General features: G+C 26.6%; 5 protein-coding genes across 5 annotated transcripts; 2 read left to right on the plus strand and 3 right to left on the minus strand.

The window, feature by feature from the left end:
* Positions 1–6,431: 6,431 nt before the first annotated feature.
* Positions 6,432–7,250, minus strand: LOC135923941 (DNA-directed RNA polymerases I, II, and III subunit RPABC2-like). The gene is made up of 4 exons (XM_065458963.1): positions 7,191–7,250; positions 7,090–7,144; positions 6,906–7,048; positions 6,432–6,648 (listed from the first exon to the last, which is right to left on the minus strand). Exons 1-4 carry the CDS (start codon positions 7,208–7,210, stop codon positions 6,483–6,485), a joined length of 384 nt encoding a protein of 127 aa, XP_065315035.1. The 5' UTR covers positions 7,211–7,250; the 3' UTR covers positions 6,432–6,482.
* Positions 7,251–8,014: 764 nt separating this feature from the next.
* LOC135925417 (RCC1-like G exchanging factor-like protein) lies at positions 8,015–22,955 on the plus strand. The gene is made up of 7 exons (XM_065460723.1): positions 8,015–8,080; positions 8,128–8,359; positions 8,404–8,521; positions 12,894–13,071; positions 20,086–20,228; positions 21,012–21,483; positions 22,615–22,955. The coding sequence occupies exons 1-7, from the start codon at positions 8,016–8,018 to the stop codon at positions 22,889–22,891; spliced, it is 1,485 nt and encodes a 494-aa protein (XP_065316795.1). The 5' UTR covers position 8,015; the 3' UTR covers positions 22,892–22,955.
* Positions 18,106–19,314, minus strand: LOC135925378 (uncharacterized). The gene is made up of 10 exons (XM_065460659.1): positions 19,187–19,314; positions 18,967–19,144; positions 18,853–18,912; positions 18,701–18,760; positions 18,602–18,646; positions 18,501–18,560; positions 18,420–18,449; positions 18,342–18,380; positions 18,238–18,297; positions 18,106–18,194 (listed from the first exon to the last, which is right to left on the minus strand). The coding sequence occupies exons 1-10, from the start codon at positions 19,247–19,249 to the stop codon at positions 18,106–18,108; spliced, it is 684 nt and encodes a 227-aa protein (XP_065316731.1). The 5' UTR covers positions 19,250–19,314.
* Positions 22,956–45,024: 22,069 nt separating the features above from the next.
* LOC135924809 (macrophage migration inhibitory factor homolog) lies at positions 45,025–45,595 on the minus strand. Its single transcript, XM_065459923.1, has 3 exons — positions 45,466–45,595; positions 45,252–45,421; positions 45,025–45,206 (listed from the first exon to the last, which is right to left on the minus strand). The coding sequence occupies exons 1-3, from the start codon at positions 45,571–45,573 to the stop codon at positions 45,140–45,142; spliced, it is 345 nt and encodes a 114-aa protein (XP_065315995.1). The 5' UTR covers positions 45,574–45,595; the 3' UTR covers positions 45,025–45,139.
* Positions 45,596–51,763: 6,168 nt separating this feature from the next.
* Positions 51,764–53,517, plus strand: LOC135923999 (uncharacterized). The gene is made up of 5 exons (XM_065459043.1): positions 51,764–51,971; positions 52,130–52,329; positions 52,477–52,758; positions 52,827–53,092; positions 53,223–53,517. The coding sequence occupies exons 1-5, from the start codon at positions 51,764–51,766 to the stop codon at positions 53,515–53,517; spliced, it is 1,251 nt and encodes a 416-aa protein (XP_065315115.1).
* Positions 53,518–72,089: the final 18,572 nt, after the last annotated feature.

Consider the following 72,089-nt stretch of genomic DNA (forward strand, 5'->3'; position numbering starts at 1 on the left):
TATGAATAAAATCGTTTAGCATTATGAATAAAAATACTTAGCATTATGAATAAAATGCTTAGCATTATGATTGAAATATGAATAAAAATGCTAGCATTATAATAAATAATATCAGATTCTTTCTACCAAGTATAAGAAGATATATTATAAAAACTATAAAAGAAATAGAACGTTTTATAATTTGGCAAAAAAATCGAAATATAAACATGTCGAAAAGTTAAAATATAATAAAATACAAGTAAATAAGATTGAATTTATTTGATAATTTACTGAAATTTGTCAAATTAAATCATTAAGCCTTCTTAATTCATGTCAAATTAGCGCACAGGATGTTAAAGGTTTAGAAAAAGATACTGATAAATAAAATTTAATGTATTCAGCATTATCATTACTCTTAAAAATATTAGATTCTGATTAATGTACTAGAATAATACACCCATTCGAATAAGTGGCATTCTAAAACTATTTCATACAATTTAAATAAAAACTAGTTTTATTAGGGGTAATTCATTTTTCGAAAGTAATACTGTATTATGATATAACTGTCCAACAAAAAACATTTTAGGTCAGTTATATCTTAGGCCGCATTCATAGTGGCGACACGATTTAACAGCTGGTCGATTTTTAAAATCGGTTTTTGAGAATCAATTTTTCTTTATTAAAACCAATATTTCTTACGTTATTATCATGTATAGAATTAAAGACAAAATTAATATTATCACAAAAAAATTGATCTCATAAACAGATTTTAAAAATCGATCAGCTGTTAAATCGTGTCGGATCGGATCCACTATGAACGCGCCCTTAATCAAAGGTCTGCTCGGGATTTTGTTTCCGCTTACCCGTTTCCAATTTTCTTTTTTTACTAAGGTTGCGGGTTCGGTTTTTTAAATCCAAAAATATATCCGACTTACCTATAATTTATGATGATTTTTTTTTTTATTATAGCGATAAACACAAAATGTAGAAAAGGGGGAAATCGTATTTATTTATGAATGAATGATCATAGTAGAAGGTCATAATTTAATCATTAAAATTACAAGCAAAATAATATAGAATAATTTTAAAACAAAATTAAGTTTAATAATCAAAATTTTTATTTCATATATTTTCAGACGTTACGGCTAAAATACCTAATCTCCTTAATACACTATTTTCTACCAAAATTAAATCGACTTTTTGACCTTAGGGTGCAAAACGAGGCAAGAAACACATTTTGCAAGGAAATAAAAATTACACTTTATTAAAAAAATTTTAATAGTAATTTAATAACGATATGATAACCCAGAGAGCTCTCCCCATTAAATGATAGTTAATTTAAGAGTGTAGATATCGAAAGAAAAAATTAATAAAATAGTATCTTCATTGTTCGCTTCAAAATAATATGGTGTTATGATTATGCTTCGGCGGAAGAATACATTAGGTTGGAGTGGGACTGTAACTTCCCTCATTATCTTCGACGGGAGTAGAAGCTTCAGCGGGATAGACGGTAGGCAAATATTGATTTTCGTAATCTACTTTACCTTCCTCCGCGGCGTAAAGGGAAGTCGCCTGTTCGGGTAACTCTTTACTCTTTGTATCGCCACCCGATTCCGAGTCGAAATGAATGCTGTACAGGCTATGAGTCAGTCCAACCTTGTAATCCTTCCATATTTCTTCGCTACTCAACAGGGCCCTTTTATCGGTCGGGGCGTCGCTAGGAGCGCTCTTTTTTTCCTTATCCTTGTTACCCCATTTCCGGCATACACTAAAGCAATCCTTTAAGGCGAGTAACGCGATTATCATGATTAAGATTAATATGTTAATGATCACTATCACGAACGTGGAAACCATTCCCCATAATTATCCTCGAGGGATGCAATGAAAGTTGAAATAACGAAACGAGTTTAACGAGGATGAAGTTGAAATCATTAGTAGCTATTTTTTTTAAAAAAATAATTAAATTGATTGTTGAATAAGACATAGGAATGTATACCAAATTTACAAATAAAATAAAAAAATTTTTTGAACATAACAATATTTTTCACAATTTTGATTATTTACACTTACTATTATAATTAACATAAAATTTTTTGCAAAAATATTTATTTTATAATCGGTCTAGTTAGTTCATGGGGAATTTGGCGGGCAAACTCTCTCGAAGATTTCTTAATCTAAAACAGAAAATTTTTGGAGTTTGAAATTAGTGTTGTTAAACGGCTCGTTTTGAGCCGATTTTCTATAAAAGGACTAAACTCAATATTTCATGAAGAAAAATATTACGCAAGCCTGAAGATTTTTCTCGTAGAAGGAACAAAGGTTCTAGACATACATTATCGAGATATCGAGATCTAGGTTATATTTTTTTTCTAGCGAAAATATTGAGTTCGCCGTTTTTAAAAATCGGCTCAAAACGAGCCATTTAACAACGCTAGTTTGAATTGGCTCCTTCAAAATAAAAAATATTTTTAAATATTATTAAATCTCTGAAGATTTCTTTTTAAAAAGATTTTTACGCATAAAAAAATATCTTTGAAATCACAATTTAAAAAGAAAGAAAAAAAAGTGTGATTGTCATCGTTTAAAAATAATCTTTAGATTTGTTATGTTTTTTTGAAAATTCGAATATTGTTAATAAAATTATTTGCGTGATTAAGGATATTTAATACAAATCATTTATATTTTACTATAAGAAATTTAAGAGTTGTTGAAGTATCAGGATACAAAAGTGTAGTATCTGTAAACTAGATTCACTTTTATAAAAAAAAATGTATGTATTCGCGATAATATTTTTATAGGCATCTGAACCTGTTTTTAGATATTTTTATGATATACTGTAATTTAACACTTTTTTTTTATCTTAAGAATATTTGAATAAATTCATGTTATTCTCATATCTAAAAAAAAGATTAATATAAATTAAAATATATATATTAATATACCCAAAAACATTAAGACTTATTATATAAAATATTCATTAAATTTGTCCCCATTATTATTAATTCAAGATTGTGAAGGAATATATAAATCCTTGCTTAACCATGACGCCCATTAATTATTAGAAACAATACCGTTGATGCACAAAATTATTTTAGATATTCTGCTAACCTTTAATGAATACATTTAATGTAGTTTTAAATGAGAATTTGTTCGAAAAAAAAATGATAAATATAGGGGTATTGGTGTTCGAATTGAATGAGAACAAAATTATAAAATAATTGTTTACGTATTTTGTGCTCTTATAATAAGAATTTCTTTTCGAGAACAACGGCGAATCCTTTATATAATACGGCCATTCAAAAATTGTATCTATATCTATATACATTTTTAAAATTGTATCTGTTTCTAGATAAAAATTTTTAAGTTATACCTGTATCTTTAGTCGATGTAACTGGATCTATTTTTGGGGGATGTATCTGTATCCAACCATTTTAAAAAGTATCTTTAAACAACTGATAAAATCTCTATTCACATAAAACCTAATTAATAGTCTAAACAGTTTTCTGCATTAATATCAGATCCCATTTTTAAAAAATATCGTACAATCTAGTTTTATTAGCGAATGACAAAATCATAACAGAAATATGATAGAAAAAAGTTTCAAAAAAAGATGAGATCTTGACGCTAAACCTATATGATTAAAAGTATACTAGTATATTAATTATAAATGTCATGCTTATTAATTTAAATGCGCAAATTATTTATCGCAATAACCAAATATCTATTTCTATTTTAAGATTCAAATAGCTAAGTGAAATGGGGATTTTAAAACTATATAAAAATAGGAATAAATATCATTTAATATTTTAAATGATATCATTTAGATATTTTTTTAAAAAATGGGAGAAACTTATAAAATAGTGTCAAGGTTAATTTTGCTAAATAGAAATAAGAATTAAGATGAGCTAGAATTCAGCCAAAAATAAAATAAGTCCTAAAAAAAATCAAGGAATTAGCAGCATCAGCATTTACAAAAAAATATTTAAGAATTGTAGCAAGTAGAGGCAGAAAAATTTGTTATTGCAGCTTTGAATCTATTTTATTTAAGATTCAAATAGCTAAGTAAAATGGGGATTTTAAAACTATATAAAAATAGGAATAAATAAGGTCCGTGAAGTTGTAAGAACGATGTAAGGATCAATTACCAAAACCTATGCCATTATTTAGAGTCTTAATTGATCCTAATTAATCTTCAAACCAGACATCAGCGGAATGAAAGGTTATTGAGTTATAAGCAAAATAATGAAAGTGCGAAGATTTGTAGCTGTAGTAATGAGTTAGGGATCAATTACCGAAACTTATACCATTGTATAGCCCGTTAATTGATCCTAATTGATCTTCTATCCGGAAAGCAGCGGAATGAACCGTTACTGAGTTATGAGCAAAATAAGAAAGTGTTGGCACTTTGCCAAAACCGAAAATATAAAAAATCACCATCTGAAACTTGGCAATTATTTAGGTTTTAATTTGTGCGTTAATAATTTTCAAACCGTATATCGATATCACTAACCGCAACCGAGTTATGACCTGTTTTTAAAGCGTGAAGTTGTAAGAATTTTTTTAAAAGTGAGGATCAATTACCAAAAACTATACCAAATTGTGGTGCGTCAGGTCCGTGAAGTTGTAAGAACGATGTAAGGATCAATTACCATCATTTAGATATTTTTTAAAAAATGGGAGAAACTTATAAAATAGTGTCAAGGTTAATTTTGCTAAATAGAAATAAGAATTAAGATGAGCTAGAATTCAGCCAAAAATAAAATAAGTCCTAAAAAAAATCAAGGAATTAGCAGCATCAGCATTTACAAAAAAATATTTAAGAATTGTAGCAAGTAGAGGCAGAAAAATTTGTTATTGCAGCTTTGAATCTATTTTATTAAAAAAAAATTTATTAAGTGGGCTTTTGAGGTGAAGCACAAGCATAGCAAACCTAATACAAGTTTTATAAAAGTATATTCTAATTAATTCCAAGAATAGATAAATGATACAAAATATATTAGGTTATTTCCTTTATCAGGAGGCATGTTATCATTTAATATAGATAAAGGGGGTCAATCTATGAGATAAATAATAAATGTACCCTTTGATAAATACAGTAACCAAGTATTATTTATAAAATCTGAAGCATTTTGGGTGTGGAAACATTTTTAGCAAATTTGTAACTACTGCACATTATAAAATATAGCTTTGTGAAAAGTTCAGTCGATTACTTTCTTGGTCTTGATTTCTCATGCAGCGGCACTTGCGATGTTTGTTTTTATAATTTCAGTATCTCTGTGGAATTTTGGATGAGGGGAGGGGTTTTTTTCCTCTTTTTTTAAAGGGCTCCAGATCAAAGACCTTCATGGGCCGGGCTGTCCCGCAGGCCGGGTAACTAATATTATATTTTCTAGCGGGCCTGGATTTTTTTAAAATATTTTTAATGGGCTTGGGCCTAAAATTAATAAATTTAAATTATTTAATAGTTGATAATTTAAAGAAATATTGCCGTTTTTTTCTTCTAATAATAAATTTCAATATTGTAAACAAAATGATTGCATAAATATATTTAAATACTGTTTATTTTCATCAGACCTGGCCTGAAAAATTAAATTTTTTTTTTTAAAATACCCGGGCTGAATTTTTGAAAAAAAGATCCGGGCCAGGCAGAAATTTTTTTAATCTGGGCTGGGCAAATGGTACCTCTGCAGGTCTCTGATTTTCATTTTAAAAAAAAATTAAATTTTTGGATGTGGGGTTGGGAATATTTTTGAAACTTATCATGGGGTTGGGAATTTTTTTTAACCTTCGATATGGGCCGGGATGGGCTTGGGCCCAAAAAACTTTTTTTACAGCGAGCCTAGACCAGGCTTGGTCAAAAAATTAAGGCCCATGAAGGTCTCAGCTCCAGAATACTTTTAGATAGTTGAATAAAGTTATATCCATTACTTAAATTTTTTTAAAGTTATCTATTATTTTAAATTAAGTTTTTGGACAAATATTTTAAAAAAATATAATAAAATTAATTTTTTACAAATTTCCTAAATGCAGCAAAAATGGGTAATGGGTTTAAAGGCACTTAAATAATTTCTGAAATTATTTTTAGATATTGAATATAATAGTTAATAAAATATTTTGTTTCACTTAGTGTATTATTTTGTAAGCACTTTCACAAATATATAAAACCAATGACTAGGGTTGTTAAATGACACATAAATATGAAAATTCTGCTCATAAAAGCAACAAAGGTCTAGTCATAATCTCGAAGCTAGCCATTTTTAAAAATAAGCTCAAAATGAGTCTTTTAACATTACCAGTGACAGTAAAGGGCAGCTATGGTTTGAGAAAACAACGATAAAAATCTTTTGATCAAGAAACTCATGGAACTAATACAATATATTGCTATAAATAAAAAAATAAATATACTTACTTTTTTTAAAACATTATATTTAAATAAATTTATAATTTACAAAGATATATATATGTATAAGGTATTGTTTACAATGTAAAATATATTAAATCAATTAAATATCAGTAATAATTAATTCATCAACACCCCAATCTTCATAAGATCCATCAGGCAGATATCTTCTGATGAGGATTGGTATTTTACGGGCTTTTAATTCTTTCATAGCTATTTGCAAGGGGTCTGTTTCACCTTCCAATTCAACCATTAATGGAGCACACATGCTAAAATTATGTGATATATATATATTAAATAATTTTATCATTTTATAGCAAAAAAAACACACTTAAAATAGCCATTCAATTAAAAAATCCTTATATCAAATAAATTATAAATTTTTTAAGTTTAAGGAATTTGAAAATATTTGATTGCTTTAAATAAAATACTTGAACATGAGATATTAAAATAAAGTCTGAAATATTACATTTTTAAAGAAGGATCATTTAATTAGAAAAGGAATTTAGGTTACAACCATAATTACCTTATTTGCAAGGCTCTAGTTCCTAGAATACGTGCTCTTTCATATTTTGTCATAAAAGGTGTGGTAATTCTTTGTGAGGGATCCTTTCTTTCAATAGTAATATCTTCATTTAAGGGTGCAACATCAATTTGTTCATAGTCTTCCTTTAAATAATTGTAATATTTTGTTACAAACTAATAAATACATTAGGTTTTTCATCTTCATCATTTTCTTCTTCGAACTCATCGAAATCTTGAATCCTTAAAATAAAAATTACTATGTTCCAAAATGTTTATTTTTTTATACATTTCTTCATCATCTGCCATTATTTCAATTTGTGACCGAACTATTTTGAGTTTTATAAAAATAAAAGAGACTATAATATATAGAGATTACCTATATTATATAAATAAAATTATAAGTTTATTAGATCATAGTTATTATAATAAATATCATTTATATTACCTATGTTTAACACGAAAGTAATAATTAAGTTTAATTATCTTTATAATGGTTTATAAGTTATCAAATATAGCTAATTCATGCACGCTTTAGCTATTATTTCATGTAAGAAGGTTTTAGTTGACTTTTCCTTATTTATATATATTGAAGCAGAAGGGTCGCTTTTTGTATGAAAAATGGCTGGTTCTATTTATATTATGAGGGATAGAGCAGAATGTAGGGTCTATTTTTATAATACTAAAATAATTTAAGAAATAAATAGTTACTAAGTCTTCAAAGCGTGTTGAGCCAAGCTGCCTCTTAATGTATGATAGGATTTTATTATACGTAAAATTATTAAATTGTAACAATTAGGTAAATTAATTAATATTTGATAGTTTGCGGTATACCAATAATGATAATATTTGGTATCGTTTTTAAAGAATTATTTTTTGGTCTTTAATCGATTCGATTATTTACATTGTCTAAATATTTGTGATGTATTAAAGCATTGATGTAATACGTACTATAATCTGTTACCATGACAAATAAATAAAATAAATATAATGATATATTTCTACGTAGAGGATTTAATTATTAGTGTTATCTAATGATATCAACCAAACATTTTAGCAGATGCTTTATACTTTTTAATTTATAGAATAATGACATTCATTCATATAAATACATATGCTTAAAAAATTGAATGCTAGGTTTTATAGCTTAATATACTTACGTGATTTATCGAAAAACAAGTAATATATTTGATGATTGTTTCAATATATGTTATCATTGGTGATAGAGAATCTATTATAAATTATAATAAGAATTTACTTGAAAATAACACCACTGAAAACGAAAGTTTAAATGTATCAGATCAACATGTATCAAAGCTAAGGACAAGAGCTTATATATGGGGTGGAGGGTATTATGGAGCCTTAGGTAACGAAAGATTATTGAGGCCCAAAGTTGGTAAAAATATTAGATATAGTGTCAAGGCTCCTATGCATCTTTATTTTGCTGATAAATATAAAGTAAACATAGACTTGGTATTTATAGTTAAAAAAAATTTGTTTAGATAAAAAATATAGCTTGTGGATATGGATACACAATGTTTGTATCAAATAAAAAGCTATATGGATGTGGTATAAATGTAAATTCTCAAATAGGCTTTCATGAAGCTAGAAAAAACTCAGGTTTATTTTAATGTTTATATTATTTATTATGAAAGTTATAAATTGTTGCAAATAACTTGGAATACTAAGATGCAAAAGAAAGCACTTATATAACATTTTAGATAACAATGATAACAGATACTGTTATTACCAACCAATAAGATTTTAGACAAAATAATATTTTGCTTATGGTTGGGGGTAGAAAGGTTTGGACCTCTCTTTTCTAAATTTTGAGGTATAATATTATTTTTGCTAAGATCTTATTCAGGCTATTTTTAAAATGTATTTAACAACACTAAACACAGAATACTGATATCATCCATATATGATAATGATACCAAAAAAATAATAGTGTAATATATTGAAAAGGCATAGATTTAACATCAAATTGTTTTTAAAAATTATTTATCATCTCTAATTATTATTATATTTTAAATTTACAGTAAAAAAAGAGAAAAAGAAACTCTTTTTTATCAGCTTATATTCCATGGGCAGTTATTCAAATCTATTCTGTTAACTAAAAGGACAAATAACATGTCTCCAAAACTTTATAATTTATTAAAAATAAAACTGTTTATATAAAGAAAATACATAACACTCATGAACATAAATCACCAAAATATAACATGCGAATACAGAATATATAGTATATATTTAATCATCTTTTAACTCATATAATTCCCGGTTATAACATCTTCTCACATTTAACACTCTTCCTATGATGATGTCTACAATAAACTATTCTGTTCTCTGTTCTAACATTGTATTTTGCATAACCAATAGCTTCCTCTACCCCCCTTTCAATTGTCCATCTAAACTTTCCCTTGAACATTAACACATACCATTCTGAATTTATTCGTCTTAATAACGTACCACACCTTTTCATTTCCTTTTCCATTTAATGAATCCAACATTTGTAACTTATTTTTCTCACAAAATCCCTCCAGAGATACATCCTTATCATTCTTATTATCATTATGAAATAATTGATATCCATTTTCACTCTCACCATAATACTTTTCTTTTCTTAGCCACTATTTCATTACTGCAGCCATTCTCTCAGCTTGACTGGAACTTGGGTGGTCTGAAGTCGTAAAAACTTGTTCGATACCAGGTATCTCAAAATGCCTTAAGCGCTACACTTGTAAATGCCGTTCCCCAACAGTTACTATCATCTTTACCATTCCATTTCCAAAAAATTCCTTCAATCTTCCTAAACGATAACTGAAGTTAATCCCAAAACTTTAAGCAGTCAATCTATTTGGAAGAAAACATCTGTTATAAGAAAATATTACTTCTTCCATTCGACCAGATGTATCCTTTCACGTGCCTGGGTTGTCTCCTTCCAATGGTGTCCCTTGCTCCTTCTCGGTAAATTGGACGATACATTGCACGGTTTACGCTATCTACACACCTTTCTAATATTCTTCTGCATCGACTGCCGCCACACAAATTCTCCAGTCCATTGTTTCATTCTGCTTATCCGCATGGAACATTCTGACTACTTTATCCCCGAGTTTTCGCGCTACTATGGTTAAATTACCCCTCATCAAATAATCATCTTTAATGGCTATCTCCAGTTCTGCCGCCTGTTATGGATATTCTTTCTTTTCCCAACTTTTCTCTCTCTCCCATTAAACATTGCTTAATTTTCTTCAACTCCTCATTCTTCTAGTGTGCTTTTGCTTTATTTCCTGCCACGTCACTGGAACATGCCCGATAGATAATTTTCTAACTACTCCGTTATCATAATTATCCTTCATGTCCGTGACATCTTCATTGCATAATCTTGATGATGATAATAATTAATCTTTCCAGGTCCATAACGTACTTCCACATTGAAAATATTTCCGACCAACAGCAGCCACCGCTGGAATCTAGGATATCAAGGGCTCATAATCAGTATATAAATGTTGGATTCGTTAAAAGGAGTAAGAAATGAAAAGGCTGGGTACGTTAATGAAGTCGGAGGTGTATGTATTAATGTTCAAAGGAAAGTTTAAGTGTGCGATTGTAAGGGAGGGGGGGGGCTTGGAGGAATTAATTGGAAATGAAAAATTCAATGTTAGAATATAGAGTGGAATAGTTTTAGTTTATTGTAGGTATCGGGATCAATTGAGGCATAGGGAAGAGTGTTAAAGTTGGGAAGATGTTATAATCGGGGATTATATGAGTGAAATGATGACTAAATAGATACTATATATTTTATCGATTTATATTCATGCATGAGTGTTAGGTATCTTTTTATACAAACAGTTTTGTTGTTATTTTTTTATTGCAACTTGGATAAAAGGAAAATTATTAAAAAAATTGTGATGTATAGACATGTTTCTATGAATATTATATTGAATAGAAGAACCTTTGTTTAAATAGTTGGCACATTTGAACTATTGAAAAGCCCTTATTTCCAACTATTGAAAAACCCTTATTTCCTTTCTTATTCACTATTTTTCGTTTACTTCAAATTCGGTAATCCTTTATTTTTCTTTTATTTCCACACAAACAAATAAAATACAAAAAATACAAGATAAACTAATATCAAAAAAAAATCAATAATATAATCATCGTTTTTTTCGCGCTTTTATATATTTTTCTTTTCACAATCTCATTGCTATTTATTTATTTATTTCCAGTCAATCAATTTTCTTTATTTATTTATTTAATCTTTTATTATTATCGATTCCTTATCATTATTATAATTTGCCATTATACTTATTTCATTTGGAGCGTCGGATCAAGGTCTATTGCGATGATCCATGGAACGAGGAGAGAGGGGGAAGATGACCAAGAGCCAGCGCATCGTCAAAGGGAAGCCAGCGGGAATCAAATGGTGTGGCCAGTGGTAGACTTAACAAATGAAAATGAGGCCCCAAACGAGGTGGCGGTGGAAAATAATCTAACGCGGGGGAAGTTACAGAGGACACGGCGGCCGAACATATGGGGAATAGTCAAAGAGTGAGGAAGACCGAGGAATTACGGGATCTAGCGACGGTCCTGGATGACTTTGAAGGCTTCGATAACGAGCTAGGTAGCTGGTTGGACGTAATGATAAATGATTCAGAGTGAGGCAACCTCTGGGAGGCGGATGCAGAGGTCGCCTCTTCTGATGGGTGGCATGTTAAGGTGGGAAGATATCACGACCAAAACCTCCAAATGAAATAAGTATAATGGCAAATTATACCAATGATAAGGAAAATAATAAAAGATTAAATAAATAAAGAAAATTGATTGACTGGAAATAAATAAATAGATAGCAATGAGATTGTGAAAAGAAAAATATATAAAAGCGCGAAATAAGAACGTGGAATATATGGTTTCCACGGAGGAAATTTTTATTTAATAATTTACGAAGTTTAATTACCATTTTTGAGTATTGGCCAACTTGTATCGGATAAAATTGAAAATATCAGTCGATACTTATAATGACATATGCTTAGTAACTTTATCGATGTATCTCTGAAATATTTATATATTTTATTTTTTTTTAAAGTATTTATCATGAAATTTATTTAAATTATAATATTATTACAATTAATGTTATCTTATAAAAAGCGAAAATTATATTTCGAAATATATCAAATAAATATATATGTTAGCGGCAATGAGTTATTTTTTTTCAACTTTAAATCATTTTTTGGGCGCGTTTTTAAAAATTTCAAAATCTGATTTTTACCTGAAATGTGTGCCGACATTTCAAGTCCGTTTGATAGCGGCTCATACCTATGGAACCTACCTTATTGATTTCAGATAAATTTTCCCATGAATTTTTAAACTTAATATAATTTAATTTATATTAAATTTTGTATATTTTTTTATATAAATTATAAAACTTAATATAATTTATATTAAATTTTGTATATTTTATATAAATTTTAAAACTTAATATAATTTATATTAAATTTTGTATATTTTTTTATATAAATTAATAAAACTTAATATAATTTATATTAAATTTTGTATATTTTTTATATAAATTATAAAACTTAATATAATTTATATTAAATTTTGTATATTTTTTTATATAAATTATAAATAAAACTTAATATAATTTATATTAAATTTTGTATATTTTTTATATAAATTATAAAACTTAATATAGTTTATATTAAATTTTGTATATTTTTTTATATAGATTATAAATGACTCGAAAATTAACTGTAAAATTATCTACAATTCCTAATATTAGGTATTCTAAATATACTGGTATACATTTTCCTTAAAATCAAATTATTTTTTTAAATTTAAAAAAAAAATGCGCTTAAAAAAGTGATTTAAAAGGTTGAAAAAAAAATAACACATTGCCGCTAACATATAAATATTATGATGTGTTATGGGGATGGACAAAAAAAAATTTACTGGCGCGTTGATTATTATTTTATTTTAATAATTCAAGGAAAAGGTCTAAATTTTATATTGGAACCCGTGCCCATCATGATACCCTCCGACCGAATTATTAAAGCGGCAGCTGGACAAAATCATACCCTAGTTTTAACTTCGGACGGCGTTTTTTCTTTCGGTTGTAATCGATTCGGACAATGTGCTCGGGAGGTTATAACCGATGAGAACTATGAGTAAAATAAATTTATCTTTTTTAAACCGCGTTTTAATTATCAATCATTTTATTTTCCTTCTTACGCTACTCTACTACTAGAGGTCTGCGAATGCCTATTTTGAATAAATTCTGGCCGAATAATAATTTTCCTTAAAAAAATATCCGGGCGGGCCTGAAAATGTGAAACCCGGGCCGAGCCTGCGAATTATATTTCTGCAAGTCTTTGATATACATAATCCAAATACCAATTAATGTCAATAGCGTCATAGTAGAGGCTGGGAATCAATATTTTTTTTAAAAAATCCAAGATTAACGAAATATTGTATTGGTATTGGTTCTAAAAAATATTGGTATTGTAATGTAACTATATCTTGTTTTCGTGTTGATAGATTTGGTATTTATTGGTTATTGGTTTGAATTTATATTGACTTATTTGGTTTGGATTCATATTATTGATAAACAAAAGGTGTAAAAAATAGTGATAAATAAAATAAATGTATATATATCACAATGAAAAAGAATTATAAAAATATATTACTGTCAATTTGCGTGAAAATACAGTACTTAAGATTGATAGGAAATTCAATAGCGTTTTTCTGTATGACCTATTATGGGTTATGCCTTCTTCAATTATAATAACCAAATGAATAGATAATGTAATACTTTTTTTTCCATAATAACGGATCAGTCATGAACCAAGCAATAATTTGAAGGAAAAATTTTTCACTTAAAGAAATTACATGTAAATAAGTGTATACCCGAAATTGAAAGAAATAAATAAAATATAGGGCTTACATATTGAATCTACGAATAAAAAAAATATTAAATTAATTTTATATATTTAATCTATTTTTTTTTCAACTAAATATTGGTAATGGTTTATATCGTTTTTTAAAAAACAATATTTCAAACCAATATGTTTTAGATAATTTTTGATTGTTAATGGTTTTGTAAAATTAAGAAGAATATATTAGCATTGGTCCCATCCCAAACTCATAGTTACTTATTTCGATTTTGAGCCGATTTTTTAAAAACGGCTAACTCACTGTTTTAGCTAGAAAAAAAATATCGCCTAAGCTTCGAGATTCCTCTTTTATAAATCCAAACCTCTGTGCCATCTATGAGAGCAAAGATCTTCAGGTTTGCGTAATATTTTTCTGGATAAAGTATTAAGTTAGCCGTTCGTAAAAAATAGGCTTAAATCGAGCTTTAGGAACAAGTGAAAAATTTGTGGATACAAGTACGATATTTTGTTCAGATCATAATTGTCGCAAGTTACTCGAAGATAAGATCTCTAATCTCTTACTTGTTTCTAGCTAATTTTTTTATTATATTTCTCCTCAGCTCAACCTTTGCTATATCTTCTTTGTGCTTTGTGTTGTTAAACGGCTCGATTTAAACCGATTTTTAAAAAACGGCTAACTCGATATTTTAGCCAGAAAAGTATGGTCCAATGCCTCGAGATTTCGTCTAATAGATGTTCACCAACCTTTGGTGCCACCTATGAGCAAAATCTTAAGGCATGCATAATAGTTTTCCTAATAAAATTATTGAGTTGAACGTTTGACAACACTACTCTAGCTTTGTATTTGGTTAGGGTCCGCCAGATCGTATGAACATTTATGAAAAAACGTCAAATGACCTAAAATGGCCACAAATATATTTGAAGCGATTTTAATATTTGTATAATTTTGAAATGATGTAACAGATTAGACAAATAAATTAAAATATACTTTTTATTTTAAATAAAATTAAATATAAATGTAAATTGCTAAATGGTAATTAATATAGATTATATACAATTAATATTATAATAATTGTATATAAAATATATGATCATATTTTATATTAATAATAGAAAAGAATATATTAAAAAATTTAATTAATTAAGATAATATATTATAAATTGCAGATAATTTACAATATTTTAGAAAACTCTTCTAGATCTATTAATATATAACAGACAGCATGATTATACTATAAATATATCTTTAAATCAGTGACGAAGCAAAATAAAAAAATGCTTATTTTTTTTATTATATTTTTTTTCCTTACTTAATTAATGTTTAATAATTGTAATTATGTTATTGAAAATTTATTATGATTATCAGAGTTGTATAAAAAGTATATGCATCTATATACTATTTCAAAGGTATCTGTTTATAGATACTTTTTAAGATACATTTTGATATACTTTTATTTAACGCCTTTTTATCTAAAAAATAAAAATATTTAGATGCAAATTTTATGTTATATGTATGAGCATATAATTTAAATTAATATATATTATAAAAATATTAAGACTAATATAATAAAAAAATATATATATAATATTAAAACTCATATATAGAAATTTTTTTCCCATTATCTATAGATATCAGTTCAAGATTGTGAAGGATATTCTTATCATGCAAAGGAATTTATAAATCCTTGCTTAGACATGACGCCTATTAATTATAAACAATACCCAGAGTTGGGCAGGTCATCCGGAAAAAGAATCTAGATACAGATTCTTTGTGAAAAAATGAATCTTAGATATAGATACTAATATCTTTTTCAAAATATCAAAAAGATACAAGATAAAAGATACTTGTATCTTTTATACTTCTAAATTATCATTACCAATTAAATTAGAATAGTTTGTAAAATACAGTTTTTATTATTTATTTGTGAAGAACATAACATTCATATAATAAGAATGAATATTTACAATAATTACTAAAATATCTAATGATGAGTTGATTATAATAATCAGGTATTTTAATATTAGTATTAGCCCATTCTTAGCATAGATGAAGGGAGACTAGTATTTTTAATGGGAGTTGAAATATTAATTTGCAAAAGAGTATTTAAAATAAATTCATTATTTTATAAGATAATCAAATTTTTCAAATATTTATAATTGGACTTTTGCCGTTTCGGCATACTTAACATTGTGCCAAAACTAAATAACCTTTCAATTGGAGCTGATGAAGGTATTTGCAGTATTATATTTATAAAAAATTTCCCATTATATTCAAATCATACTTATTAAAAATTTCAAAAAGATACTGAGTACAAGATAAAAATATTTTTGACTTCGATTGAAAAAAAGTTATTAAAAAATTTAAAATCTAGCAATAACTATTATAATTCTGTGTTTGATCATTTTACTCAAAAACAAAAACGAATTATACTTATTTATATATTTTAATCTTTTTATGGTTTGACTAAAAATAAAAATTCTATTGCTTCCCTAGTAGTGAATTTGACGCTTCGTCACTGCTTTGAAACTATATAAATATTGAAGTTTATCATAAGTACTCTAAAATTTAAGTGGCACGCTTTTACCTGGTAAGAAAATTCAACTTATTTAAGAATGAACATAAAGTAGTAATAATAATTTTAGGGATTTATTTATTATTTATGTCATAAAAAATTTTAAATAAATATTAAAAATAATATATTTCCATTGCGATTATTATAAGTTAACATATTAGTATAGCGCTATATAAATATGATTTAAAACATGGTATGGAAATTTATTAAAAATGGTTTAGTGCGTGTTAACTATATAAATAAAATGTCGATGACGAAACAATATGATAAGGTATATGTAAAAAAAAAAATTAAAAACTATAAATTTTGAAAATGACGTATACCACCTCTGTCAAACCCGACTATAAATACTCGGATTAATAGTAATGTTATCCTTTATTGACAATATAAAACAATATAGTTAGACAATGGCAGAAAAATTAGAGTGATTTGATTTTTTTGAATATAAAAATTTTGATATTTTTTCCAAATATTCTATAGGGGTAAAAAAACCTCCACAGTATAGTATTATATTTTCCTTAATTTTATCGTCTAATATACAATATTTTTTTTCTTCTTTCCGTAACCTTTCTGCCATCATCTAATTGGATTAATTTCAAGTCCATATCTTGTTCTATAATTTTTATGGTGTCAATAAAGAGATAAATATTAGGATGCGAATAAGGAATGTATTCTCTTAATGAACGATGAAACCCTTCCACATGGTTAATTCGTCCTCACGCCCCTAATATCAAATGTATTCCACATTTGATATTTAAATTTTGCATTAAAATTAATCCAAGTATTTTCAAAATAGTTTAAAAAATCATGTATTGAATTTATTCTAAAAACTTCAGCTTGTCGCCGAAGATCGTTAATTAAAAATTGCACATCCCTTTCTAACAAAAAAGGAATGGCCATTATAATTCGAAAAAATTTTTTTATTTCAATATTTTGTCTAAATAGTCGGGTTAGATGACTATCTTGAATGCGCCTAATAACGCACTGACAGAAGTGGAAATAACAGCCCTTAACTATAATAGTGCGAAAAACAACTTTAAGGGCTAAGTATACGCCAATTTCAAAATCAATAGTGGCAAAACGGGGGGAAAAAAATAACCCTAAAGATAAACAATGATTTTTTAATAATAAAAACATATTTAAATAAGTATTTTTATATTTATCTGGCAATAAAATATATACACAAATAATTAAAGTATGATTAATTAAAATAGAGATAGTATAAAATTGTTTAAATAATTTAGGAGAGGCATTAAAAGTACCGTCTAAAAAAATTTTTTCAGCCAAACATAGGCGTGATAAAAGTTTATAAGTTGTAAAAATAAATATTTTATTATCTTCACTATTAAAAAATAAAAACTGTCTCCGTTCAATTGTTAATTTGTGTTCATCATGTAAAATAATACTGGAATTATTTATAGGGATTGAAGGTCTAGTTGACTGAACAACTCGACCCATTATAGATTTCACCGCCAAAAATGTTGGCAAAGTCTTTGGATGATTTATACAATATAAATCTAATTTTCTTGTCCTCATGACTTTTTGATAAATTTTTAGAATACTCAAATGAGTATCTATATTTATTTGGTCTTTTAGAAGATTTATTGTTACAAGAAAGTGGTAATACTCCTCGTCATCGAGGTGGTTATGTGTTTGGGTCACAGTAAAATGTGACCCAAATTTACCCCTACCCTTACAAGTATTCTTTCGGCATTTGTAATATAGGTCGCCGAAATCATGGCTGTATAAATAATTTGTTATAATATATCATTTTTTTGTTGTTTTTTGATGTTATAAAACTATATTGATTGTTTTGAATGATAGCTATGTTTAAAAATGATATAAATATCTATAAGATACTATTTACTTGGACTATTGATAATTCTGTTATGGGCATCTATTTCTTCCATTACCTCTGGGTTCATAACTTTGTTAAAAAATTGATAGCACAAATATATAATTGAAATTTACTTGGACTATTTGTGATGTCCAAAACTTGTAGATTAAGAGCTTTAAAAAATTATTGTAAATATATATATGATATTTTACTTTGGCATTCTGCAGTGCATACATTTGATGCTATAATATAAATACACATGATTCAGTAATTAAGTTTTTAATTTTTTATACTTGGTGAAAATAATGATATATTTGTCTGTGTAGAGGCGTCCATTAATAGAGTATTGTCAGCTAAAATATATTTATATGAAATATTTAGCTATAAAAATCACTTTGTGTTGATATCGATATATATCTTTTCTTAGGGCAATCAGAGTCTTAAAGAAATAAAAATTTGAGCATATAAGATAATATAAATCACAATTATTTACCTTGAACAGGGAGTTTCATAGATGGACCTTGAAAGTCAGAGGTTAGACTTAGAGAATCATCTAAATTGGAATATTAATTGGATAATATATGTTAAAATATTTATACCTATAATTTGAGTATTTAAAATAATTTATAAATCACAATTATTTACCTTGAACAGGGAGTTTCATAGATGGACCTTGAAAGTCAGAGGTTAGACTTAGAGAATCATCTAAATTGGAATATTAATTGGATAATATATGGTAAAATATTTATAACTATTTACTTTGAATTGGCTTGCATGTTTCTAAATGTTTTACAGTGATACTAAATTCAGTATTACTAAATTTAGCTCTTCCTCCACATCTTCTTCTGCATGTGTAATATATAGCGTTCTTTCCATATTTATGGAAGATATAATCATATCCTGCATAAATTATGCAATCTTTATTTTTACTAGTTTTCTAAAAAAATTAATTATTATATGAAAATTAAATAATATATACTTTAATTTCCAATTTTCTTATTGATAATTGTTGCGATTTAGCATTAATCTCTTGGATTTTCATAATTATTTTGGGAACAAACTACTTTGGGAACGAACTATTGCAAATTGGCTTTTTTTTGGGAACGAACTATTGCAATTACGACAAAAAACCTATTTCCTAAATTTTCATACGAATTAGAGGGACGATACCGTAGATACCATTCAATTAATCACAGCCCGCTTAATATTATTATCTATGTTATGAGTCTCGGTGAAATTTGATTAGATAATTTCTTCTAAATCCAAAATGTGCTAATGAAGGGCTATGTGTATAGCAAATCGTAACAATCTATTTACTAAATAATATAGTATGTCAACAAAGCATCTTCTTTTATTTGTGATAATATAAATACAGTTATCATTTTCGTTATCGGTCATTGGCGCCGGTCAAAAGTGAAAACATCGGTTAATACTGCCAACCAGTATCCAAATTTTACTGTATATTTTATTATTGATATCATTATATTCATGTTTTTAATTACAATAAGTGGTTTGGTTATATCAATGATATATAATAATACCTAGATTCACGATGCATTCATTAAAAGTGTGCATCAATGAAAAAAAAGCTGAGGACGCCAATTGAAAATTTTAAACGAGAGGCCAATTTATTCCTATGCCCGGCGCAAACTTTATGAAAGAATTGCCCTGATCATCGAGGAAGCAGTTTTTAACATGAGAATAATTATTATATGGGTTACCAAAATGGCGGGCCCAGCTGATTTGCAAACGACGCTCAAGTGCATTATTACGAATGCAACGTTCGTCTAGGTATTATTATACGTCATCGGGTTATATACATATTATTTTTTGAACTTTTTTTTTTAATTACAATATAAAAATGTTGTTATTGAATAGGAATAATCCCTTGATTTATAAGATACCATCGAAACACTTTGATTCGCCAGTCAACGACGTAGTGTGCGGCGAAAATACGTCATATTTTTTGACCGCTTCCGGTCTACTCTATTCCTGCGGGCATGGATTATACGGACAAATAGGTTTTTTATTTTTAAAAGTTAAGAGAAATTAAAATATATACTTGCGGGTGGTTTTTTTTTTAAAGCCAATCCGGACAATATTTCAAAAAAAATTTAAACATTTGGCTGGGTGAGCCAGCGAATCGAAAATATTTTTAATAGGCAGCCCGGAGGTAACTCTTTATCAGCCCGGTTTTAAAAATTATTTTATTTTCTGGCTCTACCCCTTACCCGAGTTTGTTTTTTTAACTCATTCGATTTAAGCACCCGGCCCTGATGATATGGGCAGATTTTGCAAAACGGCCCGATTAAGATTTTAGCTAAAAGAATATTATGTAAGCATCAAGGTTCAGCGAATAGATGTGACAAACATTTCCGCCAGCTATGTGCAAAATCTTTTAGGATCACCTAATGTTATTTTGGTCATAATCGTAATCGACGCGTAGCGGGCTTTTTAACAACACAAGCTGATATAGTATTTTTGTAAATATTGTTTCCGAGGGCAAGTTCAAAAAAAATGTGAGAAAAGGGGGGTTGAGTGTTTTAAAGTTATCCATAACGTTATTTTTTTTTTTAAACTTGGCGATATAAATTTAGTAAACTACAGTTTCAGTTTTTTTTTATTTACCGGTCAGTTCCATTCCGTTTCTTAGTTTAAAAAAACGGTTTCACACCGTTTTGAAAGAAACCGATTTGAAAGTATCTCTAACTGTTCGGTTCGACACCCCCTGATAATGTAATAAAACTTAATTCATTTACCCTCTCAAATTACCATATACTAGTTAAATTGAAACCCATCTTCAGGTGACGGTCAGATGAACCTCATGAACCCCGTTCCTGTCCTATTAAACTTCGCTTCTTCCTCCGATACTACCATGCTCTCAAACGACGATAAGATAATCAAGGTAGCCTGTAGAAGCAATACAACCATGGCTCTCACGGCGAAGGGTAAAGTTTTCGCTTGGGGGTCCGGGGAGCATTCCCAGTTCACGCTTTTCTCTGATCTAAAGTCCAGATCTAATATATTGGAGGGTCATAAATTCGACTTGAGTGCCACTAATTTTCCCCGCCCGTTACTGTTATTCGATTCTCCCGACGAACGCGATTGTAAAGATGTACCAAAGGATAATGCTGCAATTTCGAACCACGGAACCATTAAGGGTCGCCAAATAGTCGATATCGCGTGCACAAATAGCATGTGCTGCGTCTTAGACGGGCCAACGGGGACTTTACATGTTTGGGGCATGGGGCCATTAGGACTGGGGCCACTCGTTAAGTTTGTTATATTATTTATATTAACATAACTATTTTATAATATTTAATTTCACAATTATCTTATGAAGGGTGATTTGTGAGTTTTTTAAAATAAATATGGAGAATACATTCTTATTTTTCATCCCTGGAAATTCCAGCTTTACTCGGGTATGTCAATTTTCCTTTTGATCCCCCCCTCCTCCACTCTTTAAGACCCATTATTCCTATTTCTCCCCTTATCATATTCAGCCAAGTTGTTTTTAGTCTTCCTCGAAGCCCTAGATCCCATTACTTCTCGAGGTGCATTTCTTCACCCAATCATTTTTTGTTTCAACGGGCCCAAATCACCTCAATCTATTTCCACGTCCCCACTCCAATCCGATTGTTCTATTCCAATCCTTTCTCATCCTCGTTTCTTTTCTCTCTCCCTCTAAGATACCTGTAACACCCATCTTACTATTCTCATCTCTGTTTTTTTTTCTAATTTAGTTTCGTGTACCACTTTGACTCGTGTTTCATTTCCCCGGACTGTACGGCTTCTTACACAGGCTTACGTAAATTATTCCTTTTCAATTTTCAGAGAGAGGGGCGGCGTTTTTATTTGTTAAATTAGGTGACCTATCTCTCCTTCCACGCGTAGAAAGTTAAATTAGGGTAGAGGTTTTCTTTCTGCCGAACTTTTTCAAATATTTAGACGATGGGAAAGCTATGAATGGGTTAAAAATGTTTTAAGCGCTCGATGGGAAGGGCTGGCTTATTAAAAATTAATTGGTTGTTAATCTTTGGACAACGGCTAGTGGTGGGCTGGTAGACCCAGCATTTTTAAGCTAATGGGCGGGTGGTCGAATTTCTTTCACAACCATGAGCGGATGGATTAAATTCTTGGTGCGGACCAGCTATCGTGCTTCCAAACCGACTCCCTCAAAAAATAAACTTCTTCTAGTAGGGTGAGCATCTTCTTATCTCTGGAGGGGGCTATCTATAATCTTTACCAAACTCCTCTAAATTTATATCGAATACCAATTTCTCTATATTGACTCATGCAATAAATATAACCTTTAAAAATGTATTGGTATTTTAAAAACAGAACATTATTAGTTTAAATATTTAAAATCTTCCTTTTTTTAAAAATAAAATAATAATTATTATCAAGTCATTCTCAGATACCACTCGCCATACCGAAACCCCTATTTTTTGATGAGCCAGTCGTACAAATAGTGGCGGGATATTCTCAGTTTTGCGCTAAAACCCGCGCCGGTAATCTTTTCACATGGGGCGATAATACCTGCGGAGCCCTAGGGTTGGGCCTATTGTACAGCAAAACGACGAAATCCCTCAATCAATACCATTTCCCTCAACAAGTTTCTCTCATGCAAAGAAATATCAAGGACATATCTGCGGGGTACGACCACATAGCGATCGTAGCCTAAGCCTTGAATTTGCGATTTTATAAATATTTCTATTATGCCTATATTAGTATCGTAATCAATTGTACATTTAATAATGTCGTTATAAAAAATAATGTATGAACTACATATTATATTAATAAAAGCTATCGTTTTTTTTGGTGTAACATTATGTGGAAAAGGGTAGGAATACCTTAAAGTTTATTTAATAAATATAAAATATTATCTGTAAACCTGAATGACAGTAGAGAAAACCAAGTAAGAAATTGTGAGAATGGTTTGAAATAGAGGCAATTGAAGGGGCGATGAAAGGAAATTAACTGAGGTTGTTTGGGCATGACGAGTTAACGATGATTGGGCGAAGAAATGTACTTTAATGGAAATAAGGGATTTAAAGGCCACGAGAAAGATCCAAAACGACCTGGATAAATGTGATAGCGGACGATATGCGGTAGAAAGATCTCGCAGAGTGTTACTTAGGACGAAAGAAAGAAAAGGAAGAGGAAACGCCGCCATTAAACGGAGAAGAAGGAGAAGTATAAGTGGTAAACCTGAAATAATTATATATATATAAAACAAAACTATCGTTAGGATTTTTCTTGTATAATGTGGTTCGTTTTAATTTCAAGTTCTGTATAACGCGAATATGATTTAGCTTAAATTTTTTGGGGGAATGACCAGAAATATGTGTATTTTAGCTCTACGCTGATCGATCCCTATCTACAGACTAGTCGGTCGAATCCGGACCTTTGTAAATTTTCATTTCAGATAAGAGTTGGCGGGAAATTTTTTTCTCCAACCGGGATTGAACCCGAGAAATAGGTCCGATGCAATGCTTGTATGTATATCATTTGAAAAATATTTCTCGTTGCCGATGTTAACCAGTTCCATCCAATCTCATACATTTTGTAAATATAAATAAACCTACGCGTCTCCAGCCAGCCTAGGCTTCACGCCGTTACACCTTTCCTCAACCTATTTTACGTAGCGTGTATTTATAAGCGAGTTCTTGGCGATACTTTTCTCTACACACTGCCTGTTTCCTCTAAATTTCCTGCCCCCACATATCTTATCCATTCATTCGGCATTCGCTCTTCGTTTTTCATTTCAATGTCATATATGTTGTGTGTAAGCGATAAAATTTGAATAATCAAGTCGGAAAATATATATATTTAAGATTGTCAAAGACGCGTATTAAATGATTTACAATGTTAAAGAAACAATTTGAACAGAAAAAGTAAAATTAATTGAGAAATGTTATATTATAAGAGCGAAATTTACAATTTTAAATTGTTAGTTTGTTTTGGTAATTGTATGTCATATATTTTAAAGATAAATAAATTCATTTACTTTTGGTGGAATTTTTATGTGCTATAATTGTTGTTTAATTAATAAATAAATTAAATTAATAAATGTGTAATTACATTTAATCCGGCATACAATTCACTTTATAACAATATACATCAATTTCACTTTTCCCACATGAGATCATAAGCATACGAAAGCTAATGGCACTCCTGTGCATCTCTTTGTCCACGTTGGCCCAATAATAAGTTACATTAAATCCACCATAGAAATGAGGCCCTAAAATATAAAAATTAAATTTTTTTAAAAATTTTAATATTGATGATATCGTAATACGCAATAATTAATAAATTAAATGAAAATTAATTATAAATTTAAATTAATTTTGAAGATTTTAAGAAAATTTTAGGTATTTTTTGTAAAACGAAAATTAAAATAAAAAATTATTTAAGGTATATTCTATCAAAAAATTAATATTTTAGATCTTAGATCATTTTGCAAATAGCGTTGTTAAACGGCTCATTTTGAGGCTATTTTAAAAAACGGCTAACTCAATATTTTATTAGGATATGCAAGCCTTAAGATTTTCCTCATAGGTGGCCACAAAGGTTTTTGAACATATATTAACGAAATCTCGAGGCTTAGTTAGCCGTTTTTAATCGGCTAAAAAGGAGCCGTTTAACAACACTATTTGCAAATATCATTCAGAATTATGTTATTATAACCCATATTTTACAATTCTAAAAAAAAAATTGTCAGATTAAATAAAAATGGTTTTAACTTTCCTAAAAAAAAATATTTAATAAGATTTTAAATGCATGTTTTATTTATAAATCTTATGATAAAATTTGCAATTATTTTTTGTGACATTTTCGTCTTTGTAAAATATTAATATACGATACATTTTTTAAATCTCTTTTAGCCAATCATAATTATCTATATTTAGCCTAAATTTCCAGTCTTATAAATTAATAATATAAATTATAGGTAGCGAACTGACATTTTTCTATACTCAACATGCCTCGGTCTACCCTATAAGTTAAATATTTACTACTATCTCACTTGAGTGTAAATGATTAGTTGCAGTAAAGATAGATGAAAATAAAATAATTTTTAAGCATTAAGAGATAAGGGGTCTGGGGGAAACAAAATTTATAGATAAATGGGTTGTAGGGGGGGGGGGGGGTAAATTTAAAAATTTTTTTATAAATGAGCCAGATGGCGGGCTTATTGGCTAAATACCCGCACATTGCAGACCTCTAATCGTGATGAAGCCTTCTATTTTATATAAGCCATTACGATTGCTATTCATTAAAGTAATCGCATTGCTATTCATGGTTCCATATAGTAATGCAATAAAACCCATATTTTTATGTGTTTTTTTATATTTAATTTTTATCCAAAAAATTTATAAATTTATAATTTTTTAAAAAAAATATATATTTTAAAATCTATTACCCCATCTAGCGGATAGTTTATTATCAAAATTAATTTTTAAATTATATATTATCATTATGATTGTTCAGAAGAGTAATTCAACAATAAATCCAATTTATTAAAAAATTAATCTCTATTTTTCTTTTTCAATTTTAATTACGTAAAAAAGAAATATTTAAAAAAAAATAATAATCAATAATAATAATCATAATAATTTATCAATAATATTATATTAATAATGATATTAAAAAAAATGTATACCTACTAGAACATCTCCCTTATTTTTCAGGGATATTCACATACTTATAGTCAAAAAAATTCAAATATTTTAAAAAATAACGATATTGACAATTGTAATTTTTTTCCATCATTGAATTTATAATTTAACATCTTTGCGAGATAAAATTATATTTTTATAGTGCTGAAAACATTTGTAAAAAAATCGAACGCATTCAACATTGATTATTGGCAAAAACGGAACGCGTTCAAGTTCACTTTCATGAACCGTTCAAAATTTTAAGATAAATTTTTTTTATTTTTCAGGGATATTCACATAGTCAAAAAAATTCAAATATTTTAAAAAATAACGATAATGACAATTGTAATTTTTTTCCATCATTGAATTTATAATTTAACATCTTTACGAGATAAAATTATATTTTTATAGTGCTGAAAACATTTGTAAAAAAATCGAACGCATTCAACATTGATTTGGCAAAAACGGAACGCGTTCAAGTTCACTTTCATGAACCGTTCAAAATTTTAAGATAAATTTTTTTTTAAATTTTCCAATATAAATAAATGTCTTATATTTATTAACTCAATATTAGCCATGTTAAAAAAATAATATAGTTTTTATCTTGATAATTTAATTATAAATTATAAAAAAAAATTTTTATTAATTTTTAATAACAATATTTTTCAAAATTTTTATCTAATAGACAGGAACGCTTTGGCAGTTAATACGGTATTAGCTGTACTAAAAACGCGATCAAGGGTGATGAGGGGATTGCGGTATTATACTTAATAAGTAACTCTTTAGGTGGGGAATTTATTAAAAACATTTATTGTTTTGTTATTTGCTTCAAAAAATTGAGATGAGTTATCCTCCTCCAATCCATTCTATACTTCCTCGACAAAAAAAGGATATCTCTCGAAATTAACAGTTCTTGCATTATCATTTATAGGGTTTTAAAGCATTTTTTTTCAATAACGCTATATGTTTATTTATAATAGATTCGTTCTAAGTTTTATCCATTCCTATTGAAGTTTGAATACTAGATGTATAATTGCAGAAAGAACACATTGATTTTCATATACATGTTGAAATCTTTAAAAAGATATATATATATATATATATGTAATTAATTGAGAGTGATAGGTTTAATACCTTTTATTAATCCCATTTAATACGGTGTCTGTCAATGGTTGACCATATATGAGGCCTAGCCCAAATGCATTTTCTTCAAATTTAATGATTTTACTTAGTTATATTATATTATATAAAATAAAGTAATTAACATTACAATCAAATGTCGTTAAATTGGAACCTAAAGATTATGATAATATAATACTTTTTGGGCATATTTTACACTTGGTAAGTATTGAATTAGTTCCATCAATATAGGATGTTACTGTAAAACATTTATCATATTTGCCCAAGGTAATGATAATTCATCTGATTTTGAATTTTCAGAATCAGATGATGAGGATTAAATAATAATATCCATGCTTAGGCTAATCTATTAAATTAAAATATAAACATTAATATTCAAATTAATAAACTATGTGTTAAAAAGATTAAAATGTGAAAAGGAAATAAACAGCCGATTAAAAAATATAAATATATATTTTTTTTAAAAAAAATTCGGAAATATTATATTTTTCAAATAAATAAAAATAAAAAGTATTTTTTAAATTGAACGAACGTTAGATTCGAACGCGTTCATCGTAAGAAAGGAACGCGTTCACGTTCAAAAATCGTCAAAAATAAAAGGTACGTCGTTCATTATTTTTTTTCAAAAAAACGAACTTCGTTCACGAACGCGTTCATTTTGAACGCCTTCGTTTACAACACTATATTTTTACCCTTTTGTGTCCCTAATTTTTTTTAAAATATAGGGTAAGGGTTGAGCCTTGGAAATTTTTTTGAATATATTTAAAGTTTTACAAGGGCCCATGCTTTTTTCATATTGCTTGCATTGTCAGTTATTATGGTGTTCATTTTTAAAATTCCTACTTCTTCAATTACTTTAATAAATTTGTTTGATATATATTCACCTGTGTGCATGTTAGATCCTGTGTGAATCGATTTATAAAAAATGGGACAGGGGGTTGCTAGAATAAAGTTGATAATGGATTCCCCTCTTATATTTGTCCATCCATCACTAATTAGAGTCAAATTTTTACTTTTGCTTAATTTTTCATTGATTATATGTTCAATCCTCTTAAACTCACTGTCTAAGATGACTGTAAATATATTAATTAATACTATAAATTTTCAACTAAATTTAAAAACTGTGAAATAAATTACTATTAATATTCTCTATTAACATAACTTAAAATTTCATATATTATTTATAAATTTCATTGGTATTTATTTATAATATAAATTTACTTTTCAGACTAGCTATTTAATTTTAACAAGTATCTTATAAAATTTTGCAAATGTAAATGGGGAAATTGACATAATTCAAAAACAAAACACAATTATAATTTATGATATGAACCACGAGGAAAAAATGATTTTATAAAATCTAATAAAAATCGTATTTATATTATCATAAGATCATTTTCAAAATTGGGAAACTGTTAATATTATAAAAATCATGTTGATTTAGGCAAAAAAACCTATTATAAAAATTGGGGAAACTATAGGGGAAATATGGGAAATTTCCCCTGTCTTACATCCCTAGCTATAACCTGAAGAAACACCTAAAGGTAAATTGTTATTTTTACATTATAATATTATTTATTTTATTAGACTGTTCACGCCAATTGCTATAAGGAAATAGAAAAACATATAAATTGGTATAAGAGAATCTTCATTCAAAAAGACAAATACTATCCAAACCAAATTAACTGATAATAAACATGCCAATATTTCACAAAAATTGGCTGATAAAGTAATTGTTGATTTTATTATTGACACAGTTCAGCCATTGTCCTTGGTTGATAATCCATCATTTACTATGATGATTAAAACTTTATCCCTGGCACAACAGTTTTATGTCGCCAGACACTTATGAATAAAATAGCCGACAACTTCAAAGTGATGAAAGATGCTCTAATAGTAGAGTTATCAGATATATCTTATGTATGTACACCGGCAGATAGATGGACACATAACAGAAGGTAAAAACTTATTTATATTTATAAATTATTGATCTGATTAAATATTTTTAGAGCTTCCTTGCCCTCAAGTGCTAGTGTCGAGAGATTATTTAGCAAAGCAAAGCTTATACTTTCTGATCGTCGCTCTAGACTTGGGGATGATAAAAATGCAACAAATTAAAATAAATAAACTAACTATATTTTTATATTTATAAATGTTGATTTTTATATATTATTTATTATACATTTAAATTATAAGCAAAAAAAAAATAAAAAAATTTGTTTCATTTGTTTCTAAAATTTTTTTTATAAAAAGTAGCTTAAAAGTAGCTAATAGCGCGCTACTTTTTTTGAAAAATAGCTATAGCGGTAGCGCGCTACCTTTAAAAATAGCGTTTAACAACTCTGGACCGGGCCAACAAAACTTTTTTAAAAAAAAATCGGGCCGGACCGGGATTGAAAAATTAGAGGCCCGATGCAGATCACTACTAGGCATCTTATGAAACGCTGACGGACTATTCGATGCAGAATTTTTGACTAATTAATATCTAAGCCTGATTAGGCGTAGCCGATTTTTTTACCTAAAATCTTGGCCAAGCCGTTTTGTAGTCGGCTAAAATTAGCCGATTAAGCAACACTACCCGATTCTAAAAGACACCATCCTTTGCAATATAAATATCCTAAAGGCCGCCTCCCACATCATACGAACATGAATGTTTTAATCTCTAGCTCTTAAAAAGGCCAGCATCCCTAATACTCTAATGCCTAATAACTTACCAAGCAACAACAGTATACTGGTTTTCTAGACTTCCCGTAGCTGGGGATTACAGATACATCGACTACTCGAAGCGTTCCAACAGCAGCGCTTAATTCGGTAGAAATTTCGAAAATAAATAAATATTCAGATATGGTCAAATTAATTTTCATCCCACATGTCGCCCATATACTCTTGCTAATTTTTGATGAGGCAATTCTAAAATCACATTATTAGGGAGATTTAACCAAATAATTGGCGATCTTAATGATGCCTTCTATAATGGCTACTCATCAAGGTAATTTCATCGCTATTCACGGACCCACATAGCAAAGAAATAAAACTAGTGTTTTAAACGAACTCGTTTTTTGGAAAGAATGATGAACGGCGTTCCTTTTATTTTTGACCAACTTTGAACGTGAACGCGTTTTTTTTATTACCAACGCGTTCAAATTTAACGTTCGTTCAATTTTAAAAACACTTTACTTTTTATTTTTTATATATTTGACTGAATTTTTTAAGAAGTCTTATATTTTATAATCAACTGTTTTTTTTCTTTTTCACATTTCAATTTTTAACACGCCATTATTATTATTAATTTGAATATTATTGTTTATATTTTAATTCAATAGATTAGCATAATGGATATTATTATTTCATCATTAACATCTGATTCTGAAAATTACACACTAATAATAGCATGACCCAAATATGATAAATATTTTACAGTAACATCCTATATCGAAGGATTCAATACTTACCGAATGTAAAATGTGCCCAAAAAGTATTATATCAGTTGCAAAATCTACAAATTTCAATTTAAACGACATTTAATTGTAATATTATTTTATTTTATATAAATATGAATGAAAAAAATGCATTTGGGCTATTTGACCCCAACAACTACTTATTAAAATATGGTCAACCATTGATGGAAGCAGTATTAAATGTGATTAATACTAGAAACCTTTCCCTATCAAATTAATTACATATATTTAATTTTTTTTAAAGATTTTAACATATTTATATGAAGATCAATATGTTCTTTCTGCAATTATACATCCAGTAATCAAGCTTCAATGGCCATTGAAAAAACTTCCACAGAACGAACCTATAAAAAATTGAAAACCCTAGAAATAATAATGCAAGAACTGTTAATATCGAAACGATGAAGTAGAGGATATATTGGAGGAAGATAACTTACCTCAATTTTTTGAATCAAAGGGCAAAACATTAAAAAAATTTTAAAATAAATTCCTGACGTTAAAAGAGTTGTTTATTAAGTATAATATCGCAATCCACTTATCTGCCCCTGTAGAGCGCGTAATATAGCTTATACCGTATTCACTGCTAGGCGTTCCTGTCTATCAGATGAAATTTTGAAAAACAATTCTTATTAAAAATTATTAAGAAAAATTTTTTTATAAATAAAAATATCTTTTTATTCGCTATATTATATTGTATTTATAATTTTATTATCATAATAAAACTATATTATTTTTTAACATGGCTAATATATTGTGTTAAAAAATATAAGACATTTATTTATATTAAATTAAATTTTAGAAAAAATTTATCATAAAATTTTGAACGAACGTGAACGCGTTCCTTTTTTGGTGAACGCGTTCGATTTTTGTCAATGAACGTTGAACGCAAAAGCGTGTGATTTTTCTAGAAATGTTTACAGCACTAAATAAACCTAATCTCTTATTTTTTATTTGATTGAATTTTTACCCAAAAAATTTATAAATTTTTTTAAATATTTTAAAATCTATTACCCCATCTTGTGGATAGTTTATTATCAAAACGAATTATTATTTTAAATTATATTTTATTAATAATACCCCTTACTCTCAATCTTTCCTATACCTATCCTGCACTTAAATTGAGTCACAAATATCTAAAAGTCCTTCCAAATATTTAATCACAATATACCAAAGATATAACAATTAATATAAAAATATGTATAAATTATAATAATACTAATTTACATAGGTCTTCCTTGTTGATTTACAATTTTCATATACCCTAATAGCCTAATTACAATTATAATATTAATTCATTAAATTTTTATATACTTCTAAATAATTATCAATATTAAATGATTCTCCTATATTAATTTTTTTGGATTAATATTTTCGCACCATATCGAATAATGTAATAATTGCTAAAAAAAATTATTGAAATGGATTGACATGTATGGTTTAGCAAGCCCCGCTAGCTCTAAATTTACTAATCATGATTGAAATACTATATAGACATAATAAATATTCATAAAACTTTCCCAAATTATAGAAGAGTGTTTAAACTTTGCTATAAAATTTAATTTATATAATGATATATATTTTAATAAAAATTAAAATTCTGTCATGTAAAAATCTTTAGAAAAATAAAATTTTAACCTTCTAGTGTTTATAATTTTAAAATAATATTAAATGGTTTGCCAAGCGCTAGGGTTTACCTAACCCCAGTCTCCTTTAAACTATAATAATACTAATTTACATACTGAAATCTTCAATATCAGTTCAAGTCATCCCAATATATCTTTGTTCTTTCTCTAAGCACAGTATATACATGCAAATAAAAAATTTTATAAAATTTTATAATTTAAAAAAAATTTTAAATATAAAGATTTCATAATTTTTTAAAAAAAATTAAGTGCCATAATTTCTCAAACTATACCAATATATTATATAAATCCATACCAAATTTATATATATATCAAATTCATATTCTACCCATATATCATAAAAATCTATGCCACATTTATATATATATCAAAAATATCAAACTTATACCAATATATCATATAAATTCTTACCAAATTTATATATATCAAATTCATATTCTACCCATATTTCATATAAATCCATTCCAAATTTATATATATAAATTCAGACATTAAATCAAAATAACTATCCACATATAACATTATAGATATTATTTTGACTTCATCATAACTCAATTCCTTTAATTTATCATTAATAATTAAATATATCATATGTGTAATTCACATTACACCATATTTCATAAAAATGTTTAATTACTTCAAAATAAACAACATTAACACACTCCTAATAGATCCCTTAATAAAATATCACCCTTAATTGAAATTGGATTACATTCACAATATAGTAACACCAATTAATAATAAACCATTCCACCCATGTCCATCCTTTTAAACCCAAAATACATAATTATATCACTAATATTTATTATAAAAATCCACTACTATATATATTTTCATAAACCCTCAATTACACACATTTACATCTTAATCACATGTACAATTATCAATTTAATATTTTTTTAGCCCTATATTTACATATATATCCCTGCTCATTATAATCCCCAACATTTAAATATTCAGCAATCTTTTCTGTCCTGCATTACGTGAGGTCTGTTTTCCTAATGATGGAAACTTATTCGCCATTCAATGAGTCTTAAGGCCTACCAAATAATAAGACAATAACTTATTGTCAAACTTTGGATGAAAAAAATATAAATCTTTACATATAATACCCCAAATATTATTGTCTTAAATGGGCCAAAATGAATGGAATATCATTAATCCTAAACAGTAAGCCCTTTTCAAAATAAGATATAAATTATTATACCTTATATATATATAATAAATTAATAATTTTATTTTTATTTTCAGTCCTAATACTCATTACATACTTTCTGTCATGTTCCTTATTTGCCAAATATCTAACACAAAATGCTAAAATCCCTATATCTCTACCCATATCAAAATCTTATTTTCCCCACACTTCTTTCTGACACATTGTATAGTGGTTAATAATTGCGTTATATCGAAACTCCTGTGTTTCGATCCTAGGTCACGGTCAACAACTGTATTTATATTCTCAACCTTTCCTATACTTATCCTGCACTTAAATTGAGTCGCAAATATCCAAAAGTCCTTCCAAATATTTATTCACAATATACCAAATCGATGATATAACAATTAATATAAAAATATGTAAACTATAATAATACTAATTTACATAGTGAAATCTTCAATATCAGTCCAAGTCATCCAAATATTTCGTGCAGTCTTCATCTCTTTGTTCTCCCACCCTGGCCTCCCGTGCAGTGACACCTACACTTTTTGAGAGATAGAAGCAGAATACCCCCTAAAGTACCCCCCCCCATTGTAAATTATTTTTTGACACCAATAAATTTTAAAAATAATTTTTATTGCATCAATATTTATTATAATATAAATATAATGTAAAAAATATATGCTTTAAAAATATTATTTTTAAATTAATAATTTAGATAAATTAGGGGAAGAGAAAGCAAAAGAATTTATAATTTTATCAATATTTAATTGTTTAAATAAATTATTTTCCATTGATAAAATGATTAAATTATTAAGAAATGGATCTTTCATGACACTACGAAGTCTTGTTTTAATTAGTTTAATTTTACTCATGACCCTTTCGGCAGTACATGATGTAGTAGGAATAGTTAATAAATATTTATTTAATATTGTTAAATTTGGGAAAGCAGAAAAATTTATAAGCAGATGATAAGGTAAAATAAATGAATAGTTTCTCCAGTCTGAATCATTCATCTCAGAATTATTATCATCATCAGAAGAAGCTAAAAAATGTATTAGTAAAAATATTTTAATTAAATAAATTTACAATTCTCAGAATCTGACAAATCTTCTTTAACCTCTAGGTCACGAGTAATAATTACGTCCCCCGTTTTAGCCATTTTATAAATATTTCTAAACATCAACATTTCCTCAAAAACTTGATTTGTATTTAATTGATAAAATTTACAGATATCCTTGATATCATCTTTAACAATTGCCTTTTCCGCCATTCCCTTTGGGGTAAAAAATGATGTTTGACTCAAAAATTTTATCGATTCATCGTTAAATCTTTCACTAAACTGCATAATAATTAAAACAAGTGCAGCATAAAACACACTGATTTTAAAGCTAAAATAAAATATTATATTTAATGATGAAAGTATATATATATCTCTCCTTTATGGATTGTAATGTTTGAAGTCTTGAACTTTCAAAATCAAAAGGTAAATTTCTCTTCTTCATAAAATCTTGGGCCTTTGAAAAGACATCCAAAAATTCAGTGTTATTATCTATTTTAGGATTATAAAATAATAAAAGATAATAACTTAAATTATACTTCTCATATTAATCAGGCAATCTTTTACCAATTGAATTTGATTTATTGCAAACCCTATATCCTTCGAAATGGTTTGCAATTTTGTACAAGCCAAGCTTGTTATCAACAATATTTTATCCAAAACACATAGTGATAAAATAAAATCAAATTTTTCTATTCTATAGACTATAGCACTAGCCATAGTGGAAGTGGCAGGATCTTCAGAATCCTTTAAATTTGCCAAAGCTGCCCTCAAAGCATCATAAAGTAGGAAAAAAATTACAATCGCCTTATATGATGTTAGCCAGCTTCTATAAATATAAAATAAACATTATATATCGAAACAATTAAGATAATATTACCGAGTGGTGATGCGTAAAAATCTATGTGATTTTGTCAGTAAATCACTCTGACATGTTTTGAGTACTTCATATCTTTTAACACCATTAAAATATACGTAAATTTCGTCTAATATTCCCAAGACATTTCGCAGCTCTTTTACTGATTGGCATAATTGAACAACTATTAAATTTAATCGATGACAATAGCACCAAATAAAAGCTGCCTTTGGCGCCTCCGCTCTAATCAAAGCCTGCACTCCATTAATTCTTCCACTCATGTTTGAGGCGCCATCATAGCTTTGCCCCACTAGGAATTCGAGGGGTAGATTCATGGAGCCAAGCTTGGATATTATATTCTTTTTAATACCGAGGCCCGTTGTATTTCCCGTACAATAAATGTCTATCAGCCTTTCAACGGGCTTAGGTGTCTCGCTATTTTCAACATATCTCACTATCAAAGCTATTGCTTCTGATTTCGATACATCATATATGCCATCAACTATAATTGAATAGCACCTGTTGAATTCAATCTCCTTTTGAATTTTTTTATAACCATATTTTTCATGGTTTCAATAAGAATATTTATGTTATAATATGATAACAGATTTGAATATAATTTAGATTTTAATCCCTTAATTTTTTTCTCACTTCTTCTTTCTTCATTATCTTGTATATACATTTTAAGAACAGGCTCAGAATCTGCAATAAGTTTAATAAGGCTCATCATATTGCCATCTTGTTGCCTGTTCCCCCAGAAGGCTTGATTGCGGGATAAGCATTTATATTTTTTTTGGTTAATATTTTTGGGCATATTTTGACAATGATCTAAAAATTATAAATGATTATATATAAGATTTAATATTTAAATTTTTACTATTCCCTTTGATAAAATTTTAATTTTGCGCCAAATCTTGAAAGTGGAAATATAATTTTATGATAAGAAATATCGGATAACAAACTAATTTGCTAAACATCGACCATAAAAAATTTTAAAATAATAAAATAAAAAAATTTTTTTAAAAAAATTTTAAAATAAAAAATTAAAAAAATTAAAAAAAAAAAAAAGTACCCCCATAGAAATTTATAGAAGCAGTTGCTTCGGACCCCCCCCCGTTGTAGGGGTCACTGATCCCGTGATCTCCGCGTCACAACTTCTTTCCCCAAGGAAAATTAATTATTCATGTCAGAAAAATGACTGACATTTAGTATATTCTATTAAATTTATTTCTTTTTTCTAACTGCTACAACAATTATATTTACTGAATATTATAAATTCTAAAAACCATCAATAAATGATTTTATATATTTTGCTAGAAATAATTTAGATTTTGACGTGATCTCCTTCTTTTGTTCTCTCTTCATCTTTTATATATTATCTAACCTAAAAAAAAATATTATTTTATCTTTTACATTCACTTTTTTGATAAGTGTCCCTATTAAATTAATAGGCTTTAGATTTTTTATTTTTAGTGTTAAAGTCTTCTTTATATATTAATATGATTTATTTTAAGTATTTATATATTGCATAGACAGATTAACATAATTACATATATGTAATTTTTTTAAAAGATCATATTTATATGAAGATCAATTTTCTGCAATTATACATCCAGTATTCAAGCTACAATGGCCATTGAAAAAACTTCCACAGAACGAACCTATAAAAAAATAAACTTATAGCGTTAAAAATAAAGTATTGGAAACCCTAGAAATTTTAATGCAAGAACTGTTAATTTCGAAACGATGAAGTAGAGGATGGATTAGAGGAAGATAACTTATCTTAGTTTTTTGGAGCAAGGCAAAACAATAAATGTTTTTTTAAAAATTCATGACGTTAAAAGAGTTGTTTATTAAGTAAAATATCGCAATCCACTTATCTGCCTCTGTAGAGCGCGTAATATAGCTTATACCGTATTCACTGCTAGGCGTTCCTGTCTATCAGATGAAATTTTGAAAAACAATTCTTATTAAAAATTATTAAGAAAAATTTTTTTATAAATAAAAATATCTTTTTATTCGCTATATTATATTGTATTTATAATTTTATTATCATAATAAAACTATATTATTTTTTAACAGACATTTATATATATAAAATTAAATTTTAGAAAAAATTTATCATAAAATTTTGAAAGAACGTGAACGCGTTTTTTTTTTGAAAGTGAACGCGTTCGATTTTTGCCTAAAACGTTGAACGCGAAAGCGTGTGATTTTTCTAGAAATGTTTACAGCACTAAATAAAACCAATCTCTTATTTTTTATTTTGATTGAATTATTATCCAAAAAATTTATAAATTTTTTTTAAATTATTATTTCTAAATAAATATTTTAAAATCTATTACCCCATCTAGCGGATAGTTTATTATCAAAACCAATTATTATTTTAAATTATATATTATATTTACTGAATATTATAAATAAAACCAAAAATTGATTATATATATTTTGCTAGTTAAATTGAATAATAAAACAATAATACTTGGCTTTTAAATAATTTAGATTTTGACGTGATCTCCTTCTTTTGTTCTCTCTTCATCTTTTATATATTATCTAACCTATAAAAATAATATTATTATATCTTTTACATTCACTTTTTTGAAAAGTGTCCCTATTAAATTTAATAGGCTTTAGATTTTTTATTTTTAGTGTTAAAGTCTTCTTTATATATTAACAGAGTTGTTAAAGTATCTAGATACAAGTATCTAAATACTGTAACTAGATATAAATATGTGGTATCTGTATCAAGATAGATTTTTTATTAAAGTATCTGTATCTAGATATTATTTTAGAGGTATCTGTATCTGTTTTTAGATATTTTAAGATACATTTTGATATACTTCTATTTAACCCTTTTTTATATTATAAATAAAATACTTGAATGTAAAATTTATTTAATTTCATATGAGTATATAACTTAATATTAATATATATATTAAAAAATTATATATATGTAAAATATTAAAACTTATATATAAAAAAGAATATATAAATATTAATTAAATATTATGTTCGAGATATCAATAACAAGCAAATTCTGATATTACAATCCATCTCAAGGAATTTGCCATTTTTAGCAATGGAATTAGTATTTTATTTTATTCTATTATATTAATTTTTAAGATTAATATTGATGACGAAAATGACGACATTCTTCCATGGCCAATTATTAAAATATTTTAAAATAATATCTCAAAATAAAGAAAACAAATCTCTGATAGTTAAATGTTTGCCATATCTACCAAAACATATGTTTTCAGTTAGCATTACCTCAACTTGCAACATTGTAAAACATTTAAGGGTATAGATAACCAAAACATATGTTTTCAGTTAGCATTACCTCAACTTGCAACATTGTAAAACATTTAAGGGTATAGATACTAAATAAATGTTTACAATTTTAAATTTTAAGAGAAAACATCAAACACTCTTAATCCAAATAAAAAAGGGGAAGGAGAAAAAATCTATTAAAGAAAATATTAGACTAGGCTCATCGTCCATTGATTTTTTTCCAAGAGACCACAGACTATAACCCAAACCACTTTAGATGATTTAATAACTGATTTTATTATAGATAGCATTCAGCCATTTTTAATTGTTGAAAATCCTTTATTTATAAAAATGATCAAAACATTAGCTCCACAAAAAAATATAATTTGCCGACAGACAGTGGTTGCTAGAATCTCCCAAAGATGGGAGAATGAAAAGAAAGAAATCATTAAAAGTCTAATAACCATCGTTAATATATACAACAGCAGATTGTTGGAATGCCTATCTCCGGTAACATTTAAATTTATATAATATAATTACAAACAAATTATTTGAGCAAGTTTAAGAAATGTTAATTTTTAGTTCATACATAGGAGCCACTGCACACTATATAGATCCAACAAGTTTGGAAAGAAAAAATGTAGCGTTGGCTTGTAAAAGTATGACTGGGAGTCATACATAAGATAAAATAGCAAAAAATTTACAAAAGGATTATTGCATACAAAATAAAATCTCAAAGACTGTTGTGATGACTAAATTGATCGCTATCTATTAACTAATCGCGATCTATTAAATAAAAGATTTTTTTTTTATTATTTATATTAAATTAACTTTAACCCCGCGGACTCGTTTTATAAAATTATCTCAATAATTTGACATCAATAATTTGACATAAATTACTTGATAGATTTTGTAAACTAGATAAACTTCATGTCATTGATAAACTTAGAAAATTATTATACATAGTTAAAAAATATTTTTAAAATAAATTTATTTATAAGTTAAATTTCTGTTTCTCATTTTTTGCCAACAACAAAAACTTTTAGTCCATTAGGTTTAATTTATTATAAATATAAACATAATATTGCTTATTTATGATAGAGTTTTCAAGCCAATTGAAAATATTAATCCATTGATGATCTGGAAGATGTTAGATATATTCAATAATAAAGATATATATATAAATAGTTTTCTTTTATCTCATAATAAATCGTTTAAATCCTGTAATATAATTATATTAAAAATATTTATAACTAAATTTTAAATTTCAATAATATTAACTCCGCAAGATGGCGTATTAATTTATAAAATAAATTTAAAATTATTTTTTGTTTTATTATATTCTAAAATCATATTGTATTATTACTTAAAAAGTAAGCTAAATTATAGGTTTTTATAAATTACATATGATCACATTTTAATGGTTAAAGTAAGATAAATTAATTTTTTTAAATAATTTTTGCATACTTGATTTAGATATTTTTCCTAAATAGTCACTTTGTTTTTATTGCCATTATTACAATATTAACATACAATAATATCATTCTAATTAATAAGATATCACAGAAAAATTTTATCGAACATATAATGTTTGTAGATTATTTTACACCTAGCATAAATATGTATAAAGATTTACCATTTTTAGGGGAAAAATATAATTTAGATAAGGGATTCCGGATATTTTAAATGACGTTATATTTTATTTGTATAATGATATATTGGTTTTAAGTAAAGAATGTATAAGGGGGGGGGGGGGGGTAGTTGTATTTGTTCAAATTTTCAGTTGATTTCGAAAGACTTTGATTTGCTATTCTGAGATATAATAACTTGGGGTTTTAACGTAGATTAATATCTAATGAGAATTGTTGGTGGGTTAAGCGTTTATGTATTTCTTTTTCTATAAATTTTGTTTTGTGAAGTTAATCATTAAAGTAATCTAATTTGATTGTTTAAATGACCATGAAAAGGGTCTTTAAGTGTTGCTGAGTTCAATACAAATAACATTGAACTGGAGGTTATAAATGATATTATGAGAAAGTTGAAATACATTATAAATGCTTAATTATTATCTTTCTATTAAGGAAATTTTTTTATAAAAATACTGTAACATCTTCAACAGCCTCAATTGAAAGGTTATTTAGTTTTGGTACAATGCTATGTATGCAAAAATGGCAAGGGTCTAATACTAAATTTGAAAATTTTGGTTAAAAATAATAAATCTATTTTAAATACTCTTTTACAAATTAATATTTCAACTCCCATTAAAAATACTAGTCTCCGTTCCCTATCTATGCTAAGAATGGGCTACTACTAATATAAAATGCCTGATATATTAAATCATCATTAAATATTTTATTAATTATTTTAAATATTCATTCTAAATGAATATGTTATGTTCTTCACAAATAAATTAAAAACTGTATTTTATAAACTATTCTAATTTAATTGGTAATGATAATTAGCTGCAAGTATCTTTTTGATATTTTGAAAAGTTACTAGATCTGTATCTAATATTAATTTTTTCACATCTGTATCTATATTCTTATTCCTGAGGACCTACCCATAATAAAATATTTTCTTACATGATTATCCATTTCTAATTGAATATATTAAGTGTATTACATATGACGATTAGAAAAAAAATCTATAAAATTTATATAATTTTTTTGTAAAGGATATAGCTTACTTGTGGTTGTAATCTTTTAATTTAATAAAATGAGGTAAAAAAAAAGGTAAATGTTTATATCTAATTATATAAATATAAATTAATCATTTACTATAATACTTAGATAAATCAAGATAAATAATATTTAAATTTTTTTATTTAAATAGTAACTTGGTATTATTGAATATCATTTGACACAAAATAATATTTTATATCGTAATATTAACAATATACTTTACAGGCATGACTTTGTTTTAAATATTATACATAGTTCTCCACCTTGCTTATTATGATAATTCAGCTTATTAAAATGAACCTATAATGTTTTAGTGAGTAAATTCTGATATATAACATTTTTAAATAATTATAATATTTATAATAGTATTTTATAATAATACACGCCAACTTGTGGATTATTATTATTGAAATTTTAAATTTAATTATAAATATTTTTAATACAATTATATTAAAAGATTTAAACGATTTATTATGAGATAAAAGATAATTCAACTATTAATATATATTCCTTTATTATTGGATATATCTAATAATTTAATTTTTATAAATTATTTATATCATAGGAAAATGAATCTCACTACAAATAATAGATAATATATGAGCTGCATGTTGCAAAAATATTGTCTTAGTCAAATAAAAAGAAGTTAGATATAAGAGAATTTTTTTTCATAATATTAATTAAAAAATTTTTATTTAATAAAGAAAAAATTTCATATATCTGAATCTGAAAGAAAAAATAAAATTATGATTTATAATAAAAGTGGTATTTAAAATTTTTTTAAGGAAAAAAAATAGAAGGCGAGGAAACGTTAGAAGTTTTTATTAATAAAAAGAATTATATATTTTAAAAAAATATATATAATGTTATATTTTATCTGACTCTGAATAACGAATAAAGAAGAAAGATTTTAAGAGAGATTTTTATATAATCTTAAAATTTTTTTTAATAAATCCCCCATTTCACTAACATATCACATGTTAAGAAATCCCCCATCAATATAAGCCAAAATTTTAAAACTAATTTTTTTTCAAATAAAATAGAAGGCGCAGGGTGAAGTTTTTATTTTTATTATAAAAAGAATTATATATAAAAAATTTTTTAATAATAATAATGGGGTTCCACGTCTTTATAGAGAATGTATTTTATAGATAAACATTTATAGAGAAGAAACAATTATAGAGAATGCATTTATAGAGAATAATTTTATAGAGAATGTCGTTTATAGAGAATGATTTTAAAATGAATGTAGAGAATTATTTTGTAGAGAATTATTTTGTAGCTTGATTTTATAGAGAAATATTATGTATGGGACAATTATAGAGTTGAAAAAATTTATGCGGAATTTGACAAATACATCAAAATTAACATTTTAACAATACAATTCAGTTTATTTCTTGTTTTTTCGATGACTTTATTTGTTTCAACAATGGTTTTTTGGTGAAATCTTTTTAGTTCATATCCAAGGTTTAGCTTGATTTTTAACTCAGCTAAACCAAACCTGAAACGATTTGTTAAATATATATTAGCCGTTATTAAAGAGAATCTAAACTGAACCACCCATTTCTAAATTTTTTATATATTGCACTTATATGTCAGCTACCTAAATTTATAGAAAGGTTCTTAACTTAAATTTATTTTTCAATGTTGTGTTGTAACCCAAAATTTTAAAATTTAATACTATTTTTTTTTATTATGGAGCTAAATACTATAAAGGGTGCACATGGAAAATTTAATATCATCAAGTTCTGGAAGAATTGTCTATTTAATATTTATAACATTTTATATAAATTGTGAGTCAGGTGATTATTAGAGATATAAATTTAGTTTATTTGCATTTAGAGAAAATAGAACTGTTAGTTTCATACATACCAAAAAAGTATAAGAATATAGTGTTGCTTTCTACACACTCATAACAAAATTGATGCATCAACTGATAAGTTTAAAAAAGAAATTATAACTTTTTATAATTTAACAAAAACTGGAGTTGATACAGTTGATCAACTATCCCCATATATTATATATCCAGGTATCCAATAGACGGCCATTGGCCTTTTTTTATACTATAGTAAATATATCAATGATAAATGTACTGATAGTTCATAAAGCTAATAATTTATCGAATATAAAAATTTATAAAATTATTAGCAATGGAACTGATAACTCCATATATGATCAGCAGTTCTGAGAACCCTAGTATATGTAGATTATTACGTAACAACATTGGGGATGTTCTCAATATAACTGATGAAAAACATATTCCAACTAATAAAAAGGGAGTATGTAAAGATTGTCCAAGAGTGAAGGAGGTAAAAACAACATTTATTTGTTTAAATTGTTCAAAATTCATTTGTAAAGATCATATGCATACATTTTGTTGTGAATGTTAGTACAAAAATTTACATGATATTTGATGATTAGTATTTTTTTAAATATTTGATATCTTTTTATAAAATTTATATAATTATCTATATTCGACATTCATTTAATAAAATATATAATAAAATTTGCATTTTTTAAATACTTTTTGGTGATCAAAATATAATTAAAGAAAGGTCTCAGAAAAAAAATTTTATTTCAGTAACTTTAGTAAAATTTGCATAACTGTTTTTAGAAGTAACTATTAATCTATATTTTGTATTTATTATTTCCAATAATATTTGAATATATATTCAAAATTGTATTTGTAGATCTCAAATTTTAATATGTTCTGAGATATAGCTAATCAAAATTTGGGATAAAATAGACCCCACCTTTGTAGTTAAGGGATTTTTTTCCACCTTTGTAGTGAAGGATCAAAAAGTATGGGTTGAATTTTAAAAGTAGAAATATTTATATGCTAGGTTTACAATAAATATTCATATTTAAAACTGCCTTTCGCGACTCGATTTGATAGAGTAAAATAAAAAAAATATAAAATATTTTCAGTATAAAAAAAACTAAATCTATCCAATTGAATAAGTTAGGTCAGGTTTATTATTTCGTCAAAACTAAAAAACCAAGAATTTGACAATCCATAAATATATTTGGCTCGTAATATAAATTTGAGTTCTTGCTGTTTAATGTCGTTGTACATTGTAAAAGCACGACTTTACTGAAATAACGCCCAAATTATAGAAGTTAGAAGGCACCACTTTTTAATATTTTACAATCTAAAAAAGCCATCAAAAATTTAAGAAACAAGATGAGCCAATATTTTTTATTGAAAAAAATTAGATCGGTTATTTTTTAAAATTAAATGGGATAGGACCTTACTAATTGTACAAATATAAATACAATATAAATTATTCAAATAAATATTGAAAAAGTATTTTAAATACAAATATTTATATAATACTATTCAACTCTACAACTTATTAAAAATTTAATAAAATAATATATATATATATCATTCATGTAGGGTTGATTGATTAAATTTCCAATGTCTCAAGGAAATATTTGAATATGGGAGGTTCCATTAAAATAAAAAAATCAATGCAAGGTAATAACAGCTTTAATGAGCCTTAAACTTACTTTTACTATAGCCATTTATATGTATTTCTATTTTATCATTGTATACTTTTTTTAAAATTGCTACAAAGTTTATTTAAATATGTTATATTTATTTATTAATGGTAGTTAATTTTTATCAAAATTATGCGAATGACTATTAACTAGCCTAATTTTTAATTAATATACAATGTATTTATAAATTAGTGTTAAAATTTGAATATGCTTGATATAAATTATTATACTCTAAAAATAATGCATACATAATTTTTATATTTATTCTTGAATAAAATAAATTTTATATTTATTTATGGATAAAATAATTGTTAGAAATATAATTATGTATGAATTTTGATCTCCATTTGGAATCAATACATTTAAGAACAATTTAGAAACAAATCGATTATTAATTATGATATAAAAAGTAAGATAATATGACTGTTTTTTGGTTTATAAATAAGTTATAATAAAGTCAGATGTTGATTTGTGTTTTATTAAATAAAAAGTGTTCATAGCATAAATTATCCAAATGTTTTACCATTATACCCAACGTCATTTGGTGGTGAATCATAGAAGTTAATGTACATTCTATTATAATAAATAAGAATTTATGAAATTTTTTTAAAATCTAACCTTGAAGGTGATATTCCTAATTTATTCTCTATAAATGTGGATATTTTTTTACTATGCGATTTGTTTAACGAGCCAAGTTGACCAATACTCATAAGATTAATTATACCACATGGTTCCTGTGATCCAGCAAAACTCATCATTTGTCCTGGGTTTACCATTATACAAACATACTAAAAATAAAAAATAAAAATAATTATAAACATTAAAATGTTACACTCTCGGGCTTGTGCAATATTTCTGCTATTAAGGACGATGTATCCAATATAAATGAAGCTGGGATTTTTTCTTTTGGCAAATTTGTATTCAAAACGAAGGAAGGCATGACTAATAAAATGAGTGAAAGTTTTTTTTGGTAATAAAAGAGTAATGGGTTTATGATAGAATAATATTATTATTAATTATAAATTCCAATATATTGTTTTTTCTTAAAATATTGAAATTGACCTTATATAGTTTTTAATCTATATTAATATATATCGTGCTAAAAATTTATAAAATAATTTAAAAATGAAGATTGATATCGAAGTCTAATATTCATTTTTAATTATGCTATAATTTGTAATTATATATATACATTATTGAATATTATATAATTTTTGAATAGTTTTCTATAATTAAATTAGCACTAATTTAATAAAAATTATTAAAATTCTTCTCTTGATATATAAGTTTTTATATTATCTAATGCCCCACCCTTTCCAGTATATAAAGTTTATAAATAATTCAAAAAATATATATAAATCCAACCTAAGGCAAACAATTTTTTCCGTTGGGCTTTCCATGGAGTTAGGCCAGGTTGATTGTCTCTGTTGTGAGTTTAATCATATTGATGAATATTTAATCTAATGCATACCATTAAAATTTTGAGCGTATTTTGAAATTTCATTTAAACATAAAAAGGTATGTCAAAAAATTATTGTCAGACTATCAATTTTGCAATTTATAGAGAATGCATGATATATTATTAATGGGTTTTAAATTTCCTTTATATGAAATATATTTGTAAATTATTATTGGTTGTGTGCCGTAGGAATTAAATAACACGAATAAAGCAAAGTAAGTAAATAATAATCTTATTAAAATAAACTAAATTATTGATCATAATTTTTTTTATTAAAATATCAAGTAATTAATTATAATAATTTTACATTACAATAAATAAAATATATGAAATTCACAATTATTTGTTTTGATCTTGTAACTCTAAGTTAAAGTGAAGAAAAAATCAATATCATATGTGCTTCATTCTATTTTATTTTAATTAGCAATGTTCATAGTGAAGGTTAAACTGGAGAGATCATTCTTTCTAAGATGATATATTATAAACTAGAGGATAATTTCAGTATCACAAAGTACCTTTTTAAAAGAAATATGGTGCCTATAAGATATTTCTAGCTAGTAAAGGTCACGATCCTGCCTTTGGACTGGACCAATGTGCTTGAACTAGACCATGGTCATAAAAAGTCGTTCCAGACTGTTCCTAAATAAAAAGACCAAAAAAAATATAATTTAATATTACATAGATTCATTATTTTACTATTATATATAAAATAAAGTTAATATTGTTATAAAAAACTTTATTTGAACCTTGGTGTTGATATATTTTTTAAGGTAATTTTTTTATGTTTATTTTTTTGTATCTGGTCAATATTTATATCTCGAATGTCGTTTATCGTGAAGGTAATATCACTAACCCTAGCAAATTTATTTGTGCTAAGTTATTATCACAATTGAATTATCGCGAAGAAATAAATATATTGCAAATGCATATTTTAAGTAAAGTATCTTATTCAATATTAATTTACCCACATAATTTCCTCAAATTATAAAAACGCAAAAATGTTTTAAGAATCTTTAGGTACTTATTGTCTACTAAGTTAGCTTGTAACCTTTATATATGATATATAGAATTGGTCATTTCTTTCTGGTCCCTCACTTATAGGTATGGATGGGATATTTTGATTTAAGTTTTTACACTCAATATTAACAAATATTCTGAAATGCTTAAAATTTTTCCCATCAATATAAAAAATACTGAAATAAAATTTTTTTTACTTTTCTTAGATTATTTTTAAGAATCATAGTAAAATCTGGTAAGTAATCTTTTTAAATGTTCTCAGAATTCTCTAGAAAATTGTTTTTCCTTTATCGGAGCCCAGAGATAAAACGATTAATGATTGTCACTACCTTAAGGTATTACCTATCAAATTTGTATTTTGTTTATTTTTCATTTGGATAGGCACTACCAAATTGATTTATAATATATATTTGAAAAATCGTGATTTTTGAAAGCCTCTATGGCCTAGTCGGCAAGACTGTCGCTTACCAATCAGACGATTGGGTTCGAATCCCAGCAATTATAATTTTTTCTTAATCTAACTTGGTGGTTCCGTTCTTGGGGAGATGATATATAGAAAGCCGGACTCTACCACGTGATTCCGTTATAATATATGTTAAATAATAAGTTTATAACATTTTAATAAATTATCATCGGTATTTAGCAAATTTGGTTGATATTTAGAAAATTACTTTATTTTGACTTGGTAGTGTGACTATCATTAACCAGATAAAACCTGATAGTGTAAATCACATATAACACCTTGTATGATATATTTAAAAAAAAGTTTCATGGAGATTCCATACCACATTTTTTTATACCGTTAACTCGTTATTTTATTAGGAAAAATATTATGCAAGCCTTAATAACGAAATCTCGGGATTTCGACAATATTTTTCTGGTTGCAATACTGACTCAGCTGTTTTAAAAAATCAGCTTTAATCTAGCCGTTTAACACAACTATCGATATAACTTTCTGATTTAATATTAACTCTAATTTAAGAATTTGGCATTCCCACTTCTTTCCGTATTTCAGTAAATGAAAAAAAAAACTGAAGTTATAGTTATTCCAAAAAAAATTTCAAAATATTTCATCGAATTAGGTAAATTTGAAATTGTTTAAAGAGAGAATTGGGAAAATTATAAAAATAAATCAATTTATCTCCAATTTATAATTGTTTTAGCTTTTTATATTTGATCTCATATTTTATTAATAAAAATTCTTTCTCTATCAAACTCCGTGGTTTGTCTGAGATTATAGCTTCCTGCCACTAAGATTATTTATAATACAAGTTTTCTAAAATCCTCCTTACTTTGATTCTCACCCTAAGATGGCTCAAAGTAAATTAAAGCGGCTTGCTCAGCTTTATTCTCAAATAGTGTCAATATAAATATTATATAAATAATTTTAAGATTTATACTTTATAAATAATTAACAAAAAAATATTGTTTAAATAAATATATATATATATATGGAATAAACTTGAAGCAATAATGTTTTAGACTGAACTGGAATAAACGGAAATAATATTGTTTTAGAGAACTGAACCTAGATATTTTTCCTGATTCCTTTTTAAATGATAATTTAGAATTCTTATCTTTGGCAATCATAATTTCAAATTTTAATTTCCTAGACAATTATGCTTAGCGAGAGATTCAAAAATGGAATTAATTTTTTAAAAGGTTTATCTTCAATTATTGAAAAATAAGTCATATTTAACAAAAAATTTTTTAATATCAATAATAATTTAATATATTCCAATATATTGCTCAAAAATAAAGATGAATGAACATTTGAACAGTAATAAAAAATAACTTAATTTTATTATAAATTATCAACCATTTTTGAAAAATATTAACCTCTGTTACATATTTGTAACAAATGGTCTATCTATATTTATTAAATTTTACTCAATTTATATTACTTTTAAATTGTTAATATTAGTTTATAGCTTTGTTTAATAACCGTAATTGATTTAAATTTTATAAAAAAAAGATATAATTTTATATATATATATATAAAGCTACAGTTGAATCAATTATTTTTTACATCATAACAATTTGTTATTTGATAAAGGAAATCAGAATAAAGAAACTTATTTCACTTGATTAATTATAAATTCTTATATTTAAATTCATCTAAATCCCTACTACTGATTATCCATTCTACAAAGCAATTCCTCGCAATACAGACTACCAATATTAGATTCTTCATTAATTTCGATAATCGAATTGATTATACATTATCTATTATTATAATCCTCGAAAAATGTCAATCAAATTAAGCCAATAGCGTTCTTTAAAAAAAAATATTTATCCAATAAAAATGATTTTAGTGTACACAAAAATATCATTTTTACACATTCAAAAAAAATTTATACAATGCAACCATTATATATATTATATGTTATCGTATATTCTATTATATTATTAATATTTTTTTTTAGGTTAGATGATGTAAAAAGATGAGGTTAGTTAATATAATAAGATGAAGAGAGTGTTGTATCGGTTGAAAAAAAGAATGTCAGTCATTTTCTGACATGGGAATTAATTTTTTCCTAGGGGATAGGAGTTGAAAGGAGTGATCACATGGAGTTTTGGTGAAGAATAATGGAGTTTTCTTTGTGTGCCTTTTGGGGTGGAGAAGACATGGAAGCTGGAATTAATTCATATTTTGGATAATTTATGATAATTATTATTATGTTTGATAACTGTTTTATATTATTAAATAGTTTATGATCTTAATTAGATATTTTTATGAATAAAATGGACGTGTACAATTGTAATATCAAATATTGTTATATATTGATTTTCTGTAAGTTTTTTTTAAATCTTTTTCTTTTTGTTAAGTTCTTTATTTTGTTAGTTGTTGACCGTGACCATAGGATATTAGATACTAGAATTATTCATTATTATAAGGTAAAAACCATATTTTTAATTTACATTTTGTATTTCTCCTTAGGACACAATGCAATCATATCATTTTGTTGTTTAAATTTTTTTTAAATTTTAATTAATAAAATAGTTTGAAAAATATTTTGGACTGATCTTGAAGATTTCACAATGTAATTTGGATATTTATCGTTAACTTGTTTTCATATTAATGTTAATTTTTATATTATCAATTTGTGATATTGTTAAATAAAGAATTTGAAGGATATAAGTCTGATATTTTGTTATATGTATAAATGGCAGCAAGATTATAGGTGTCCTAGTATATTATATGTATTTACAATTTATTTTGGTTAAACACAATCAGACATACATCTGATTGGGGGATATTATTATTATTATATTTGAAGTAAAAAAAATGATGATTAGATAATATTTTTTTTTGTTTCGAGATATGAGATATTTTTTTATTCATTAAAAAAAAGTTTTTTAAAAAATTCATTTTTAAAAAAAAATAAAGATATTATAAATTGTTGTTTTGCTATACTTTCAACGTGATTCATTTCTTAAATAAAGATATTATAAATTGTTGGTGCACTATACTTTCAAAATATTATGAATTGTTGGTTTACTATACTTTCAAAATATTATGAATTGTTGGTTTACTATACTTTCAAAGTATTATGAATTGTTGGTTTACTATATTTTCATGAATTGTTGGTTTACTATACTTTCAAAATATTATGAATTGTTGGTTTACTATACTTTCAAAATATTATGAATTGTTGGTTTACTATACTTTCAAAATATTATGAATTGTTGGTTTACTATACTTTCAAAATATTATGAATTGTTGGTTTACTATACTTTCAAAATATTATGAATTGTTGGTTTACTATACTTTCAAAGTGTTGACCGTGGACCAGGATCCCAGATACCTATTCGTTATTATAAGGTAAAAACCACATTTTTATTTTACATATTAGATGTTTCCTTAGGACACAACGCAATCATCACATTTTTGTTGTTTTAATTTTTTAGAATTTTAATTAATAAATAGTTTGAAAAATATTTTTTAGATTGTCGATTAACATCCAGGGTTGATAATATAATATAACATTTTGTAATAACGTAATTTTAGAGTAAAAATTTGTTATATGCGATGATTGTGTATTTCGATAAGTATTCTGAGCCTAGTTTTATTAATAAAGTTGCCCTCTTTAAGGATGTGGGTTATAAAATTTTGTATCAGAATATTAATGAATTGGATATAGGCCATCATTTAGTTACATTAGGATTAATAGTAATTATATATTTGGAAAATGTACTTGGTTGCGACCAAGGTATATGGTAATGGGAAAAAGGACACTCTGGTGTCGGCTAATTGTTTTAAGAGAATTTCGGACTTGGAAAGTAGTTTAAATGGAATTTTAAACGAAATCAAGACGGCAGACCAGAAATGGTGGAAACGGTGAAAGATAATAACGATGATCGTTTGGAATTTGTGGAGAGGTCAGTGGTTATCCTCTAGGATTAAAAGATATAAAAGAATCCATCAAAGATATTTATAGTGATATATATAAGTTGATTAATATGAGTAATCAAGGGGACAAGAAACAATTTGGTGATAGAATTATTTCTAATGGATAGAGTTTTCCAAAAATATTGCCTTTGAAAGAAGAAATTCATAAATTGTTTACAATAACGACTCCGAAAGGATTATTTGCCTTTTGTAGGCTACCGTTTTGATTAGGTGTTTCAGCGCCGATATTTTAAGCGTACTATGGCATCAGTTTTCCAGGGCCTTGAAGGAGTTTATTATTATGTGGATGATGTGTTGGTGACGGGCATAACACCAGAGCAACATAATCAACGTTTGGAAGAGGTTTTCAAGCCAATTCGTGATAAAGGTCTGAGGGCCAGTAAAGAAAAGAGTGTTCTTGGGGTAACGGAAGTTATCTATCTTAGGACATCAGATAAACGGAATGGAGGTGAAACCTCTTGAAAATTTTTTAAAAAATATAACAAATATGAATCCGCCAACCAATAAAGCGGAGTTGCAATCATTTTTGGGTATGGTAAATTATTATCATCTTTGTGGAGGATTTTGCAAAAGTGGCATCTCCATTGTATGATTTATTAAAAAAAGGTGTTCATTTTGAGTGGGAAATTGAACAGAAAAATGCTTTTGAGATTTTAAAAGAAAAAATTGGTGAGGTACCGATTTTAGTATGTTTTAACAATGATTTAGAGATCATATTGGCGGTTGATGTATCCAACAAGGGTGTTGGAGGTGCATTGTTACATTTAATTGATGGTTTGGAAAGACCCATCATATTTTTTTCGAGAGTTTTCAGGGAAGTGGAAACTAGATATTAGGTTATTGAACAAGAAGCTCTAGCGGTTATCTTTAGATTAACCAAATGTCGTGAATATTTGATCGGTAAGAGATTTATAATTTACACGGATCATAAGCCGTTAATTTATTTATTTAAGAAGGATAATAAAGAGTTAATGCTATCGCCCCGGTTGCAACGTTGGTTGTTACTGGTGGGAAGTTTCAATATGGAAATCAGATATCGCAGGGGCAAAGAAAATTGTTTGCCTGATATTTTATCTAGGTTGGAATCCAGTGAAGAGGATCTTGACGTTAACAAAAATATAATAGTGAATAAAGAAAGAGCATTAATTTGTTCTTTATCATATATGTTAAAGGGTGGTCCTACGAATTGGGAGGATCTTAAAAGCAATACCTTAAGGGATAAGGAATTGAGTCGAGTAAAATTATTTTTGACGGAAAAGAACCGTGGAAAAATAATAGTAAAGTTTATAAAAAAATTGAAAAGGAATTGTCCGTAGTGGATGATTGCTTGATACGGGGTAATAGAGCCGTTATTCCGTTGAAATTACGGAGTAAAATTATACGTTTGTTGCATGCAGGACATCAGGGTCGAGATAAAATAAAATATTGGGCTCGTGAGTATCTATCGTGGCCTGGAATAGGTGATCATATTGAAAAATTTACGAGGAGTTGTATTCCATGTAATTCGTGTGCCGCTATGCCGGAAAGAAATAGGCAGTTATTGGCCCAAACCTCAAAAGCCGTGGGAGCGTATTCACGTTGATTTCTTTGACTTAAACCAGAAGTCGTATTTTTTAGTTGTAGATGCATATTCTAAGTGGATTGAGTATGAGGAAGTTCATGGATTAACCACTAGGATTGTTATCAAATTGTTACAAAGGTTATGGGCTAGGTTTGGGATTCCAAAGACAATTGTGTCTGATGAAGGTCCGGCCTTTATAGCTGAAAATTTTAAAAAATTTTGTAATTCGTTGGAAATAAAACCTGTATTAGCTCCATCATATCATCCCAGTTCCAATGGACAGGCGGAGAGGATGGTAGCTATCGTGAAAAATTGGATTAAAAAGTCCAAACAAGAAAATAATGATTTATGGATGGCCCATTTAACCGGGAGGGAATTACACCAGTGGAGTTGTTTTGGGGAAGAAGGACTAGAGTGCCGTTGGATTTCTTAAGGTCCAAAGATAGGGCTAGTGTACCTTCAGTTGATAAGATTGAAATAAAATATACTGTGGGAAGAATTATATGGGCCCGTTTGTTTGATAACAAAGGGAAGAAATGGGAAAAAGGTAGTATAGTAGAAAACCTTGGTTCCAAATTAAATGAAATTTTGCTAAAAAATGGAATTAAGGTGATCAGACATAATGATCACGTAAGGTTAGAAGAAAGTAAGAAGGGATAAAGATAATATGGAAGTATGCTTAAATATTAGTCTTATCTTATTTTTTCCAGAATCTTAGATTTTTGTGATAATATAGCATAATTCTTAGATTTTTGTGATAATATAGCATAATATGTTAGGTATGAATAATGAAAATATTGATCCATTTGGGGTACTCTGATAGCGATACTCGCGTAATATTGGGGGTAAATAAAGATATTGTTATAAAGATAGAGGTATGCTTATTTGTGATTAAGTGCTATCGGGATATATTTTAATGTAATGGAGTATTATCATTAAAGGATGCTTAATGGAAACATTGAAAAATCTGGAAAATAAAGGGGGTTTTATATTTCGGGGAGAGAGCTCAACATCCTATAATTATACGGGATTATAATTGAGTGTCGTGGTTATTTACAAAAACGATTTTTTTTGTGTGTTTTCCCTTGAAGATAGAGATTCCTTTGGTTATTTAATTAATCAGTAATTGATAAAATTAGTGGAGTACAAGACAAGATTACGTAGAGTTACGTAAATTGATAAAATTAGTAGAGTATGAAACAAGATTATGTAAATTAAATTAGTTGAATACCGAACAACTGGGTGTGTTTTGGTAATTTATGCTTTCGGTAAAATGGTAAAGACCATCGGAGGAAAGTATTTTATTAGTTTATTGCTTGTTATTCTCATCACAGAGTAATGTGAATATAGTAAGTAATTAAATGGTATAACGAGGGAATCGTTTATGATTATGTTATACATCGGACAGTTGTTCTTTTTAGGAGAGAAAGGAAAAAGTAAGAATTTCTTTTTTGTGTTATAAATGGTCACCGGGAGAAGAAAAGGAAAGTTGTATTTTGGTTTATGATTAAGGACGGTTCACTTTGATGTGAATATGGTTGTAAGTTAGGAAAATAATAATAAAATAACAAATAATAGTAAATAGATACTTAGTGATATTTTGTGGTTGCAAAAAAGGAGTTAAGTTGGAAATGGCAAATGTTTATTATTTAAGGGAAGGAATAATGTTTGTGTTGTGGGGATCAGGGAATTTGTGATCAATAAATATTTGTATTAGTTATTGTAGAAAATCATGAGTTGTTGTGGAAGACAAAGGGGAAGATAAAATAAATAAATATTTGGGTAAAATGTTTTTTTTATATTAAATTGTGAAACGAATGAACATAAATTAATTTAAAATTTTTGTGTAAAAAAAAATTTTTTTTTTATTGTTTAAAAATTTGGTTTTGAAAAAATAAAAAATTTTGGTTAAAATTTTGTTTTGATAAAAAAAAATGCAATCACAATCAAAATTAATCCATTTACAAGATCAAATTACGTTGATACCTAAAGTCATGGATTTTAATAGCAGTGGGGATATTCACCAAATGGAGGCTCTGTCAACGTCGGGAAAATTCATTAGAAAGAAGCGACGTTTCAACTGCCAATCCGAAACTCATTTGAGAAATCAATGTCCGGCCTTGAATAGAAAGAGCTGGCGACCACTGGTGAAACAGGATCATAATATTCGAAGTACCCATATAGGAGTGACCAAGAGACTGGCCAGGATATTCGTGGATAGTGCGCTCGGCGGGCCCAGAAAGGCTAATCCGCAACCGATGCCGCCAAGGTTGACACAGACAAAGAGGCCAGCATTGGTAGGATGGACTACATCAATATTCGAACAGTTATAGAACAACACCGGGCGGCTAGTGCAGTGTGCCCAGTACCGCCCATAATAGTGGAGCCCGAACAGCTGACAATAACGGAGCCAAGACCGCTGACAACAACAGATTCGGATGAAAGTCTGTGGGAAGATTTGCTATTGATGTAGCCCTGATGTCAAGTGATAGAATATGTTGAATAAAAAATTTTTTTTTGTAGTATAGTAATTTTTTTTTAAGGAATGTCACTGGCCCATAAAGGGGTGACATGTCCTAGTATATTATATGTATTTACAATTTATTTTGGTTAAACGTCAATCAGAGGTATTGCATACATCTGATTGGGGGATTATTATTATAATATTTGAAGTAAAAAATGATGATTAGATAATATTTTTTTTTATTCATTAAAAAAATGTTTTTTAAAAAATTCATTTTTTTTAAAATAAAGATATTATTATATTTAAATTTAATTACCATGCCTCTGGATGCGGAAAAATTTGACTTATTCTTTTCACTATTTTCGGGAAACGATAATCTATGTTGTTTTGAATTTATTTGAATTTAGCTAAAATCACATGGGTTGTTTTTAGAAAAGAACAATAAAAATGATTTGAATATCAAAATGGACGGGTACTAACCTTCTAAAAAGAATACCTCAAACGTGATAACAAGTAATGTAGTTTTGAAACAGGCCATTTGAAACCTTTCCCCCATCTGATTTTAATACCTATTTCAATTAGCGGTTGATTCTTTTTTAATTTTCTCAAAACAGGTATATTTTTGATTTTATTTTTCCATTAGCTGTTTCATCGAAATGCTGCATTAACCTCCTCTGAGAAGTACTAATACTATGTATTACAAATTAAGAAATATGTAGTCAATAATTTGTCTACCTTGTTATATTCTAGTAAATTAAAATGGTTTTGCCTTTATGTATTTTATTGTTACCATAACTTAAAATATAATTAACATATTACAAATATATGAATTTTTTAAAACTTTTATCTTCTGTCTACACTGCGATGGTCTATTTATTTTAAAATGGTTTAGTCTCAATATACTTTATTGTTTTGTCCTTAGATCTTAAATTGGTTTTAGCAGATTTTTCTGTTTATAGTTGATTTAACCAACATATAACAAATATATTTAGCTACCTAATACTTTTAATGGTTTTGAAGTGGGCTTAAATAATATATAGTAAATACTTTGTTAAAAGTATGTTTTAAACTTCATTAAATAAGTACATTGGATTAGTATATATTATAACATTTAAACTTTTTTAGATTTACATTTGTTAAATTTAGTAGATTTTATTAGTTCTTAAACTTAATGATTGATGTTTTGACTTCTCAATATATATAAAAATTACATTTTATTCTAAATTAGTCAAGGTTTTTGACTCCTCAACATTAATATACTACATTATATACATATTAGAAAAATAGACATTTTATTTTATTAAATGTTAAATGTTTTAGTTTCACATTACTTTCAAAGTGATTCATTTTTTAAATAAAGATATTATAAATTGTTGGTACTTTCAATTGTTGGTTTACTATACTTTCAAAATAGGAAGGGTTGAAAGTGAGGGCTTTTTTACATTAGCTATATAAAATCATTTATTAAATAAATTTTGGTTTTTAGAATTTATAATAAAACTATCCGCTACATGAGGGTAATAGATTTTAAAATATTTATTTTAAAATAATAATAAAAAAAATAAAATTTATAAATTTTTTTGGATAAAAATACAATCAAAATAAAAAAACAATCAAGAGATATGTTTTATTTAGTGCTGTAAACATTTCTAGAAAAATCGAACGCCTCCGCGTTCAATGTTCATTGACAAAAATCGAAAGCGTTCACGTTCATTCCAAAATTTTATGCTAAATTTTTTTTAAACACAATATATTAGCCATGTTAAAAAATAATATAGTTTTTTATTTGATAATAAAATTATAAATACAATATAATATAGATAGCCAATAAAAAAGATATTTATATTTACAAAAAAATTTTTCTTAATAATTTTTAAATAACAATTGTTTTTCAAAATTTCATCTGATAGACAGGAACGCTTGGCAGTTTATAGGGCATTATCTATACTAAAAACGCGCTCTACAGGGGCAGATAAGGGAATTGCGGTATTATACTTAATAAAAACTCTTTAACGTAAATAATTTTTTAAGATGATATCACTAATATCGCATAGTAAAAATTTTTTATTTTTTGAAGAGTTTGATGATAAAATGTTTTTTTTTTTGAAAAATTAGTGAATTTTTTATTATTAGTTAGTATATTTATTATCATTAATTGGGAAAAATTTTATATTATTCAAATTTGATTTTATAGGTGTAAATTCATGCTATTCATTAAAAGATTTATTATCATAATTACTGCTTATATCATTTATTGGGGATGAGAATATATAATTTAAATTTGATTTTATAGGTATAAATTAAGGCGATTCGTTAATAGATTTTTTATCATATTTATCATTAATATCTTTAATTCAGGAAAAATTTTATATTATTTAAATTTGATTTTATAGGTGTAAATTCATGCTATTCAATAGATTTATTATCATAATTACCACTGATATCATTAATTGGGGAAGAATTTTGTAACATTATCTGTAATAGTTATAAAATCATGGGATTCATTAATAGAATATAGTATCAAATGAACTATCATTATTAACTATTTTATCATGTGGGTTGGAAATTAAGCTTTTGTAAATAAATAAAATGATTTATAGAAATATTTAAAAATATCATCGGGTATACTACAAAATGTCCACATTATGTTGATTTTTCAATCATACATATCAAGGGTATAAGGACTTGGGCTTAATAAATTAAAAAAGGGGGACAAAATAATTTAATAGGCGTAAAAGCAGCACTTAAAACAAAAATAATAATCATGACTAATCCCCTATTTTAAGTATGTTATTTAAACATATGTATACGTTCTCTCATGGAAACTGGTACAATATAATTAACATTTTGTAAATCATAAAAGTTATCTAGTGAGTATGACCTAGATTTCGGCTATAAAACGTTAATAAATCTGGAGCGTTTCTTCACCGAAAATTGCTAATGACACAGCAACGATATAGGCAATTTCCATCACCAATCGTTTTCATTGGTGAAAATCTTAATAATATAGTTTGTTTGTTTTTTTAAAAAAAATTTTCATTATTTTTTTAAACAATGATTAATATAGTCCATATTATTCTAATCAATATTCATATAAAAGACAAGCAGATTTTCCTTTTAAACGGCCTGGCCAAATTTTTTTTAAAAAAAATACCAACCCGGGTATGATTTTTATTTACAAAATTTTTTGGTAGTGCAATTGTCTTTTTTTATATTTTAAAAAATAAATTAAAATATGGCCTGCTACATATACCCGGGCCCAAGGTTGAAAGTATCTGTTTTTTTTATAAAATTGTATAATGTTTTTGTAATACATATAATTTATATTTACTTCACTAAATGTCAGAGTTGTTCAAAGATACTTTTTAAATGGATCTAGATACAGATACAGATACATCGTATAAAATAATATCTAGATACCGATATTTTTATCAAAAATATATCTAGATACAGATACCAGATTTTAATATCTAGATACCGATATTTTTATCAAAAATCTATTTAGATACAGATACCAGATTTTTATATCTAGATACTTGTATCTAGATCTTTTAACAACTCTGATAAATATTGTTGGTTGAATTCTCTCTAATATATTCATAGTAATTACATCAACAATGCCCGACTAGTCCATTCGAAGAAGGATACATCATAGGCACAATATCTTGGCTCTTTATCTCTTTATAAGAATTTCGAGAGCCACCTCAGGAGATGGCTTCTCTATTAATCTGATATAAAAACAAATTTAATATTTATATAAATTATAAATTATAAAACTTACCGATTTAAGTAGGGCAGGAGCTCAGGCATTTTATCACAAAAATAATATTTATAATTATAATAATTATAAAATTTTAACAGCTATTTAAAATTATTTATTTATTTGTTTTATTATTTTTTTTTACGTACTTTAATTTTTCATTTTTTTTTTGGAATATGGCAAAATATTTTTTAAAAAATTATAATTTTATAAAAATTTTCAATTTTTATGAAATTGAAAAATAACAGGCAGCCAAGAATTTTTGATGGAGGTGAGGGGAGATATGATTTTTTATAATATTGAAAATTTTTTTTTGGAGATTAAAAAATTTATTATAATTAAGATTTTGGCATTCGGTCAAATCATAATATTTTCAAAAAATTATTTAGGATAATGCTTAACACGTTATTGTTCACGTATAAACCAAAAATGAAGAATTTTCCATGGATAACGCTAGCAATGCAGTATTTCGGGTTTTATATTTTTACATTTTGGGATAATGTTTTACACATATTTATAGATAGATACAAAAATGAACATTTTCCAAATAATATTACTACCAAATTTGGTCGATCGAATATTTAGTAAGTGGTCGGTTTTGAGCTTGGCATTCGGTCAAATCATAATATTTTCAAAAAATTATTTCGGATAATGCTTAACACGTTATTGTTCACGTATAAACAAAAAATGAAGAATTTTCCATGGATAACGCTAGCAATGCAGTATTTCGGGTTTCAAATCGGTTATCGGTTAAATCACTATATTTTTACATTTTGGGATAATGTTTTACACATATTTATAGATAGATACAAAAATGAACATTTTCCAAATAATATTACTACCAAATTTGGTCGATCGAATATTTAGTAAGTGGTCGGTTTTGAGCTCGACATTCGGTCAAATCATAATATTTTCAAAATATTTATTAGGATAATGTTTGACACCTAAATATACATGTATAAACTAAAAATGAAGAGATTTTGATCAATAACGCCAGCAATATGTGCCTTACAAATTTTCTACTATTTTTCGATTATAAATCTATTCATTAATTAAATGTCAAAGAAACCTATATTTTTTAAATTTTTTTAGGTTTTTCACATATATTTCCACCCAAATATAAAAAAAGCGCTATCCAATATTTATTCTGGTTTCCTAAGAAAATATTTTCATATTTATGCATTTAAGGCCCTCTTATGTATATGTATTTGTTAAATTTTGTTAAGTTGTAATAAGCTAGTAAATATATATTTTTTTTCCCAATAATATTAAGTAAAAATAGAATTTTAAATTTATTTGATATTTAATCTCAATTTTTTTACAATCTCAATTTTTTACTAGATAAAAAATTGATTTATGTACATTAAAAAAAATGTTTCTTAAACACTACACAACTATAAATTATATGTTTATATATACTTTTACAATCAATGAAATTCTTAATCTTATGTCATGTGAATGAAATAATATATTATAATTTTTTAAATGTTTAATATGTTAATAAGACCATTATCCTATCTTTTCCGGAATATTAGTAGTTATTTGGCCAAGGAGATCCTAGGATAGGTTCCTATAGAGGGTGGAATGTTAAATATGGATTTATATTTATAATTATTTTATTTTTGTATAGCATAAATTGTCGTTTGTTTCATTCATTCATTATTAATAGATAAATTAAATTAAATGAATATTCCATTGACAACTCCCTGCTCACCCAAACATGGTGGCCGGAAATTATAATTTTTAAAATCTTTCAAATTTTTTTCTTCAATAAATAATGATTAGATTATGACACTGGAATCGTTATACGAAATGGGAATGATGATCCAATGGATGAATCAACTATGGGCAGGGAAATTGTAAAACTAAATGGAAATAACTATGATCAAATTAAACTATAGAGGATTCTAAAAGATTACATTCTTTGAATTCTAATTATCATATCAGATTGGAAAAAAAATATTTATAAAATAAAGATATTGTAAAAAAATAAACTCATAAATATTATGAAATTATCTTTTCCGGAATATAGCGGCGATATGCTATCTTATATTGCTAAGGCTGATAATTTCTTTAAAGACAGTAAACCGTAGATGTGAGGCTATGCTATTAACTTTTAATTTACCTGATACCATCTTTAACTTAGTTAGGGCTATATCGGACAGATGAAGAGTTTCAAATCTCCAGATGCTTTGCTGAAAAAGCTCAAATTATTTTATAAAAACAATGATATAAATCTTATAAATGAAAATATTGATAAACATAAAATTAATACATATAAATTAAAGGGAATTTTTGTTGACATATGATATCATTTACACAAAATCCATAAGATCACATGGCGAAATTTTAAAAGATTATTATGACTGTAAAAATAATGATATAAATCTTAGTATTGAAAAAATTAGTGAAAATAAAGTAGATGAAATTCTCATACATAAAATTTAAAAAAAAAATAGAATCCAAATCACATTTAAAGTTTGACTAGAAATATGGAAATATCAAGAGAATAGACAATAACAAAAAAACATTTACCTTATATAATTAATGATAAAGTGGACTAATTTTCCAAATATAAAGTTTTAAAAACGATGGAATCTAAATTACGTTTTAAGGATAAAACATATGGAAGTATTGACAAACTTTAAAATATTATTTTATCGGTTTGACTAAACCAGAGTTGTACATTTGCTCAAAATAAAAAGATCTTCAAAGATCGTAAAATTTGAAGATCTTTTACTTTAAAAAAATTTTGAACAACGATCTTCAAAGATCGAGATCTTTTATTTTAAAAAATTTTTGAGATGATCTTTGAAGATCTTTTATTTAAAAATATTTTAGATCAACGATCTTCAAAGATCTTCATATTTTATAATGTTTTATTTTTTTGATATTATTTTTTGAAGTAAATGGATTAGTAAGCATGTTAAATTAAAATTAAAATTTAATAAAGATATACCGACAATTTTCATAATCGTTATTTTTAAACTTTTTTCGACATATATGGGTAAAAAAAATTTAATAGGTTATAATTATTAATATTAAGATGTAAAAATAAAATTTCAATGAAGATGTACCATAGAAAAGTGACAATTGTTATAATCGTTATTTTTGAAAATTTTTTTAAAGCATAGATATTATATTGTTAACATGTTAAATTAAAATTTCAGTGAAGATGAACCACAGGAAAGTGACAATTATCATAATCGTTATTATTGAACTTTTTTAAATTTTTTTAAAGCAAATGGGTTGTTAACATGTTAAAGTAAAATTTCAGTGAAGATGAACCACAGGAAAGTGACAATTATCATAATCGTTATTATTGAACTTTTTTAATTTTTTTTAAAGCAAATGGGTAAAAATAGATGTTGTTAATATGTTTTAAATTAAAATTTCAGTGAAGATGTACCACAGGAAAGTGACAATTGTCATAATCGTTATTTTGAACCTTTTTAAAATTTTTTAAAGCAAATAGGCAAAATAGATATTGTTAACATGTTAAATTAAAATTTCAGTGAAGATGTAATACAGGAAAGTGACAATTATCATAATCGTTATTTTTTAAATTTTTTTAAAGCAAATGATTAAAAATAGATATTATTAATATGTTAAATTAAAATTTCAGTGAAGATGTACCACAAATAATCTTTATTTTTGATTTTTTTATATATAAAATTGAAAACTGATAATTGTCATATGTAACATTTTTAAACTCTTTTTATTAAACAAGAGAATAAAAAATGAATTAATATAAAATTACAATTCGTTCCCTTTTATAGGTAAGTTCCTAATTGGAAATTAAAAATATAAAAAATTATAAATACATTTCTTTAAAACTAAAAACCCAAAATCAAGCTGAAAAATCATAACTATAATTAAAAATAAAACGATATAAAAATAATAACTCACTAAATCAAATACATAATGACTTCACAAAAATCAAATTTTATAAATCTCAATATAAAATATTTAATAATTCGAACAAACGATGATTTTACTAATAATTACATTCAAATATGACAATTATAACATGTGTATATTCTATATTATTCATATTCAAAAATTTTATATCAATTGGTTATATTTCTCCTATATATATTTTTTAAATATTTAATTATTTATCGACTATAATTATATGTGTTGTTAAACAGCTCGTTTTGAGTTTATTTTTTAAAAATGACTAACATAATATTTCATCTGAAAAATATTACGCAAGCCTGAAAATTTTGCTCATAGAAGGAATAAAGGTCTAGACATATATTATCGAAATCTCGAGACTTATACACTATTTTTCTGGCTAAAATATTGAGTTAGCCTTTTTTAAAAATCGGCTCAAAATGAGCCGTTTAACAAAACTATTAATTACGAAGGAATAATGTTTTAGCAAATCAACCTCATTAATTTTCTTATCAGACCTATTTTTAATTTTCTAAAACTTTTGAATAAAATGTGTTAATCGACGTCGTAGAGGTAGAAGATCTTTTTGTATCCTATTTAGACAATTATGATCAATAGAATCATTTGCGAAATTTTAATTAAAATTCTCAATGATTGACGTAATGATTTGAAGGGTTCAAAATTATGTACAGTTAATACATTTTAAACATTTGTTGGAACTATTAAAACTGTTATGTTTAAATTTAGAATAATCGCCAAATTTTCATCCATGTTGTCTTGTAAAAATATGTACTTAGTTGTTTTGTCTGATAATTATAATTTTAATTCCTGATTTAATTTTTGTTAATTTTGAAAATTTCCTTGGATTAATTAACATTTTCTATTTCTTCATCGGCTTTTTTCTTCATTGGTAGTACATTTATAATTTGATCTTCAATAATACTTTTAAATTTACATGCGCAATGAATTTATTCTTTGCAAATAAATGATTACCCTTTTCTAAAAGGCAGTTTGAACTATAATATTGCCAAATATTTTCTATCATTTTTTTAAAATAATTTTCTCTTTAAATATTTTTTGGATATATTAGATTTTTTACTTATAGTAGGAATTCAAATATACCTCAAGATCATTTTTATTTGAATCTTTAATTTATGCTTTCAACAAATTATAAATTTTTCCAAATAATCATCAATATCAGTATTGCTATCAGCGAATGGATTTAAAATAATTTATGAATAATCCCTACATTTACATGATTTCCACATTTTTGATAAATTTTATTCCAATATACTATTATTAGAGATCTGAAAGCCTGGGTAAACAGGCCGGGCCGTATTTTAATTTTCTGAATATACCATTGACGGGCCTATGAAATATTAAAGCCATTATTAGCTATAAAGGTTAGAAATAAATATAATATATTTTAAAAGAAAAATCCTGGCCTGGCCTGAAAATATAAAACAAGGGCCGGGCCTATTGTTGCTAAACGGTTGGTTATGAGTCGATTTTAAAAAACGGCTAACTCAATATTTCATCTATAAAAATATTATGCAAGCCTGAAGATTTTGTTCATGGAAAGAACAAATGTCTAGACATATATTATGGAAATCTTGAGGCTTAGGAAATATTTTTCTGGCTGAAATAGTTAGCCTTTTTTTTAAATCGGCTCAAAACAAGCCGTTTAACAATATTAGCAAGGCCGAAAAAACAGATGTAAATGGTATACCTCTGCTGGTCTCTGATTATTATAAATCTCTTTTTTCCCTTTATTGCTTTCAACTTGTCGACCTACTCCAGTAGTGATTGTACGATATTATATAATTTATTAGTTTTAAATTACCTTTATATAAAAATTATTGGTAAATTATAATATCTATTCTAAATTTTTATATTGTATACTTTAGAATATAATATTCAAAAATATTTAAATATCAATTTGCTAGACTTTGTGAGCAAGTTCATTTAAAATAAAACAGGCAAAGGATTTGATTTTATCAAATAAGCTGGGTGTTGTAAAACACTCATAGTAGTTTACTTATATTAACAAATAAAAAATACAGGTTGTTTAAGTTCTACAAATTGCAAAAATAATTCGGAAAGTATAGCATTTATTTTTGAGAATCAAAGAATTAAAATTTTAATTTAGCTTAGAAAGAACTTACAATAATATGATACATCGATACAAATGATTTTAATTTTCACTATTCTATAAAGAAAAATATACGCGTTGTATTCAATATCAAATCTGCTGAAAATTCATCTCGGCCCCCTTCGATTTTTAAAATTTGTATTATGGTAATATATATATATACTAACTAGTAAAAAAAATATATAACTTTAATTCCAAACTCAGCTTACATTCTGTAATATGGTCATCTTCAAAAACGAGAAAATTCCTAAAAATACACTATATTTAATTTTAAATATCTTTAAAAAATTAATTAAGCTAAAACTATAATTTAAATTTGATTAAATAGCTCTATAATAGCCCTTTGATTTGATATGAAATCTATATTAAATATATCTATTACCACCGGAAATAGAAAACTGGAAATGGTATATTTTTTTTCTTTCAAATTTTTTTTTATAGATAGATATTGATTGTCACTTCTTTATATTAGTGCAAAAACCCCTAAACTGGGACAAAAACTGATCCAAAATATTTTTGCTCCTTTGGACTATCATATGTCTTTACACATCAGTGATCGAAGAAAATCCTGAAAAATTTTTAAGTTCCTTACCAGGATTGAATCTGAGACCTTTTGTTTCCAAGCATACATCATAAACCTACTAGGCCACCCCGACGACATTGCCAAAATCATATATAAATATCATTTATATTTAAAATATGATGTAGTAATTATTTTCCAAATTTATAAAATAAAAATATAAACTTATAATTTTAGCCACGTAAATAAAAATAGATGGGTTAACATTGGAGATCTTTGTGTCGTGCCTTATGCAATGACATACAATAATACCTAGACTGATGATACATTTATTAAAGGTGTACATCAATGAAAAACAGCTGGCAGGGTCTACATGAGCGGGGGGGGTAGGAACAGTTTGCATCCTAATATCTATAAGAGGGGTAGGTGGTAGGGGTAGGCATTATAGGGGGTAGGCTATAATAATCTAGAAAATTTTCCATTACATTTTTAAATTATCTATAGATAACATTTTGGTATTTTTAGGGGGGTAGATATATATTTTTGAGGGGGTTTGCATCCAGTGAATATACTATCATGTAGATGCTGACAGCTGGGGAAGCCATTTTGATTACTCATTCTTTTTAAAATAACATCAATCTGGATCATAAAATTAGGATAGGATAAATATATATTCGTTGTTTTAATTTAAAAAAAAAATTTAGAAAATATATTAGTAGTTTTCGACACGAGAATAATTATTATACGGATTACCAAAATGGCGAGTCCAGCTGATTTGCATTCAACGACGCTTTCGAATGCATTATTATGAATGGGTATTATATTATAATGTCATTGACCTTATGCTTAAGAAAAAATTGGACCCGGTCGGCCGTAAATTTTTGAAACGAATCATATATATTTTTAAATTTTTGCAATAAACAAATAGGCATTTTTTTCATTATTTGTTTGGTGGAATGATCATAAACCCCCTATCTTCAGTCAAAAGTAAGGCCTATTAGAAAAAAAAACGAATAACATAAATCACTATAAGGTCCCTCTCTCTCCATATGATCATGATTAAAACCTATATCTAAATAAATTTAGGGGGCGGGTGCTAATTTTTATTTCCGGTCTGGCTTTTGGGGACAAATAAAATGTAATATTTGTTTGAGATCGTAAAAAATTAAGGGCCAAATGGAAATCACTAGTAGAGACATCGTGTCGTATTTAGCATAGAAGTTAAGCCATTTTTTATAATTGTAAAAAAATATATTAGCTAATTATCTATATATATAATACATGAATATCGGTTATAGCTAGACCGGTGCGCCGACAGGCGTTGGCAAGTTAATTACTAAAAAAAATTTTTAAAAGATTTTCATTTCCCCACTTAAACATGTCTCCAAGACATTAAAAAAAAAACTATTATTCAATTCATAACTTTGGCGGTATTCATTTAAAGTTTGAAAAACTTTACAAATATCAAAATGTTATTTAACATTACAGAAATGTGTTACAACAAATCATATTACATAAATATTCATAATTATAAACATATGTTACAATTGGTATTTGTGGCAATGAGTGAGGAGTAGTATAAAAATAAATTCATTATCAATGACATTATATAAAATATAAATAACTTTTAAAAAACTTTGTTGTTTCTTATTTATTTAATTATTTTCTCATTTTTTTGCCCGCTAATTAATTATATTTTTACTATTTTATTTATTTATCAGTTGACCAATCACGATGGTCATTGATATTGTTCATGTTTATTGTTTGTTACAAAAATATTTGATTAAAAATTTAATTATTTAATTTTTTATTTTATTTCTACTAATAATTATTAAATTAAATGAAATATTCATATTTGAAAAGGTAAATTATATACCTCTTTAATTAATATCTGATTTTAAATAAATTTTTCATAAAGCTTAAAGGTAGTGTTGATAAAACTGCTCAATTTGAGCCTATTTTTCAAAATGGCTCGATTAAGATTTTAGCTAAAATAATATTATCTAAGCATCGAAGATTTGGTAAATAGATGTCCAAGCATTTCTGCCAGGTATGTGGAAAATCTGGCATACATAATGTTATTTTGGTTTTATTATCATAATCGGACCTTTTTTTCAACAACACTAGCTATAACTCAATATTTTATTCCAGAAAAATATTAGGGCAGGCCCTGAAGATTTTACTCATAGATGGCACACAAAGGTTTGGACATCTTAAGGCCTTAAGGAATATTTTTCTGAACCCAGTAACACTAAGGTAGGTAGAAGATGGTTCAAAATTTTTAACGATCGTCTGGTGGGGGGGGGGGTGCGTCAAAGGGTGCTAAATGTTTTTTGGCAAATCGTTTCCTATTTTTAGCATTTTATTAGCTTTAATTATATTTGTCTTTTTATTATTTGTAATATCTTTTAGATGTTTCTAATTAATAATTTTGACTTTACTGAAATAGGTAAAATACAAAAAATTAAATGGGAAGATTGTAAAAATATCATTAAAAGTTGAAATTAGAAACTTATAATTTGCACCCCCCCCCCCTTCCACCAATCCACATTATTTAGCACCCATAAGTGAAAAGGGGAATGCTATCAACTCCACTGTTTATTATTTCAACACTACCGCTATATTTATAAAACAAAAGAATTTCCATGTATACTTACTATTTCTTACTGTAAGTGTTTTCGGTGGGTCTTTGTAGATCTTGAAATTTTTCCAATATCGGGAAAAAAATTTGTTTTGCATAGAAAATCTTGATAATGAGATGATTTTTAATTTGTAAATTTTGAAATCGAGAATAAATTTTGTAGCAGTGTTGGTGATTTAATGGGAAAAACGTATCCATATTTTCTTTATTTCTTTTGTAAAATAAAAATTAACTTTGGTATAAATATTGATAAGAATAAATATTATAGCGTCAATGTGTTTTTAGCCGGCAATGTGTCATTTCTACAACTTTAAATCATTTGTTTTAAGCGCGTTTTTTTTTTAAATTTAAAAATCTAATTTTACCGGAAATATATTGTATCACGTTTAGAATAATCCATCTTATGAATTGTAAATTTTGCGTTTTTGAGTCATTTATAAATGTAATATAAATCCATCATATTTAGAATACCTATCTTTATGAATTGTAGACAATTTTGCTGTTTTTGAGTTATTTATATATAAAAAATATTACGGAAAATTTAATATAAACAAAGTTATATTAAGTTTGTAAGTTCGTGGGGAAATTGTCTGAAATTCCATAGGATGGGTATTCCAAACATGGCATCATACATTTCCGATAAAATAATATTTTTAAATTTTTTTAAAAAACCTACTCATAAAATGATTTTAAAGTTGAAAAATAACACATTGACGCTAACATATATTTAGTGTATATATTAGAGATCTGCAAAGTTAATCCCGGGGCCTAATATTTAAAAAAAAATTTGGGCCTGGTCGGGTCGGACTTTGGAAATTCTTTTAAATATATCTAAATTTATCAATTTTATATTGAATTTTTTATTTAAAAATTAAAAAAATTTGATTTTAGTTATTGAAACTAAACGACATATAACATATGTCTTTTATTTTGAGTAATATTAAAAATTAATTTCTATATTTAAATAAATTCGGACCGGGCCGGGTCGGTAAATTTTTTTTAAAAAAAATTCGGGTTCTGGCCAGGCCGGCAAAACTTTTTAAAAAAAATTTCGGGCCGGGCTTGAGAAATTAGGCCCGATGCAGATCACTAGTATATATATATGTCGTATGGCGTTTCGGAATCCGTGGGCATTCGGAATCTCTCAATTTTAAACCATTTACTAAGGGCGATTTTTGGATTATAAAAATCTGATTTTACAGGAATTGTATTCATGTGTAGAGTTAGTATTTACCAGAGTTGTTAAAAGATACTTTTTAAATGGATCTAGATACAGATACATCGTCTATAATAATATCTAGATACAGATATTTTAATCAAAAATCTATCTAGATACAGATAAGATACCACATTTTTATATCTAGATACTTGTATCTAGATCCTTTAACAACTCTGGTATTTACCCTATAAATTTTAGCCAATTTGAGCGGTAGACATTTTTAGTATTTTTTTTAAATTTATATAAAAAATCCATATAAAAATTAATGTAAATTAGAAGTGTAGTTCTAAAGTTCATGGCAAAATTGTTTGAGAAATTTACATTTTGGGTACTCTACGCAGTGCTACAATACATTTCCGGTTAAATCGAACTTTAAAATTTTTTAAATCGCTCTCGGTAAAGGATTTGGATTCAAGAGATTCCGAATCCCAATACGACATATATATTAGACACTAGCCGCGAGATTCCGTTTATAGGCGTTCCAAACATATCTAACTAACATCTATGAGCAAAATGTTCAAGCGCGCCTATAATTTATCAATGAAAACAGCTGGGGACGTCATTTTGGTTGCCCACATCATTATTATAAATTTTAAACGAGAGGGCCAATTAATTTATTCTTGCGCCTGACGCGAACTTTTATTAAAGAATTACCCGATCATCGAGATAATAAGGAAGCAAAGGTTAACAATTTTGATAATAAGTTTTTAACGTGAGAATAATTACTGTAACGGGTTACCAAAATGGCGGATCCAGCTGATTTGCATTCGGCGACGCCTTCAAATGCATCATAATGAATGTATCGTCAGTCTAAATATTATTATATGCCATTGGCCGTAACGGGTTACCAAAATGGCTGATCCAGCTGATTTGCATTCGGCGACGCCTTCAAATGCATCTTTATGAATGTATCGTCAGTCTAAATATTATTATATGCCATTGGCCGTAACGGGTTACCAAAATGGCTGATCCAGCTGATTTGCATTCGGCGACGCCTTCAAATGCATCATTATGTGTATGCCATTGGCCGTTTAACAACTCCTACAGGTTGACTGACACTTTATAAAGTGTCATTTTCCATTTTTTAAAAAATAATAATATTTCCAATTTGTGCTAAATGGTAAAATAGAAAGTCAACCATTAATTTTTTTTTAAAAAACAAATCATCTATATTTTTTAATTTTAAAGTGTCTTCATAATAACTTTACCCCTCCTTCCGAATCCAATTATTTTCGATAAAATTTCCCCCGTCACACATTTCCTCCGCTCTCGCTTGATTGGAATAAAATATAGGTCTTTCTTTCTTCCCCCCCCCTTCTTCCCAAAGGAAATCCTGGATACGCTTATTGGCAAATAATTTTCAAAATTGCTTGAGCGATTCTAAGAAAAGATCTCGAAATTGAAGTTTTTTTAAATAAGCCCACCCATTGCTTTCAAAAAAAAAAAAATTGTATAATTTGCCCGAAGAATATTTTAAAAATTATTTGATTTGGCTCAACCTGGTGTTGTTAAACGGTTAGATTCGAAGCCGATTTTTTTAAAAACTAATTTAAAAAAAAATATTGAACCGTATCGATTAAATATAAAATTTAAATTTAAAATAAATTTGGGGCCAGGCAGACCAAAAGTTATTTTTTTATTTCCGGTCGGGCTATAAAAAAAACATTTCGGTCCGGGCTGGAAAAATTTGAACCCGATGCAGAACACCAGTGCTAAACGGTTAAGGCGATTCAAAATCTTGATTAATTAATTTTTTATAAAAAAAATTATTCAATATTTTTTATATATTTTATTATTTTTTTTCGACACAACAGATTTCCTAATTAATTTAGGAAAAATAATGGAAAAATCTATATTGGTAGCCGATAATATTATTTACAAAGGTTTCTACAATAATACTCACATGTCTGACCTAAAATTCGAGGTTCGAAATTATCAAACTACATTTTAATATACTCCATTTCTATTTATAGGTGGAAGGGCAGACGTTCGATGCTCACAAATTCATTCTATCATCAAAAAGCGACATGTTCTATACCATGTTTTATGGTAGCGTAGAATTCGATAACAGTTGCGTCAGTGTCACTGATCTGGGGAAGGAAGCCTTTGAAATTATCTTGAAGTAGTAACTTTTGCTTGGGTCGGGTTTCGATATAAAAAAATGTGTGCCGGGCTCGGGCGCCAGCTGCGAAAAAATTACTTTTGCAAACCTCTATATATAATAATATTTAATTTTTTGTATATCCGTAAACAAGGTACATATACACCGACGAAATTGTTTTTACCGCTATGAACGTCGATCTACTCGTTGAGCTTTTATACGGTGCCAAGAAATACATGCTGAAGGATTTG

This window comes from Gordionus sp. m RMFG-2023, chromosome 2, assembly GCF_954871325.1.
Source record: "Gordionus sp. m RMFG-2023 chromosome 2, tfGorSpeb1-WG-v2, whole genome shotgun sequence".
NCBI classification, from domain to species: Eukaryota; Metazoa; Nematomorpha; class Gordioida; order Chordodea; family Parachordodidae; genus Gordionus; species Gordionus sp. m RMFG-2023.

Excerpts from the sequence above, each read along its gene's own strand:
- LOC135924809 (XM_065459923.1), bottom strand. The coding sequence starts at position 45,573 with ATGCCTTCCTTCGTTTTGAATACAAATTTGCCAAAAGAAAAAATCCCA. Across the intron at positions 45,422-45,465 it reads TATTGCACAAGCCCGAGAGT|TATGTTTGTATAATGGTAAA; the intron begins GTAACATTTTAA and ends TTTTATTTTTAG. Across the intron at positions 45,207-45,251 it reads TTAGGAATATCACCTTCAAG|AATGTACATTAACTTCTATG; the intron begins GTTAGATTTTAA and ends TTATTATAATAG.
- LOC135923999 (XM_065459043.1), top strand. The coding sequence starts at position 51,764 with ATGGCATCAGTTTTCCAGGGCCTTGAAGGAGTTTATTATTATGTGGAT. Across the intron at positions 52,330-52,476 it reads CCATCATATTTTTTTCGAGA|AAGGATAATAAAGAGTTAAT; the intron begins GTTTTCAGGGAA and ends TATTTATTTAAG. Across the intron at positions 53,093-53,222 it reads ACCTCAAAAGCCGTGGGAGC|GTTATGGGCTAGGTTTGGGA; the intron begins GTATTCACGTTG and ends ATTGTTACAAAG.
- LOC135925378 (XM_065460659.1), bottom strand. The coding sequence starts at position 19,249 with ATGAAAATCCAAGAGATTAATGCTAAATCGCAACAATTATCAATAAGA. Across the intron at positions 18,450-18,500 it reads TATATCATTATTTTCACCAA|CATCAAATGTATGCACTGCA; the intron begins GTATAAAAAATT and ends TTTATATTATAG. Across the intron at positions 18,195-18,237 it reads CAGAATTATCAATAGTCCAA|CTATCATTCAAAACAATCAA; the intron begins GTAAATAGTATC and ends TTTTAAACATAG.
- LOC135923941 (XM_065458963.1), bottom strand. The coding sequence starts at position 7,210 with ATGGCAGATGATGAAGAAAT. Across the intron at positions 7,145-7,190 it reads ATGGCAGATGATGAAGAAAT|GATTCAAGATTTCGATGAGT; the intron begins GTATAAAAAAAT and ends TTTTATTTTAAG. Across the intron at positions 6,649-6,905 it reads ACTAGAGCCTTGCAAATAAG|CATGTGTGCTCCATTAATGG; the intron begins GTAATTATGGTT and ends ACATAATTTTAG.
- LOC135925417 (XM_065460723.1), top strand. The coding sequence starts at position 8,016 with ATGCTTAAAAAATTGAATGCTAGGTTTTATAGCTTAATATACTTACGT. Across the intron at positions 8,081-8,127 it reads CGTGATTTATCGAAAAACAA|AGAATCTATTATAAATTATA; the intron begins GTAATATATTTG and ends CATTGGTGATAG. Across the intron at positions 20,229-21,011 it reads TGGATTATACGGACAAATAG|GTGACGGTCAGATGAACCTC; the intron begins GTTTTTTATTTT and ends ACCCATCTTCAG.